Source organism: Phoenix dactylifera, chromosome 5 (genome assembly GCF_009389715.1).
Source record: "Phoenix dactylifera cultivar Barhee BC4 chromosome 5, palm_55x_up_171113_PBpolish2nd_filt_p, whole genome shotgun sequence".
NCBI lineage: Eukaryota > Viridiplantae > Streptophyta > Magnoliopsida > Arecales > Arecaceae > Phoenix > Phoenix dactylifera.
The window spans coordinates 14,200,764-14,271,502 of record NC_052396.1 but is presented as its reverse complement, the minus strand read 5'-3'; the positions used below and the strand labels follow the sequence as shown (position 1 = coordinate 14,271,502).

At 44.0% G+C, this 70,739-nt stretch overlaps 4 protein-coding genes and 1 pseudogene across 5 annotated transcripts; 2 read left to right on the top strand and 3 right to left on the bottom strand.

Moving 5' to 3' along the window:
- Positions 1-14,459: 14,459 nt before the first annotated feature.
- Positions 14,460-16,062, top strand: LOC120110901 (glutathione S-transferase F10-like). Its single transcript, XM_039126864.1, has 3 exons — positions 14,460-14,804; positions 14,899-14,953; positions 15,036-16,062. Exons 1-3 carry the CDS (start codon positions 14,580-14,582, stop codon positions 15,497-15,499), a joined length of 744 nt encoding a protein of 247 aa, XP_038982792.1. The 5' UTR covers positions 14,460-14,579; the 3' UTR covers positions 15,500-16,062.
- LOC103723493 (thiosulfate sulfurtransferase 16, chloroplastic-like) lies at positions 15,964-32,571 on the bottom strand. 2 transcript variants are annotated; one of them, XM_039126866.1, is made up of 7 exons: positions 32,419-32,571; positions 32,248-32,346; positions 32,061-32,168; positions 31,851-31,924; positions 16,790-16,860; positions 16,646-16,699; positions 15,964-16,403 (listed from the first exon to the last, which is right to left on the bottom strand). In XM_039126866.1, exons 1-7 carry the CDS (start codon positions 32,478-32,480, stop codon positions 16,329-16,331), a joined length of 543 nt encoding a protein of 180 aa, XP_038982794.1. In that variant the 5' UTR covers positions 32,481-32,571; the 3' UTR covers positions 15,964-16,328. The 2 variants fall into 2 exon arrangements, with proteins under 2 accessions (XP_038982794.1, XP_038982793.1); XM_039126865.1 differs by having other exon boundaries at positions 32,061-32,174; positions 32,419-32,570.
- A 1,095-nt stretch (positions 32,572-33,666) lies between these two features.
- Positions 33,667-33,775, top strand: LOC120110945 (annotated as a pseudogene).
- A 3,295-nt stretch (positions 33,776-37,070) lies between these two features.
- LOC103723798 (heterodimeric geranylgeranyl pyrophosphate synthase small subunit, chloroplastic) lies at positions 37,071-38,713 on the bottom strand. The gene is made up of 2 exons (XM_008814835.4): positions 37,446-38,713; positions 37,071-37,359 (listed from the first exon to the last, which is right to left on the bottom strand). Exon 1 carries the CDS (start codon positions 38,575-38,577, stop codon positions 37,450-37,452), a length of 1,128 nt encoding a protein of 375 aa, XP_008813057.2. The 5' UTR covers positions 38,578-38,713; the 3' UTR covers positions 37,071-37,359; positions 37,446-37,449.
- A 2,071-nt stretch (positions 38,714-40,784) lies between these two features.
- LOC103723801 (high mobility group B protein 9-like) lies at positions 40,785-45,222 on the bottom strand. The gene is made up of 8 exons (XM_026800240.2): positions 44,809-45,222; positions 44,562-44,640; positions 44,246-44,420; positions 44,062-44,148; positions 42,635-42,688; positions 42,428-42,502; positions 41,048-41,415; positions 40,785-40,931 (listed from the first exon to the last, which is right to left on the bottom strand). Exons 1-8 carry the CDS (start codon positions 45,036-45,038, stop codon positions 40,785-40,787), a joined length of 1,215 nt encoding a protein of 404 aa, XP_026656041.1. The 5' UTR covers positions 45,039-45,222.
- Between the last annotated feature and the right edge of the window lie 25,517 nt (positions 45,223-70,739).

Sequence of the window (70,739 nt, the reverse complement as noted above, 5' to 3'; positions counted from 1 at the left end):
AGGGTGGAGATTCTTTTAATTTTCTCCTCTCGGTTTCTTCTTCCCTCTTCCCTCTTGGGTGGTACAGAGAGAAAAGGAGGGAGGGGGTTCAATGGCTACTGTGTGATGTTGCAGTCGCTGCTTGGGTACTCACTTGAAGGGAGATGGTGGGATGGGACTTTTATTAATTAGATGGAGTGAATTTCCCATAATGCCCCTACTTTCTTTTATGGGGAGGCCTTTTTCCGGACAAATTCTTTTTTTTACCTTGGCCATGAAGTGCCGTGGGATGACCTTTTCCTATTCTGCTCTTGCTTGACGGGGTAAACAGTATTGTCTAGCATTATCTCAGTTATTTAATCAGTTTTATGGCCCTTCTTTTAGGGTAATTATTTTTCTATGCTCCCATTGAAGAATTATATTAAATTAAAAAGATTTTTTGTCTATTTTTGTTAGATTCATGCATCTTCGTTGAAATAGTGTACTTAATAGCTATCTATTTTCATATCATTTTTTAAGTATTTTATATTTATTAAAAAAATTATTATTAAAAAAAAGGCCTCATTTATTGGATTCGCCTTAGGCCCCCAAATGTATTGGGCCGCCCCTGAACGTAGAGCCCTTTCTTTGGCACTTGATGACACAAAAACTGCAGTGAACGAACTCCACCAAATGGCTAATGTAACTGTAGGCATCATCGTATTTGCTTTCTAGCTACTTGTTCTGGGCCTTGCAGCCACCCATTTCTTTTATCTTATTAGTTCTCAGGTTTTATTGGTGATATTTATTTTCGGCAACACTTTGAAGACGGTCTTTGAAGCTATAATTTTCTTCTTTGTGATGCACCCCCTTGATGTTGGGGATCGTTCTGAAGTGGATGGTGTTCAGGTAAAAAGGCACCAAATTGGTCATCTTCGCTGGTGGACTTGTTTCAATTCTTATATGAGTTACTGAAATTAACTTTTCTAATTTTCAGATGATTGTTGAGTAGATGAATATATTGACCACATTTTTTCTGATGTATGATAACAAGAAGTATGTGAACAGTTTACTAACTACCAAATTCATTGGCAATTTCCATCGAAGCCTGGATATGGGGGAATCAATTTTTTGTGTTCATGTTGCAACTCCGGTGGAGAAACTCGCTATAATGAGGGAAAGGATAATGGGGTAAGAATAAGAATTAGTACTTTCCTGACCTAAAATATTTAGGTGAATTACTAATATTTATTAGATTTAGCATACCCTCTGTCGCTTCTATTCTTCCTGTAGAAGTAGAAGCTAGAAAAGAAATTTATGAGAAGCAAAGTGAAAAGAAGAATGTGAATATAACATTTCAATCTTGAAAATGTATTACTCTCTTGTCTCTCTCCATGCTAACTCTAGTTAGTTGAGTCTTTCAAACCTGAAACCGTGGCCCGAATAACATATTTGGATGCGTGCAATATCATCCTTGCTATTTTCTTGGAGAACTTACACTGACAAGAAGTTGAGCAAATGAAATCTAAACTGCATTAGTTACCTTCTACATAAACAATAGCTTTATTTCCAAATGGACATTTCACTGCTGATCATGACTTTGGAACTTAAACATTCCCTATTTAGATTAAATTGAGTCATGATGCTAATCACATTCCCTATTAGCTTTTATTTATCCTTCTTTCTAGTGCATGAATTATTTCCATCGATTCCTGATGTAGCAAATTACTCTATATTGTCCTTCAACTGCATGAATAGGAAGAGAAGAATATCCTCAAAGCAGTAAAAATATACATGCTTTAATAAAATATACTGCAGCGAGCACCAAGCTATGACGCTAATGGTGCAATCAAGGCTATCAAGGCTAAGTTCAAGAATACGAGACAATCTGAGACCAAAGGTTTTATAATCGGTGAGGAAATAATAGGGTTGGGAGATTGGGAAGGATTTGGTCTCACCTTGAGAGTGTGTTCATGGTAGCGATAATTGCGGAGCACGCGGATGTGCTTTATAAGTTGGAGTGTCGTCACCCCCCACCCTTCAATCTCCCACAGATCCAGTGCCATCATGCTTCCCTCTAGGGTGCCGCCCAGTGCCAACAGCCGACAGTAGAGTGGCTTCCATTCGCCTAGTCATCGTCCAATTAAGTGGTCACGGGTCACCCCAGAGAATGGTGGAGAACTTCTCATGAACTGTCCACACCGTACCTCGAGATGACACGTAGCTTGATCTGCCCAGATAGCTGATCTGGTGCTCTGATCAAGGTCGTTCGTCCCTCTATATAAGGGTGGCACCTTCCTTCAGTTTATACTTCTTGCTTTATTTGATCCTCCGCCCACAAGCTCAAGTGTTCAAGCTTCTAGGTGGTGCTCCAGTGAATCTTCATTTCTCTGGCATCGGTATCCTCCGTGCTCCTCCATTTATGGTGCTTACCTATTTCCTAGCTGGTTGGCCCCTTTTTCTTGTCTTCCCCTCGTCTTCGTCCCTTTCTTTGCCTTCCTCCTTCATTTTCTCTGTGATTTCCACCATGCGCAGAGCCAAGGTTAACATCTTAGAGGAGAGTTGGTCGTCCGACTACTCTTTTTTGGTTCAGCAGCCATCGCCTCTAGGTGAGGCTGAGTTCGAAGGCTAGTCGGGCCTAGATTGTGAGGTATCCGTTCTTACCCAACAGAAAATGGACCTCATCCGAGCTCAGCATTTCATACCCCCCGAGTTCACCTTTAAGCTCACTAGTCCCAATAACCGAGTGACCAACCCTTGGCCTGTATGGGGAGAGTCTAAGGGTCGGGTTGAGACTCCCTCTCCACCCCTTTTTTGCCCATTTGATGAGGTCTTACAGCCTCATTCTGACCTAGCTGGTTCCGAACTCTTGGCAGGTTCTAATTAGATTTCTTTCTCTTTACTTTCTTTGGAATATTCGAGACTCGTTTTTTCTCTTCTGAGGATGCTTCACTCTAAAAAGGCATCCTCAAGATAGCAACTAGTAGTATTTTTCTTTTCAAAAAGACTGTAGTTACTCTACAGTACTCTCTCCTCCATCCACAGATGGAAAGAGAGATTTTTCTTTTTTTCTTCAGAGCAACCATGACAGTTTGAGACCGTATGGAGGACACTTCTTAAATTGGCCTCTGAGGTTGTCTGGTGACGATCAAGGAGCCTTGGACAAGCTTCTGCAATTTAGATTCATGATTCCTGCCCTGCAGGAGTTGTTTGAGGAGGCATTAAACGCCAATCTGAGCCCAGCCTATTCCCAGAATAAGCTTCTTCTAAACTTTTTCTATCTTTCTACCTCGTCACATTCTTTTCTGACCTTGTCCTCCGTTTTGCAACTCTCACCGCCATGAAGACCAACCTTGCATTGAATAGTCAGAGGAGGAAAATGAAGAAGAGGTCGGTCATGGCTGCCGAGAGCAAGAACCCCTAGAGAAAAAGATCGAGGGGGAGTCCTCCTCGGCCCCTGAAGCCAATGCTACCATCGAGGATGCCGTCAAGACCTCAGTTCTTGAAATCTCCCATAAGGCGCCCATACCTCGATGGGAGACTATGGATCTCGATCTTGAGGTCGAGTTTGTAGAGCCGATCAGGTCGGCCCGCTGAAGGGGGTCATCTTCGCCCAACCCTCTGCAGCATCCATGCCTCCATGCCGGTCATCCCCCGAGGCTCGTGTCCCAACTCAATCCAGTCCAAGTTCATCCACTCCAACCAAGGAGGCCCCACAACTCCGGCCCGCATCTTCAAGACCTACTTCCCAAAATAGTCTGTCCAAGAGTCTCATTGGCTCTAGAGTCTCCTGGGGTGTCGAGGGAGTTGGTCCGAGCCATGTGACTCTAAGCTGATAGGAAAGTCATGCGTTCCCTCAGCCCTACCAAGTTCTTTAGCGGGGCCTTCACCTTAGTCATCCGGATAAGCTTCTAACTTATAAATCTCCATTAAGTTGCTTACCTTGGCAACTAACCCTCCTCCTTCTTTCAGCATGCCCTCGAGGTTGGCTACATGCAATAGAGTATCATAATGCATTCAAGGCATAGCTTGGAACTCGAAAAAAGGGTGGAGGGCACGAGGAAAAGGCCAGAGAGGCTAAGGAAAGGGCGAAGGCCACCAAGGAGTGGGCCCAGCATGCCTAGGAGAGGGCGATACCAAAGATAAGGTCAAGTCGATAGTAGCCCATCATCAGCCACGCAGACCTAAGCAATAATTAAGGAGAACCACCATTCCGCATCCAGAGAGGCCTTAAAAGATGCCAAGCAGAAGGTCACGGAGCTTTCTGCCGGGCAGAAGGTCATGGAGCAGAAGGCCAATAAGGCCAAAAAGTTTGCCAACCAAGTTGAGGGAAAAGTCGTCGAGGCTTGGAAGCTCATCGTCCAAGCCGAGCAGAAAGTTGCCAGAGTGGTCGAGAAATATCACGCCTTAGAAGAGTTCCAGGAGGAGACCTTCGAGAACATGACCGACACATTCAGGAAGGCCTTCAAGGAATACTAAGCTCGGGCTCAGCAGCTCTTCCTAGAGTTTGACTTCTCCAGCCTTAACGACGACGGCGGTGGTGGCAACAAAGACGGTGACGTTGACGGCGGTGGCGACAACCTTGGCATTAACGAAGATAGCGAGGTCGGCGGTGGCGGTGGCGGTGGCAATGACGAAGGCATCGAGGGGGCGAAGGAGTTGATCCGAGGGATGCCCACCTTATCCTGGATCTTCGCCTAAACGTTGTGGATCGTGTCCGAGGACTCAACCTCTAGGGTGATGGTTCTACGAAGAGGGTCATCACAAAATCTGTATCTTGCAAGATTTAGAAACTCTTTTTTTCAACTAAAGAAAACTGCATACCTCGGCAGGTGACAACAATGGCAGCCCTGGCAGTGGCGAAAGCAGGGGAGACAAGGAATGAAATCATGCCTTTTCATCTTTTTGTTTTTTTTTCTTTTCTCTTAGGTAGATCGAGCTTGATGTACTTTTTTTTGTTCGGCCTCTACTGAGGTCAGTGTAAAAATTCAAAATTAATAAAAGTATAAAATTTTCCAAAGTACCTGACTTTGGCTTTTATTTTTGCTGTTTGTTTTCTTTGCTTGAGTTTAGATTGTCACCCCAAGCTTCGATCTTCTCTTGTAGCTCTTTTTGCTCGGCTTCTACTGAGGTCAATGTATATACTAAAAGATAATGAAAGGTCAAGAATCTTTCAAGCACCTAACTTTGGCCTTTACTTGTATTGTTCATTTCTTGGTTTGAGTTCGGGTCATTGCACCAAACTCCTCCCTTGTGTTTAATTTCATCCAGGAAGGAGTGGTGTGGATCTTTAGTCTATCTTGGGCTCCTCGATTGATCTTTTTGGAGTTCGGCTCTAGAGAAATTCCGAGTGAGCTCGGTTGAAGGAGATCTCGGGTCGGCCTAAGGAGTCTCTTTAGTTGTTGATCTCCTCTAAAGCCCTTCTCTAGAGGAATTTTGAGTGAACTTGGCTGAAGAAGGTCCCAGGTCAGCCCAGGGTGTCTCCTTAGTTGTTTATCTCTAGATTATGGTCTCAAAGAAATTTTGAGTGGGCTCGACTGAAGGAGGTCCCAAGTTGGCTCGGTTTGTCTCCTTAGTTGGTCATCTCTAGAATATGGTCCAAGAGGGATTCCAAGTGGGCTCGACTGAAGGTCTCAGGTTGGCCCGAGCTGGCTCCTTAGTTGTTCATCTTTGGACTATGGTTCCAGAAGAATTCTGAGTGTGCTCGGCTTAAGGAAGCCTCAGGTGTCCCCAGGGTGTCTCCTTTGTTGGGGCCCAAGCCTCTCTGGGGGTGTCCCAAGTCAAATATGTTCACCATAATTGTCCGATCTGAAAGGCCAAACATAATAAAAAGTTTTATTGGAAATAAGCTAAGACTACAATGAACCTTACTGATAATAGATGCGAAGGTTGTCAAAGTTCTAAGTCTGTAGGATCGGAGTGTTGTTGAGACGCTCCAGCCTATACGCTCCTGATCGTATAGATTTGGCTATTCGGTATGGGCCTTCCTAATTGGGCTCAGCTTTTCGAGCTTTCTTGGTCGAGACGCTTCAGTCTTCCTCAAAGCGAGGTTTTCAGGTCAGAAGAGTTGCTTTTGCCCCTTGAGTTGTAGTACCGAATATCTTTCCACTGGTACACTGCCACACAAATTTGAGCTCATTCTCTAATTCCTCCCAGTAGGTCGAGGTTGGCCTAGAGCTAGTTGTCGATGCTTTCCACACGAAGTGACGAAATCTGATCTCCAGTGGGATTACTGCCTCTGTTCCAAAGGTGAGGTTGAAGGGCATCTCTTGGTGGGAATCCGATGTGTCGTGCAGAATGCCCACAGGACATTATACAGCCCTTCAGTCTACAACCCTTTTGCTTGGTCAAGCCATGCCTTCAGGCCCTGCATGATAGTCTGGTTTGTCACCGTGGCCTCCCATTGGTCTGTGAGTGTGCCACCGAGGTGAGCCGGTCGTTGATCCCGAGCTTGAAGCAGAACTCCTTGAATTAGGCATTGTTGAATTGATCCCATTGTCTATGATGATGACTCGAGGGAGCTCGAACCTACAGTTATGGCCTTCTAGACAAAGTCCTGAGCTTTTGCCTCAATAATCCAAGACACTGGCTTGGCTTCTGCCCACTTGGTAAAGTGTCCACCGCCACAAAGAAGAACATGTGTTGCCCTATTACAATGAGAAGGGTTCAAGGATGTTTATTCCCCACTATGCAAATGGCCAAGAGGCGCTGATCGGTGTCATCCACACAGTTGGTCATCGTTGGATGCTCGCATGTCGTTGACAACGGTCGCACTTTTGACGAGTCGGCCAGTAATACCCCTGCCATAGGAACTGTAGGCCAGAGATTGCTCCCATGATGATTGCCACAGTTGTCTTTGTGCGACTCCTGAAGTACATAATTTGCTTCAGTTGGACGGAGACACCTAAGGGGCAGTAACAAAAACAACCTCCAATATAACTGTCATCGAGGAGAATATAGTAGGAGACTTGTTGCTTTACCCGGCGGGCTCTAGCCCGACCTGCAGGCACGTCTCCATGCTTCAAGAAGTGGACGAGAGAATCCATCCAGATCAGCTCGATAATGGTGTTCAGTACAACCTCGAGCTCATTGATGCTCAGTGTCTTCAAAACTTCAAGGTAGGTGGCTTTAGTCAGCTTGGCAGCCTTCAAGATAGCTAATTTTGACAGTAGGTCAGCTCTCGCATTCTCTATCTGAGGGCTCTATTGTATGTCAAAACTACAAAAAGCTGAGATGATGTCCTTTACCTTTGTAGGTATTTGATCGTCAAAGGCCTCCGAGCCTTGAATTTCGCTCGCACTTGGCCGACAACCAGTTGTATTGCTAAAGATCTTTAGTTGCTAAACCCCGAGCTCCTTGTAAAGCTTGAGGTTGGTTATGAGTGCTTCGTATTCGGCCTCATTATTTAAGGCTAGAAATTCGAACCGCCGAGTATACTCTATGACCACTCAATCTGGGTTGGTGAGTATGAGTCCGACCTCACTGCCATCCAAGCTTGATGACCCATCTACATGCAGGATCCATGGCCACTTTGTCATCATTTTTTAGGGACCTCGGCAGGATCTTCATCAAGGATGGTACACTCTACTAGAAAGTCTGCCAAAACTTGCGCCTTGATAGATGGCCAAGATCGATACTTTAAGTCGAACTCTTTGACCTCCACCGCCCATTTTGCTAAGCCAACCTGTATTTTCAAAATTCTACAGAACTTGTCTCATTGGCTAGTCGACAGGACTGTGATTGAATGGGCTTGGAGTATGGTCGGAGCTTCTAAGTCAAGATGATTGTTGTCAAGTTTCTATTACCTGAAAATATGCTAAACAGATCGTTGTTAGAACGACAAACAAAGTTTGAAATAATTATACTCTTACCTTTTCTACTCGAAGAATAGTGGTCGTAAGAGGTCGATCCACAGAGAGGCGATTGGAGTTGCTTAAAAATTAAAACGTTCACTCGGATTAAAAACCGATTTTTGAATGATAATAAAAAAAATATTACTTCGAGAAGGTTGAATGATTCTCTAGTCTACCAGAGAATGTTTTCCATTTGAAAATAACGAAAAGACAGATACTTGGAATCGAAGAGCATTTATAAATTTAATAAAATATTTAACTATTTAAAGAAAAACTTTGGTATGGATGAAAACAGTGCTTAGGAAGATTGAAGCCTGGAACATGGATTGCATGAAAGAAAATTTCATATATTGCAATTAAAACAAGAATTATAGAATGCATAAAATAAACTGCAGGAATTAAACTTAACCTAGAACATGAATTGCATAAAAGAAAAATTAATGGATTGCATAAAAGAACAATTACAAAAGTAAAATGAAGATTGGAAGCCTAATGCTTCCTCCTTCTACAAAATAAAACATAAAAACAAAGGAAGAAAAACAAGAAAACTCTCCTTTGTTCTCTCCCCTATTTTTTAATTCTTTCTTTTCAAATAAAATAGAGTCATGCCTTGTTTCTTTTTTTTTCTTCTTCTTTCTTCTCTTCAAAACAGAGCCTTCCCTTCTCTTCTCTCCTCTCCCCTCCTGGATGTTCTCTCCTCCTCCTCTTTTATAGATCGCCCCCAACCTTTGAAGCCGGCGATGGATCCTATGATTTTGTGGAGAGGATCGTCCGGATGCTCATCCCGGTTGGCCACGGGGTACCCGGATGCGGATGGGTGCTGGGATCGCGGGATCCGTGGAGGGAACGGCTGGATCCGGATGATTGGGCTGCCATTCCGCTGCTGTGAATGCTCTGGGACGAACGGAAGAAGAAGATGTCGCGGATGCTTGAATGCGGAAATAGAAGATCACTATGGACGGCTGGATCGCTGGCTCCGTAAGCTTCATGGACGGCTGGGACTCGGAGGATGGGATTCGGATGAAAGGGCACTGCGGGATCTTTGTTGGGAGGAGGCGATCGTCTGGGATCGCATGCGGAAGAGGAAGGATGCCACTGATTCTTTGCTGGGAGGGAGTTGATCACGGACGCGGTGGAGGCTGGGATCACGGGATGACGAGGTAACAGACGTGATGCAGGCGGAAGAAGATGGATTTTCTTCTTTGGCCCACAGACGGATGGAGTGCTGGAGATCGCGATCAACGGGCCGCAGACGCCGGGATGGATCGCAGAAGGAAGAAGAGGAGCACGCGGCGTCTGGAGACGTTGGATCTGGATGCTGACTCGGAATGGATTTATTCGGGATGTTGATGATTGGCTGGGCAGATGGCGGAGAAGGAAATGATCGCGGGGCCTTGATGTGGGAGAATCACGGGATGCCTGATCGCTGATCTGGGAGCTCGAACGGTTGAAGATGAAGCATGCAGCTAATACTCAAAATACTTCCCTAGCCACACGTGATATTCCTTTATTTTGAATTCTAATGCACTCTAGAGACTGTGATATGTAGACATGTGCTGCTCGGGTGCAAATGTGCTTTGACCAGGTTTAATTATGCTCTAGCATGATCAGGCTTGGGATCATCAATCATCCCAATTTGTACCAAATGCGCGTTTAAACTTTAATTTATAATAACTTGTGCCAAACAAAAATATAATATTAAACCAGTAAATTTATCATTATCAATCAGCAATAACACTAATTTAGTTGATATGTAGATCACACTTTTATGCTCTCATCAATAATGAGGGCATCGACCGTCTTCTCTAGCTTAGAGCATCTGGTCTCTGCATCCTCCAAGATCCGGCTTGTTTATTAGATCGGCTTCTGGCACCTTTCTTCTTCTCGCACCAAGACCAAACTTACAGCAAAAGGAGAAACGACCAGATACAAGTAGAGTGTTTCTCCAACCTATGGTTTGCTGAGGAGGGGTGATGAGTTGAGGTACTCCTTTTGTTGGTTGAACGCGTCTTGACACTCTTCGGTTCATTGGAGGTCCTTTAGATACTTTAGGGCTTTGAAGAATGGGAGGCAGCCCTCTGTCGACCTGGAGATAAATCTCACAAGTGTTGCTATCCAACTAGTCAAGCACTAGACCTCTTTGACATTTCTTGATAGCTACATCTCTTACACCACTTGGATCTTCTCGGGATTTGTCTCGATGCCTCGCTGTGTCACCATAAATCCCAAAAATTTCTCCGATGTGACCCCAAAGGCACACTTCGTCGGGTTGAGCTTCATCTAGTACCTCCTCAGAGTCGCAAAGGTCTCCATCAGGTCAGGTATGTGCTGCTCCACTATTCGGCTTTTACAAGCATATCATCCACATACACTTTCATGTTTCAACTAATCTGTTCCTTGAAAATCTTATTGCCAAGGCGCTGGTAGTTGCCCCTACATTCTTTAAGCCGAAGGGCATTATCTTGTAGCAGTAGAGGCTTTTGTTAGTAAAAAAAAGATTGTTTTTTTCTTGTCCTCAAGCGCCATTTGAATCTAGTTGTACCCAAAGAAAGCATCTATAAAGGTCAGCAGCTAGTGTCCCAAGGTCGCATCTATGAGCTGATAAATGCCCAGAAATGGAAAGCTATCTTTTGGGAAGGCCTTGGTTAGGTCGATGTAGGCGATGCCGACTTGCCACTTTCCATTAGCTTTTCTAATGAGCACAACATTGGCTAGCCAATCAAGGTAATTTACCTCATGAACAAAGCCAGCCTCCAAAAGATTGTTAACTTCTAGGCTTATGATTTGCTGCCTTTCTACGATGAAGTTTTTCTTCTTCTGCCACATTAGTTGATGAGTTGGATCTACGTTTAGCTCGTGAACCATCACCTTAGGGCTTATTCCTAGCATGTCGGTAACCGACCAGGTGAAGACATTTGCATTGGCCCAGAGGAAGCTCATCATCTTGGCATGGCTTTCTTCATCTAGGCTTGAACTGATCTACACAGTTCGACCAGGTTCATCCTCTTTCAAGGGGATCATCACCATCTCTTCGGCGGGTTCTCCTCGCTGCTCAACGAGCTCGTCCCTTGTGTTGAACCTCTCAATCAGTAGAGTCTCCACCGGCGTTTTTGCTTTGAGGGTAGCCATGCAGCATTATTGTGCTATGGCTTGGTCACCTCAGATTTCTCCGACCCTGTTTCTTGTGGGGAACCAAACGAGCAGATGGTAAGTTGACAACATGGCTTGAAAGGCATTGAAGCCAGGTTAGCCTAGAATTGTGTTGTAGGCTGAGGAGACTCGTACTACTAGGAAGTTCAGCCTCAATGCGTTGCTTTGAGGCTCTTGTCCTATGGTGAGCGGCAGATTGATCACTCTTTCTATGAAAACTAAGTCTCCCAAGAAGCCGACCAGAGGAGTGTTGACCTTTCGGAGCCATTCAGCTAGCAGTCTCATTCTTTAGAAAGCATCGTAAAATAACACATTGGTCGAGATTTTATTATCAACAAGTACCCTCTTTATATTATATTATACAATAGTAAGGGAAATAACTATAGCATTGTCATCAAAAGTCTAGACTCTTACCAGGTCAGCATCGCAGAAGGTGATGATGCCTCCCGTGCATAGTCTCTTCAAGGAAACCTCGACTTCGTGGGGAGCTCGGCTACCCGAGGCACTTGCAACTTTGGGAGGTCCGCCAACGACAATGTTGATGATGCTTGATGTCGGACGGTTGTCGATCGGCTCTAGGGGTGACAGATCAAAGGTTGAGGCAGGTGCTTCTTGGTCACGCCAATCATGGACGTATCAGTCCAACTACCCACATCGAATGAGAGCCTCGATTTCATCCTTCAGTTGGATGCACTCTTTGGTGTCATGGTAGTAGTCCCGGTGGAAGCGGTAGTATTTATTTTAATCTCTCTTGGTCCTCAATCTCCATAAGGATCTGAGTCCTCGAAGTAGTGAGAAAAGTGTACCTTTCGAACTTTATAGGAGGATTGTTCGGACATCGCGATCTCCTTTCGTGCTGAAGTGAAACGCTCTTCGGCTCCCTTTGCTCCTCGGACCCCCTCTTGGCCCCTGAGAAAGTCTCCCACCAGCAGACTCACGATAAGAGGCCATGGCCTCCTTTGCATTAGCATACTTATCTGCTCGAGCCAGCATTTTGGCAAAGTCGGCGAGGAAGCGCTTCTCTAAAGAGAAGAGGAACCATGATGGCCGCAAGCCACTCTTCATCGCAGACATATTTCTTGAGGAACTCTTTCTCTCTCTACTTGATGTCGAACAACACGTCCGTGGCACCATCTTCAGCTAGAGATGAAGTGTTTTGCGAAGAGACGAGTAAGCTGCTTGAAAGAGTGGATAGAGTTGGGACGAAGCCCAGAGAACTAGAACTAAGCCACCTTGCTAAAGGTCGCAGGGAATGCCTTTCAAAGCACGGCGTCAGTGGCTCCGTGCAACATCATGTGAATCTTAAAACTCTCTAGTGATCCAGTGGATCCGAGGTGCCGTCGTACGGCTCTACTTGGAACATCTTGAGCTAAGGTGGGAATGGTTCCATCATAATCCGCCGGAAGAAGGGGGGCTTCAAGGAGAAGTTGTGGTCATTATTTGCCCTCGAAAACCGTCCCCTGAGGGTCTGAATCTATCCAGGAGAAGTTGTGGTCGGCATCCCGCTAGGGCAGGGGCTCCGCGTGGTGAGGAGGTAAGAGGCTCTAAATGGAGTCTTTGCTAGAGTGAGGGCTTGGAATACGTCATTTCCCATCTCGATCGAGACTTCTCTACTGAGTACACCGGCTTTGGCAAGACTGCTTCGAATCTTGGTGTTGAGAGCGGTGACTGACTAGGTGCATGTGGCCCGTCGACGACTGAAAGTGGTGGCTAGGCTAACTGAGTTCTGGCCGGATTGGCTCCAGTTGTGCCATTGTCTGCTGCAAGTCCTAGACCGCAGTGGTCAGCTCCTACACCTGTTGAATGAGCAGGTTGAACTACTCGTTGTCCATAGGCGTGGCAGGTTGTTCCGACATAGCAAGTTCCGGGCTCTGCAGCAATCCTTGCGAGGCTGGAGCACGGTGCTGCGAGGCATGCGACCTCATGTTGAGAACTTTTCTTTCACTTGGTATCAAAGTAGCTAGGGAGTGGCCCTTCCTCTAGCGTCAATATGTGACAACTGAATCCGGACCGAGGTAGGAGCATAGTTCGGATGACTTTGAGGTGGGCTGGAGACGATCTGAGCAGGCTAGTTGAGATGTCGAGTACTGCTCTCATTCGAGGACGGCCTGTAGAAAGTCCGCTTGCTGGAGAGTTTCCGACGGGGGACCCTCCGATGCCTAAATCAGAATAGAAAAAGCAACAATATGGAAGAAAGAAAATCTCAACACAGTGTGGTTATAATAACGTGTAGTATATATTGTTGTGTACCTGAAGTCCTCCAAATTGCCCCTTACATAGAAGAATCAGTTTTGTCGTTATCTGGGTTGGCGTGCACCAATGGTCAGGTGGCTGCCAGTAATACGGCCTCGGCGTGGGCGGTGTATTGTACTGACCACGCGTCGGATGCAGAACTATTGTATTGGCCAGTCACTATCACGATGGCCGATTGCTAGGACTGTCAGTCCTTGTCGGTACGTATCGATTAGTTCCTTAGTCAGAGGCGAAGTTGTCCATCTCGGTCGGTTGGCTCCTCGGCTATGGCCAAAATTGTCTGCCTCAATTTAGACCGAGGTTGTTGAAGTCGGTATGGTCCGAGGTCGACGTGTCCAATAGTTTTTCTATAAGCAGTCATGATATATGCTCCTGGAACCATTCCATGCAGAGTTGGCATAAGCCAACCTCTCTCTTTAAACCCTCTGCCTTTTTCTTTATTTCTTTTTCTTTTCCTTTAACATTTTGTAGCAGTGAAGCAATGCATTTTGCCTCCCATCAGCCATATTAAAGCCGCCCCGCTCCACCACCTACCTACAGATCACCTTGGAACCGAGAAGACTCGTAGTGCACTCCTCCATCATCCTCGTTTCCACCCAATGGCGACGGCGAGTGTTCAGGTGTTCGGTTGCCCAACCCAGGGGCGGCCCAATACATTTGGGGGCCTAAGGCAAATCCAATGAATGAGGCCTCTTTTTTTTAATAATATTTTTTTTAATAAATATAAAATATTTAAAAAAATGATATAGAAATAGATAGCTATCAAGTATACTATTTCAATAAAGATATATAAATTTAATAAAAATAGGTAAAATTTTTTTTTAATTTAATATAATTTTTAAATGAAAGTAAATAAAAGTAATTGCTCGAAAAGAAAGGCCATGAAACTGATTAATTAACTAAGATAATGCTTGACAATAGTGTTTACCATGTCAAGCAAAAGCCGAATAGGAAATGGTTATCTCATGCCACTTCATTGTCAAGGTAATAAAAAAATTGCACCTCTCTATAAGAGAAAGTAGGGGCATTATGGGAAATTCACTCCATCCAATAAATAAAAGTCCCATCCCACCGTCTCCCCTTCAAGTGAGTACCCAAGCAGCAACTGCAACATCACAGCACAGCAACCATTCAACTCCCTCTAGCTCCTTTTCTCTCTCTACCACCCAAGAGGGGAGAAGAAACCGAGAGGAGAAAATTAAAAGAATCTCCACCCTCCAAGAAAGTCCATCTCCGATCCCCCTATCTTTCTTCCCGATGGCCCAGCTGGATCAGGAGTAATGTGAGGGAAGGAAAACCAAGACCAAAACCAAAAAAGAGAAGGGATGAAAGATAAGAGTGGAAGACGAAGGGGGGAAGACGAGAATGGAAGGAATGAGTATTTGTATAGCTGCAGCATCTTCCGGTGGGGGCCTTCCCTGGGCCGGGGGCCTTAGGCGACCGCCTCAGTCGCCTAAGGCTCGAGCCGGCACTGGCCCAACCTGGCCTGAGGTTGCAAGGGTACTTGCATGCCTCTTCGAGAAGGATGTCGAGTTCCAGCTCATTCGTCCCAACAACTACAAGGGCCTGAAAAGGATGCCTAGCCTCAAGGTAATGGCTCTAAACTTACATATATAAATAGCTTCGCATTATTCTCACTCGAGCATGAATAAATATAACCAATCAGCTCTATTCTGTGTCGCAGGGCCCACGATTCAAATTTCGTCAGGGCGGGGAAGAAGGGAAGATGACCCTCGTCGGTAAGAAAAAACATTAGCTAGCTAAGTCAGCCGCATCCTGACAGCCTTAGATCTTGGATTGGTGGCATTGTTTTGATTGCAGACTCGAGGAAGATATGCCGACGCATTACGGAGAAGTATGTGGACGAAGGGAACAAGGACCTTCTGGGGACCGGCACGCTCGAAAGGGCATCGATCGAGCGATGGCTGCAGACCGAGGCTCGGCGCTTCGACCCCCCAAGCTCTGCTCTGGTGCTCCACCTGGCATTTGCGCCCCTCATGGAGCTGGAGCAGGACAAGGAGGAGATCGAGCAGAACAAACAGAAGCTGAACGAGGTGCTCGACACGTACGAGAAGAGGCTGCAGGAGACGAAGTTCCTGGCGGGGGACAAGTTCACGCTTGCTGACCTCTCGCACCTGCCCAACGCCCAGTTTTTGGCGTCGAACGGCGAGTGCCGCTCGTTGATCAGGTCGAGGAAGATGGTGAGCGGGTGGTGGGATCAGATATCGCTCCGCCCCTCATGGCAGAGGGTCGTGGAGATGCAGCAGGAGATCCGGGTTATCTGAGGATTCGACCATACTCTGCTTTCTTGCTTTCTTTCAGGGTGTTTGAATCAGGTATCTTTAACTCCTTGTGTGTGTGTGTCATGTCCCCGATCCGAACTCTGCTTTCTTTCTTGCTTTCTTTCTTGCCTTCTTTCAGAGTGTTTGAAATCAGGTGTCTTTAACTCCTTTTGTGTGTGTCACGTCCCCAACCTGACTGAAGTCGAGGAACGCGATAATCCCACGTTGGATAGGGACCTACGAGCAGTGCAAGATGACAAGCAGGATAATAAACATAAATTTTTATTTTTTTTGAAATTTTCAAGACTGGGTAATTCGAATTTCAGAGCATTTTTCAAGAAGCTAAATTTATAGGGTAAAGCTGATGGGTTGCAGAAATTAAATTCAAGAAGTTATCGAGTCTTCTGCATTTTCCTCTACCTTTGTTTCTTAATATTGCAGTGTATCATCTAGCCCACCATGTCGGATTGTTCAACAACTAAGATTTCCCTGGAGCAACTTTCATGTACTTAAAAGGGACTCCTTTTGTCCAGCAAGCAGCTTAAACAACCCAATTACTGGCAGGATACAAATAACATAAGGCATAACAATTTTTGCCTCCCTAACCGATGATACTTTCGGTAACTCATCATATTTACCTTTTTGTGTAGATGGCTTTTATCGTCTGCAAATGTATCGATTTGTGTACAGCTTATGCTCAACACCTTTCTTTTTCTTTCCCCGGCGGCCTCATTCTGCCTGTCCCTAGTACTGTGTATCCATTAGCTAACCAATTCACCAAAATTAGACTGCTAGAAAAAGTATACAGATGCATAGGCCTGCTAGAATACAGTTATTGCTCTGTCGGAAGTCCATTCTGTACCCAAGCTGAATAACCACCAGCAATGTCAGTGATCCCAGTAAAACCCTGCAGAAAATGAAAGAAATGTTACTGAAGTGAACTGCAGCATTGTATAGATGCACACAACAATGCTACAATAAACCATATGAAGCTTTCACTGATGAGCAATTTTTTTGCAAATGCTACAAGGCAGCGATGATGTTTATTTCTTGACATAAAAATAGTGCCTGCATCTCTAAGACCTGGGATTTGCCATAAGATAATGGAGTTTATGCTCTACAGCACAGAATCATGTCACTAATACGTACTGCTGATGAAAGTTCGGTTGCAGCCATTAGCGACCGTTTCCCACTTAAACAACCCTAGAAAGTGAAGGAAATAACAAGATGGATAAGCTAGAAAGCTGACAAAATGAAGTATAGCATGAGTGAGAAGAATCTGAGCAAACTCACAACAATTATTGCATCATTCTTCTCAAATACTGAGGATACGTCCTTTAAGAAGTTAGGGTTCTTGGTCATCCCTATATCAGAAGGTAAAACACAACTGTCAAAGGGGAGAACATGCAAGCAAAATAATTACAAGTCAAATTAGCCAAACATGAGAAAAACAAGAGCGATAAACAGTTTCTACCATTTATTTTGTTTATCCAACAAATTACTCCCAACAATCACCATACAACAAAGTAAAATAATGGTAAACTATAAATTTGATAGATGACTATAGCTGACGAGTATGCTAAACAAAAAAGGGCAGCTCAGTGCACGAGGCTACTACCGCTGCGACCTCTGGAAAGGGTGAAAGAGAGCAACCATGGCACCAAGGCTCACCTTACAGTGAGTATGCTAAGCCTAGGAAAAGAAATATATTTCTAATTATCCAAGTACACACTTTACAAACAAAGTAGTTCTGTCCTCTCTAGCTGCCAAGGTTGCATTTGAAAGCAAAATAAAAGGGAGTAGAAGCCGTTTAACCCAGTTATTCCACCCTTTTCTAGCCAAACATTCATTGAAGCACTTCGATTAAACCATTTCTTTGGAAGGATAAAATGGGTATTTCAAAAAAGTTGGTACACAACTTTTTGCCTTCCAAACCCATTTACCCCACTTAACCCAAGAATACCGTACTCTATCATGTAGGATGGGGTAATTTATTCTTGGAGTAAAGAGTAGGAGAAAGCCTATTTACTCCAAGTCACCTTGCTCCACTTCCAGACACAGCCCAAGAGAACAGAAATCTCTATGCTTAAGGATAATTTCCTCATTAATGAGAACAAACCAAATACTTTTCACATTTTCATCCTTCAAGGACAAACAGGAAAATTTGTACGAATATATAATAGTTAGGGATTGCAACTTCAATCCTTTGAGGAAGTTAGGTTATGTTCTCAGCTACTTGATCCTGTCAATGAGTAGCATACCAAGGTACAGGAATTCATGAAGCCATAATATGTCAATCAACATATTTTCAGTTGGTCGATCTTCATTTCCTGACTATAAATTGGTCCATGCCTAGCAGATTTTAGTTTCAAAAACTCATAACTACACTATATAGCACATGTCAACACAAAATAATCCCGTAAGAATACACAAGTAGATATTGGGCAGGTAAAAGGGTATATAAAGTCTTTTTAACAAAATAATGGTATCCAAAATATTCTGAAGTCATATCTTGATATCAAAAATGATGATGATGACAACAGTGATGGTGATGGTCGTGATTTGCAAACTCTTCTTGGAATCAACTAGTTAGTGAAATATGTACAAAAAAATGGTGTCATACTATTAACACTGACAGATGTAGCAGCAGTAACTAAGTTAACATGATATATTACATACCAGCATATTATAGATTGGAGTTATTCTCCTAGCCTGGCAATTTAATATAGAGTAGTTGTCTAAATTATTTGGTTTGCTCCTTTTTTTTGGTCGGTGCTATTAGTATAGTCTCTTGATCATTCCCAGGTGAAATAACTGTAAAAAAGAAGTATCACACTATTTAACACTGACAGATGTAGCAGCAGAAACTCCATTTACATTCTTTATTTAGACTTTCTTTCCTGCCATCCCGACCAGTTGGCCATACCGTAGTGTGAGCACCATTATTGGAATTGGAGTCTCTCTTTCAAGCACATTACATACCAGCACATTATAGATTGGAAGCATGTTCTTAACCTGGCAATTTAATATAGATTAGTTAGCTAAATTATTTGGTTCGCTCATCTTTTCTTGTCAATGCTATTAGTAAGGTCTCTTAATCATTCCCAGATCTTAGGAGGAAAGTAGGTAGTGATGGAACTTATGGACCCAAAAAGAAATGGAGACCCTATACCATGAGATGAATCTAACAGGACCAATGAAATTACGCAAGGATACATGCACTGGGCATACCCACCTACATCAGTCAGCACAACACCACAGCAGTCAGGATCCGATAGTCGGCAACACCATGACCATTATTGGCAAATCAATCTGAATCACCACAAACCAGCACCAAATACAACTTGGTACCTTATTGTGGTACCATAAATCTGCTTTAGAGATTGGTCAGAGCGTCTGGAGAGACGAAAGAATTATTATCAATTTGTATGTGCTTATCCTGCCAAATTGTGGCATGCACAGTGTCATTTTTTTCTTCCATTTTTAAAACCATAAAAGAAGACATTAATTTACATGCACAATATTATGAACTAAGCTTTTGATTTTTGCAGAATTGCAATGGGCATTCACAAAGAAAGTTGCTAATGTCATGCTTTCATATGTCCTATGTGTCCTTGCTCTAAGGTATGGTTTTGTTCTTGAAACATACCGTACTAGAGAGTCATAAGTATTATTGTTAAAAAACCCCGATCATGCCGCTGAAATTTAAAAAAATTCAGATGCAGCGGAAGAGGCATGCGCAGGATCAACCGTTCATCGCATGAACGTTGTTCAAAACCGTTCGTAGATAGATAAGGATTAAAAACTTTTAATCTAATTAGAAGATCAGATCTTCACTTTGTGCAGGTAGATGATCACCGCAAACTGAAGTTCGTGGTTTAGGATGAAGGTTCGCTTGAAGCCGTTCAAGTGCCCGGCCTCTGCGGGTATCCACACGAAGCAGAGGACCAATCCAAACGCTCTAATTTTCCCGGGGTGCTAGCTCCCTTGCAGAGATATGTTTTGATGGCTGATCTCCTCTCTTTCAATCAACCCTTGATTGTGCTAGAGAGGAGGAAGAAGAAGAAGGGATGATGAAGAAGAATCAAAGCATCTTGCTGCCCTAGTCTTTCCTTGCGTTGGATGAAGCAAAGGAGGAGGGAGCAGGCCGCCAAGCTTCCTTTTTCCTTTCTTCTTGCTTGCGGCTGAAACAAGGGAAGGGGAGAGGGTGGCCACGGCACAAGAGGAAGAGGGCTTCTTCTATTAGGTCAGCCTCCAAAAAACTCCTCTTAAATAGCATCTAGGGCTCCTACAAATTAGGAGCCCTTGATCCATTACCAAGAGGGGCGCCGGCCCCTCTTGTGTTGCCGCACCAAAGAATCAAAGGAGGAGGGACATGAGCCCCTCCCTCTCATATTGCCCTAGTCCTTCTCTAAGGAGGATTAGGTAGCCCCTATTTGGTTTAGTCCTAATCTAATTAGGGTTTAACCAAATCATGAATCAATCGGGTTCAATCTATGCTAGTTCTAATCCAATTAGAACTTGAATGAACCATGACTCAATTGAACTCTTCAATCCTAACCCAATTAGGAGTCATGTTGATTCATGAGATTAATAATTAATTAGGACTTAAGAAACCCTAATCCAATTAGGACTTATTTAATTTTAGTCCTAATCCAATTAGGACTCTAATTTGAATCCGAAGTCCTAATCCGATTAGGACTCTAGGAATCCTACTCCAAGTAGGAATCCAATTTTAATTCAAAACTCCTAATCTAATTAGGATTGTAGGAATCCTACTCCAAGTAGGAATCCCAGTCCTACTCCAACTAGGATTCCCAGTCCTAATCCAATTAGGACTCTAGGAATCCTACTCGAAGTAGGATTTGTGTTTAAGTCCAATTAATTAATTCCATTGTTCCTTCTTCAACTGAATATCAATCGAATTGATTACTTGTGATTCCTAATCACGATTCAACCATCGGATCGGTCAATACTTCTAGTGTGTGTGACCCCATAGGTTCTACTCTGACTGGTAGTGAGATATATTATGATCTCTATCACAATATCATTGAAAACTCCTTTCAATGGATTGGAACGATTCCAACTCTACTCTTTAGGGTTTATCGATCATCGAGATAATCCCTGTGAGTCCCACCATCCACCAGTGACACCTAGCAGCATGTAGTGGCTACCCAGTAGAATAGAATGATGAACCTCTAGGTGCAGTTATCGTGTGATACAGTCCTACTATCGTGGATCCCTACAGGACAGAGGTCATGGATAACTCGTCAAACCCCTTCGTCTGTCATATGTCAAGATTTATTCGACTCGAGTTCGTTAGTGGAAAACTCTTTCTCCACTTTATATTACTGCCCTGGCCAAGGTCTTAGAACTCAGTCTAACAAATCACATAGGATCACTCCTCTTCTATCAAGGTCGATAGATTCCATGTAAGTGCATACCCTACTCCTACAGTGAACTTACTGCAGCCAATCTACACCACAAGGACCCATATGACTAGAGACTATGTATACGTGTAGTCAAACTACAATAACCTCACTGTGAGTAGCTGAAGCACCGCAGGTCAAAGGATCAGTCATACTACTGCAACATCAAGCAAGTCACTGACGAGTGGATAGACATCCAAGTGACTTCTTGTCTTGGTCACGCTCAGTACCCTTGTTCTCTAACAAGCACCTGCACTATCACTTCAGTGTCCCTACACTGTGGACTCAAGTCTCGTCCATCCAGAAGGAAAGTGATCTGTGCACTGATCGGATCGATCACCGTCCTCGTGATGATCCATTGATTAGGAGCATTTAGAAATTAATCACCAATGATACATGGCTCAAATTCTCAAATCTTGAGAATATGCATCATCATCTTGTTAATTTCTTGGACGATTCATAGACACATAAATAATATGAATGAAAAGATGCCTTTTATTTATTTAATAATAAATAGTCAAGTACAAAATTATGTCCCTAGAATTAACAATGTGTCAACCAGATTGGCTTCTAGGGCATACATCTAACAATCTCTCACTTGCACTAAAGCCAATCAGTCATATATCTAAGCCCCATCTTCTCAAGGTGGGCTTCAGTCTTTTGCTGACTTAGCTGCTTGGTGAACGGGTCTGCCACGTTATCCGCGGAGTCTACTCTCTGCTCCTTTACATATTTCTTCTCAACATAGTCGCGTATGAGGTGGAAGCGCCGCTCAATGTGCTTGGACTTCTGATGAGACCTTGGCTCCATAGCTAGTGCTATGGTGCCAATGTTATCGCAGTAAAGTGTTATGGCATCTAATGACATTACACCTAACTCTGCAATGAACTTTTAACCAGAAGGTTTCCACTGCACCCTTAGATACGGCTTAACATTCAGCTTCTAAGGTAGAATCTATAATGATCGGTTGTTTGGAACTCTTCCAATTTACTGAACCACCATTGCACATATTCTGATGTAGACTTTCTATCATCAATATGTGTGCATCCTTCTACCTTCAACTCTGATCTTCTCCCAAAGACCAAGAACATGTCCTTAGTTCTTCTCAAGCACTTAAGACTGATCTTCACAGCTATCCAGTGCTTCTTGCCTGGATCTGATTGACATATGCTCGTGACATTCACAGCATGTGCTATATCAAGTCATGTACATAGCATGCATACATGAGGCTCCCTATTGCCGATGCATAGGGTATCTTGCTCATGCGTTGAATCTCTTCAGATGTGTTGGGGCACATCTTCTTGGAGAGATGAATTCCATGCCTTAGGGGTAAGAGACCCCTTTTAGAGTTTTCCATGCTGAACCTTTTCAGCACTTCCTCTATGTACATCTTCTGTGATAGGCCAAGCATCCTTTTAGATCTATCTCTATAGACCTTTATTCCCAAAATATAGGATGCTTCCCCAAGGTCTTTAATGAAGAATCTTTTTGACAACCAGACCTTGACCGAGGTTAGCATGAGAATATCATTCCCTATCAGGAGGATGTCGTACAGTACGAGAAATACGACAGCACTCCCACTAACCCTTTTATAAACACACGGTTCCTCTTCGTTTTTGATGAAATCAAACGTTTTGATTGCGTCATCGAAACGAGTGTTCCAACTCTGAGATGCTTGCTTTAGTCCATAGATGGACCTTTGCAGCTTGCAGACCTTGTGATCTCCATCACTGGAAGTGAAACCCAAAGGCTGTTCCATATAGATATCTTCATCAAGATATCCATTCAGGAAAGCAGCTTTCACATCCATCTGCCAGATTTCATAATCATGAAATGCTGCAATGGCAAGCAATGTTCGGATGGATTTTAGCATGGCTACAGGTGAAAAGGTCTCCTGATAGTCAATGCCTTCGCACTGACTATACCCTTTCGCCACAAGCCTTGCCTTATAGGTTTCTACCTCTCCATCCGAACCTATTTTCCTTTTGTAGATCCATTTGCATCCAATAGGTACAATACCTTCTGGTGGATCTACTAAGGTCCAGACTTGGTTGGAATGCATGGAGTCTAACTCTGACTTCATGGCTTCCAGCCATTTCTCGGAATCGATATCAGATATCGCCTCGTCGTAGGTTTTGGGATCTTGTGTATGATCCCTATCTCCCACTAGGAACATTTCCTCGGTATCCTCTTCTAGTATACCTAAGTATCTATCGGGAGGATGGGAGACCCTACTAGATCTACGAGGTGGTCGAGGGACATCGTGTACTGGCTCTGTATGAATGGGTTCGATAGAATCCATGACTCGTTGCTTTTCAGAGACTTTCTCTTCAAGCTCAATTTTCCTCCCACTGCCTCTATCAAGGATAAACTGGTTTTCCAAGAAGATGGCATGACGGCTCACAAATACATTGTGATCCTCTGAGACGTAAAAACTGTATCCTAATGACTCTTTAGGATATCCTATAAAACAAGCACTTATGGTCCTAGCCTCTAGTTTGTCCGCCTGTAGTCTCTTGACGTGGGCCGGACATCCCCAAATCTTGAGATGACCAAGACTTGGTTTCTTACCATGCTATGTCTCATACGGTGTGGTAGGAACGGATTTAGAGAGAACTCTATTCAACAAGTAAATAGCTGAAAATAGGGCATCTATCTAAAGAAACAAGGGTAAATTAGTGAAGCTCATCATGGACTGGACCATATCAATAGAGTCCGATTCCTCCTCTCTGACACTCCATTGAGCTGAGGTGTACCAGGAGGAGTCCATTATGAAACTATACCATTCTCCTTGAGATAATCACGGAACTCTCCATTAAGGTATTCACTTCCTCGATCTGATCGAAGAACCTTAATAAGTTTTTGTGTTTATTTTTCTACTTCATATCTAAGCTTTTTGAACCTTTCAAAAGTTTCATATTTGTGTCTCATACACATATCCATACCGTGAGTAATCATCGGTAAAATAAAGTAAAAAATTACAACCCCTAGCCTGCGCATCGAATGGGCCACACACATCAGTGTGTATTAGGGTAAGTATTTCAGTGGACCTCCCTGTGTCCTACAAAGGATAATTTGGCCATCTTTTCTTGAAGGCAGAATTCACAAATCAAATATGACTCGAAAGTCAATGAGCCCAAAAGCTCATGTTTCTCCAATTTGTTTATTTTGTCTTCTCCTATATGGCCAAGCCTGAGGTGCCATAAATACTTTAGATTTATCTCATTTTTGGATCTATTAGATCCTATGGTATTCACTGTTTGCTCAGATATATTCACAGATACATCGATATGTATGTGATAGAGACTGTCAATCATATAACCATTTTGAATCAATTTAATTTTCAAATAAATAAAAATCTTTCTGTGCTAAATAAAATACAGAAATCAAATTTCTGCTAGCAATATGTAACAGTCCCTAAGTATCCTGAGCATATCTGACAAACCTTCTGAAGGTCTGTCACCCTTCATGTTCTTTATGCTTCCCATGTATGTAGGACAGTTCCTCTTCCAATGGCCGTCCATTATGCAATGGAAACACTTTTCCTTGCAATTGGCCTTTTTCTTGGAACTTCCTTACTTGGTGTTTTCTTAGTCTTCTGCTTCTTCGCAGGCTTCTTCTTCTTCCAAATAGACTCTCTCTTGAAAGTAGAAACCAACTTGACAGCGAAAACAATACCCCTTGAACTTCTTCAAGGTCCCTAAGGTAGTTACCAATTTATTTAATAATTTTATTTTAGTGCATACAACCTTGTTCATATGGTAGTTTACTATAAACTATTCATATGAAGCTGGAAGGGATTGCGGAATCAAATCCGTTTGCAATTCCTTGTGCATGGTCATGCCAAGCTTCTCAAGCTTCTCTAAGTCCTTTATCATGGTCAAACCATGATCATGGACAGACTGCCCATCGTGCATCTTGGCTTTGAAGAGCCTCTTGGACACTTCAAACCGAGCTGCGTGACTCTGATCACCATACAACTCTTGCAGGTGATTTAATATGTCCCTGGCAGTCTTCATGTTCTCATGCTGGCATTGTAATGCATTGGACATGGATGCCATTGTGTAGCACCTAACTTTATTGTCATTGTTCGTCCACTTAACAAGCGTCTTACGCTGATCAGTGATCGGACGGATTGGTAACATGGGAATTCCATGGTCTAGCATATACCCGAATTTCTCACAATTCAAAACTATTTTTGAAATTTGCTGAGCCAATCTTTATAATTGGGTTTGGTCAAACAGTTGTTCTATAGGATATGAGTTAAGAGTCTAGAAGCTGACTTTATAATCCTTAGAGAGTAAAGATTCTAGTTAGACTTTTGTACTTGATCCTAATCTGTTCTAAGGTCTTTTAGAACAAATGTAACTCCCACTATTTTCTCGAATTCCTCACACTCCCCTGGTAGGAAAACGAAAATCCCACACGACTAGGATTTCTAGTGGGTACTGCGGTCCCATCGATTTACATGCCACCTCTCCTAACAGTTATTGGTGACACATAGATTGATGAATGTACAACTCTTGTACAATGCTTCTCAAGCATGTTGCAGTGTAACTTGGTCTCTAAGCCATGAAGACCTCACCTAACAGTTATTGGTCCCATTTCTTAGTTAAGTCAGACCCACCGTATAACCGTAGAAATAAAGTTGTCATTGGATCCTCATCTAACAATTATTGGTGCCCAACCCCACCTTTACTCTACAACATCTCATGTCTATAGAGAGGTCCAGCCCCCCGATGCAACTTGACCACTGTATCCAGCCGAGACAAATCAACATCAGAAAGACCTTAGCAGCTCTACTACAGTGGAAGACCTATTGACTTAATATTGGTTAATCAGGTCTTAGTGTTTGCAACTTGAGCTCTTCATAAGAGGTAATCGAACAATTGGCCAGGTAAGCAGGTGGGAGGCTCCCCTCACTCAGAGAGTAAGGTCCTAATTAAGTAACCACCTTTCATGCTTTCCTAGACACCAATTAGATCAATTAATCTAATATGACTTGCTCATGTCGGTTCTCTCTCGACTTGATTGAGGAGGTTTTAATTTAGGTCTCAATTGGGTTTGCTACATCACATGTAAACCTATCTACCCGACTCTCATTCACATCACATGCAAACGGCACATTGCAGGCAGTTATAATCGCAGCAATAATTAAAGCTAAACTTTAAATAGGTGATGATCATGGATTCTAGTTAGGTCGTATTACAAGCACATGCACGTCAATCGATCAACTGGTCTTCAACTCTTGAATTGGTTCCAAGCCTCCTTGATTCGATCCTTAATCAACTCTTGATCCAATCGCCATCAACCGCTTAGATCACCTGTTCATCTCATGCCTTGTCTTCAACTTGATCGTTGACGTACATCACATCACAAAAATACAACCAGATGTAAAATAAAAATAATAATAGATTACATCTCCTTTTAGGAGGCACGCAGGCCTCTCAAAACATCAAATAAGATGCATGCAAGCATCTGAAAAATTACATGACATCACAGATCGCATCGCAGGTCATTACATTTGATACCAAAAGGGTTTGAATCCTATGATCATCACCACATGCAGCAATTATAATTTTCAGATCTGAAAACTAACTGATTATCTCATGACATAGGTTGCTGATCATGCTAATCATGATTCTAAACTTTGTAATCTCATTAACAATGCAATTAGAATCATCATCTTATCACATAAAAATCAGCATGCAAAAATCAGCACCCTAGAAAAAAATCTGCATGCAGAAAATTTTCAGCATGCATAATCTTTCAATTTTCAGATCTAATAAGCCTACTAATAATTAATCCTTATCTTAATCTACGAAGCCTAGGCTCTGATACCACTGTTAGAAAACCCCGATCATGCCGCTGAAATTTAAAAAAATTCAGATGCAGCGAAAGAGGCATGCGCGGGATCAACCGTTCATCGCATGAACGTTGTTCAAAACCGTTCGTAGATAGATAAGGATTAAAAACTTTTAATCTAATTAGAAGATCAGATCTTCACCTTGTGCGGGTAGATGATCACCGCAAACTGAAGTTCGTGGTTTAGGATGAAGGTTCGCTTGAAGCCGTTCAAGTGCCCGGCCTCTACGGGTATCCACACGAAGCAGAGGACCAATCCAAACGCTCTAATCTCCCCGGGGTGCTAGCTCCCTTGCAGAGATATGTTTTGATGGCTGATCTCCTCTCTTTCAATCAACCCTTGATTGTGCTAGAGAGGAGGAAGAAGAAGAAGGGATGATGAAGAAGAATCAAAGCATCTTGCTGCCCTAGTCTTTCCTTGCGTTGGATGAAGCAAAGGAGGAGGGAGCAGGCCGCCAAGCTTCCTTTTTCCTTTCTTCTTGCTTGCGGCTGAAACAAGGGAAGGGGAGAGGGTGGCCACGGCACAAGAGGAAGAGGGCTTCTTCTATTAGGTCAGCCTCCAAAAAACTCCTCTTAAATAGCATCTAGGGCTCCTACAAATTAGGAGCCCTTGATCCATTACCAAGAGGGGCGCCGGCCCCTCTTGTGTTGCCGCACCAAAGAATCAAAGGAGGAGGGGCGTGAGCCCCTCCCTCTCATATTGCCCTAGTCCTCCTCTAAGGAGGATTAGGTGGCCCCTATTTGGTTTAGTCCTAATCTAATTAGGGTTTAACCAAATCATGAATCAATCGGGTTCAATCTATGCTAGTTCTAATCCAATTAGAACTTGAATGAACCATGACTCAATTGAACTCTTCAATCCTAAACCAATTAGGAGTCATGTTGATTCATGAGATTAATAATTAATTAGGACTTAAGAAACCCTAATCCAATTAAGACTTATTTAATTTTAGTCCTAATCCAATTAGGACTCTAATTTGAATCCGAAGTCCTAATCCGATTAGGACTCTAGGAATCCTACTCCAAGTAGGAATCCAATTTTAATTCAAAACTCCTAATCTAATTAGGATTGTAGGAATCCTACTCCAAGTAGGAATCCCAGTCCTACTCCAACTAGGATTCCCAGTCCTAATCCAATTAGGACTCTAGGAATCCTACTCGAAGTAGGATTTGTGTTTAAGTCCAATTAATTAATTCCATTGTTCCTTCTTCAACTGAATATCAATCGAATTGATTACTTGTGATTCCTAATCACGATTCAACCATCGGATCGGTCAATACTTCTAGTGTGTGTGACCCCATAGGTTCTACTCTGACTGGTAGTGAGATATATTATGATCTCTATCATAATATCATTGAAAACTCCTTTCAACGGATTGGAACGATTCCAACTCTACTCTTTAGGGTTTATCGATCATCGAGATAACCCTGTGAGTCCCACCATCCACCAGTGACACCTAGCAGCATGTAGTGGCTACCCAGTAGAATAGAATGATGAACCTCTAGGTGCAGTTATCGTGTGATACAGTCCTACTATCGTGGATCCCTACAGGACAGAGGTCATGGATAACTCGTCAAACTCCTTCGTCTGTCATATGTCAAGATTTTTTCGACTCGAGTTCGTTAGTGGAAAACTCTTTCTCCATTTTATATTGCTGCCCTGGCCAAGGTCTTAGAACTCAGTCTAACAAATCACATAGGATCACTCCTCTTCTATCAAGGTCAATAGATTCCATGTAAGTGCATACCCTACTCCTACAGTGAACTTACTGCAGCCAATCTACACCACAAGGACCCATATGACTAGAGACCATGTATACGTATAGTCAAACTACAATAACCTCATTGTGAGTAGCTGAAGCACCGCAGGTCAAAGGACCAGTCATACTACTGCAACATCAAGCAAGTCACTGACGAGTGGATAGACATCCAAGTGACTTCTTGTCTTGGTCACGCTCAGTACCCTTGTTCTCTAACAAGCACCTGCACTATCACTTCAGTGTCCCTACACTGTGGACTCAAGTCTCGTCCATCCAGAAGAAAAGTGATCTGTGCACTGATCGGATCGATCACCGTCCTCGTGATGATCCATTGATCAGAAGCATTTAGAAATTAATCACCAATGATACATGGCTCAAATTCTCAACTCTTGAGAATATGCATCATCATCTTATTAATTTCTTGGACGATTCATAGACACATAAGTAATATGAATGAAAAGATGCTTTTTATTTATTCAATAATAAATAGTCAAGTACAAAATTATGTCCCTAGAATTAACAATGTGTCAGCCAGATTGGCTTCTAGGGCATACATCTAACAATTATATCATCAAAATTCATAACCTCTCTGTCACTGATTTCAGCAGCAAAAATCGTGACTTCATATTTTTGTCTAAACTCACCCAAAAGTAAAGGTCCTCATTTTCATTTTCTTTAGAATTGGACCATGCTCCAGGTTAAACGCCACTTGCACATCTTCCATTTAGGTCATATATAAGGTTAAAACGACAAACTCCATGCACGTATTTGGCCACGAAGTTAAATCTCATCATTGCTCTTAATGTTTACACAGTGGAATTTTTAGATTCCATGTCCATTTCTTATTTCAATTAGATAAAACAAAGAGGTGAATGCCATTATTTATATATGAATGTCCATACTTAAAAAAGGCCAAAAACTTTAGAACCCAGCCAAACCAAAGGTGATGTCTTAAGAATTTAAACAACATGATGAGCATATACCTTTTAATACTAAGGTAGAAGTTTTGGATCTTTTAACTTTTTTGGATCCTTTCGAACCAACTAAAATAATCCATATGAACATGGCTCAGGCTAGTACATGGCTGCCTTATCTCTGTTTACTGCAGAGAGAAAGCAGGTGAGAATTTCAAATATAGAAGAGATGAGATAAAGATCTTAAGGACAAAGTGAGTTATCAAGCTTGGTGCATCTGCAGCACACAGCTAGGTTGTGGATGCATGGTAGGGGTGTTGAAGATAGAGGCAACAATAAAGATCTCAAGGATGCAATGTGGTGAACCGGATGTTGGATGTGCATGTGTTTAGTCCCACATGGGTTGCATGTTAGAAAGATCTTAGATACTATAAGAAGGCCAAGAAATCCAAATAAAGTTCTGGCTAGCCTTTTTGAGTAAGGTTGTAGGTCATTATATATCGAATGAGAGTGGACCCTGCCCATGGCTCGTGTGACTAGGGAAGACTGTAGCATGGGCCCTTGTAGGGCTGGCCATGAGCCAATCATGGTTCCTATTATCCAGTGAATCATATTCCAAGATAACGTGAGAAGCCACATATTCAAGACAGCTTGAGAAGCCGAAAGGGAGGTGAGAGTCCTATCCCTTAGGTAGAGTCCGTTGGGAAATAAAGCATGCATAAGGCTTGGAAGAAGCCTTATGCTTGCCAAACAACCTTCAGAAAACAGACATAAACAGTAACAGTTGTGACAGACAAAACTTGCTTATACCAAGCGAACTATTCCAAGGGGAAGCTATTATAAGCTATTATTGGCATAAAGCTAACACTTATGCCTACTTTATTTCTTTTTTTTATGGAAGAAAAATGATCTCATCCAAAATCTATTCCAAAGATTGTAGCCGAACAAAAATTGGAATAACTCATGGCATAGTTATCCCCATAAACATAACTTTTGCTATTCCCATATTTCTCATTCCCAAACCAAACTTAGCTTTAGGGATGGGCGAATAGAAATCTTTCTAAGTAGGCCATGGGAAAGTTAGATAGAGTATTTTTCCAATGCCATATCTGACAAGAGTCTAGCTATGAGAAGGTACTCAGCCACAAATGAAAAATCCAAACATGCAACCTTATCCCATTAAAAATAATACAGATAAATTGTTTTATCTTAGTAACAATATTCTCCTACATTTCTCAATACCCAGCTTCCTTATCAACTCTTCTCACATATCATATGATCTATCACTCCATGTCTAATTTTACTAAGTAACACTAATTTCAAAAACAATTGCTAAAGATTCCACATAATGTAAACTTTAATACAAACTACCATAAACCCTCAGGACAACTGATCACCTAGTTGAAGTGAGATGGGCATTCCACTATCACACTCCTGATCCTACTTTTGGTCCCCTCACTTTTCCGCTTTTAAATAAGAACAGAATGGGTGTATTTTCAAATCAATCCCAACCCCTCTCTTGCGAATGTTCCTCCTTCAAAGAATAACTCTATATTGTTAGGGTTAGATGATCTTTGATACACACTGGAAATAAAAGATCCACTGGGAAGCAACGCAGGCCAGATAGACTTTGAGATTGGCTCAAGAAGCACGACGTTAATATTCAAGTAGTAATCAAAGCATGGTCCAATCATCTATCGCAACTTCAAGTTCGGATTTATTCCACCTTGCATCCACAGTGGATACCTCTATTTCTGCAGCATGGAGAAGATAATTTCAACCCAGAACATAACCAGCCCTTAGGGAGCCTCAACGTTAATGATGTTAACATGTATCGTGAGCTGGTTTTATACAATATACGGGTCATGCTCACATCTTCCAAGATTGTCCAAACATTATCAACTTAGACAAGGTGTTTCCAAGGGGAGAATATTGACACACACATGTGCATACATGTATAGATATACACATTGACAAACATATATACATACATGCAAGGGTGTCTATGCCGATGGCTGTTCTACACAAGTATTTATGTATATTATAGGACTCGTTAAGAAGAAATTCTCTTTGATAATAGTTTTTTCTATGCGAATTATGTTAGCTTTGCTTTCCGGTAAATTGTAGAGTTGATATAAATTTCACAAAGATTTTCTTGCATTCCACTGCATTTCTTTATAATTATTATAAATGCACAGAAGCACTTATCCCTGATCAGGACTAAAGCAAAGCAATAACTGACACCAATCAAGAGATAAATAACTAAACCTCCCCTGCTCAATCATAAAACAGAAAACAGGACATTAAACAATACATATTTCTAAAACAAAATATAGAGTCCATCCATCAGAATAATACAACAAAATCAGTGGTTTAAAATTCTCACCTGATCCAGACTTGAGCATGTACGGGATGTTAGTAGCTCCCACCGGATGCCCAGCTTGGAACTCCTCAGGCGTCCTACAAAACCACTCAAAGTAGAATAACATTCATTTAACTAAACCAAGATGCAGCACTTAACTACCTGACATGACAAGAAAAGCACTCTATTCTTTCTTTCCTCCTCTCTACACATTATTTCTACTTCAGAACCAACCTGACATCCAGGTACCGATGTCCATCTTGAAGGAGCTCATGGGCGACATTGACAGGCACCGATCGAGGGACTTCAACTGCTTCCGGACTCCCATCCGTTGACATCGACCTAATTCTGTCGACAATTTTTTGGCCACAACAAGAAACCAAAGAAGAAAATACAGAGGCGAACAGATTTATTCGAATACCTCAGAAAGATCGGGCGGCGGTTTGTAGCGCTGACGAGCACATTTGGGAATCGAAACTGCTGTCGCGAAGACAGGAGGGTTGCCGGCAATGGTATGGCTCTGCATGAAAGATGTAAGATGGAATGCCAAAGAGAGAGAAGGAGAAACTCGGACGGAAGAGGGATTACGGACCTCTTGAGGGATGATGGGATGTAAGGCGGGAGAGAGAAGCGAGTGAAGCAAGAAGCAGCCATTGTTTTTTCCTCCCGAAAAGAAGAAAATATCGGCTGGAGGATTGGAAGAAAAAGGAGAGGGAGGAGTGTCGATGGATTTGGATTGAGTCGCAAATCGGGTTGGGTCGGATCAGCCCAGATTGGGTATCGATCCGATTAAAAATCCATCAACCTAAATTCAATTTATTTATTAAATAAATTAAAATTTTAAATCTAAATCTAATCTATTTAGTAAACAGATAGTCCAATCCAACTCACATATAATCTAATTATTAAATAGGTTCAGTCAGGATAAATAGATTAATGGATTAGACGGATTTCAACAGATAAATAAATTTAAATAGATTAAACAAGTTAAATAGGTCAGATTAAATAGATCAAAAATAAATTAAGTAAGTTTCAAATAAGCTATGACCCAACTTAATTATTAAATAGGTCAAAATGGGTTTAATGGATCAAAGATTTGAACTTGAACCTAATTTATTTAATAAACAGATCTAGATGGATTAACCCATTTATGTTCCAAACTTGTTTATGTCAAATCCAAATCTGCTTTATGAACGGATTGATAGGCCAGGTCATAAATTGTCACCTATAGATTGGGAGCCAAGGATCAACAGCTATGTGCATGGTTAACGAGTAAATGGATAAACGTTCAGAAAGGGACAAATCACGGCTTTTCTACTACTTTCCCCAAGAATTTTTCTTAATAAGTTGTCGACTATAAATTACAAATTTACAATTGAGCTTGATAGTGTCTGGACCTGATCAAGGTTGGCTTCAAACTAATTTCAAGAAAGAAATTTGAGATCAAGTTTGGTCAATTTACTATTTGATCTATCATACTTTTTAACTAAGTTGAGCATGAGCCTATTTTAATTAGCTTGATGATCTTCATTTGAATTGAACTTGTGTGAAACATGTACAATGTTTGATTCAAATTTATTCAAGCTAAGTGCATGTTTGGTTGCAAGAGAGAGAAAAACCAATTAGTTTTACGAGAAGAATTTTTGAAATATAATATTTATTTTAAATGTTATTATTTTTTAAATAAATAACCTTTCGAAACGGATTTATTGAAATCAAATAAAACCTAAGTTCAAGTTTTAGTTAAGAATGATTGAGGCTTGACTTTAATTAAGTTTAACCTAATTTTATCAATTTAGAAAATCCATTAGCGAAAGCCTTACTTATAAATCCTAAATTCATACTTTCCTTGGTCTTTTGGCTAAGATGAAGTGTAGTATCTCTTCTTATCAATTGAATATCTAATGAATGGGTCATTGACCGCCAAGATATTAAAATATTAAATCATAAATAAAAATAAATTAAATATAAAAGCAGATATATTATCCCTTCACGAATATACTTTGCTTAAAAATGATAGCTTTAAAATAGGAAAATATCTATATTGTATGCATGAATAGCATTTTTCTAAAAAAATTGTAATCATAACTATTTTGGAAACATTGACTTGAAGTTGTGTGTAAAATTTCCTAATGGATAGTAAGAATTTTGATTTTTTGAAATTCCCTTTTCTAGATTGATACCAATTCAGTTAGTTGATATTTGAAGTAATAAAAAGGATATGAGTGAAATATGATACATATATAAGTAAAAAAGGAAGGTTCTCTCCATGAGAATAATCAAATAAAAAAAATTGAAAATGCTAACTAGGCAAATATAAGGGAGAAAACCTAATTACAAGACTAACTTATTTTATATGATCATGATCATACAAAATATAAATATGCATTGCAAGTGCCTATTTGCTAGAAACAATATACAAGACAAAGCCATCAATCAAAACCTTTATATAGTGCCACCATATGAAAATATGTAAAATATATATCATCAAAATTGAAATATCCATATAACATCACCAAAATAATAGTTGAATATACATATCTATATATATATATATATATATATATATATATATATATAGAGAGAGAGAGAGAGAGAGAGAGAGAGAGAGAGAGAGTTGTATATGTTAGCCTATAATTCATCAAAGAGAATTTGGTTCCAAATGCTTCCCTATGAAAACCAATGGTAGGTTTCTAAAATAAAAGTCGAAGCTATGAATAGAATTTCTGCATGTATTCCTGTGCGTAGGAAAAACTAATAAAATTGGCTTGAGAAAATTAATATTATTCTTATTCTATATCTAGAAAAAGAATAGTATAGATTGGTTGCATATATCAAGCTGATGGTCAGGTTATTATTCCATAACCATCATAAACAAGGGCTTTATCCATGTGCCTTTAATTAAGAGTGTAGGAGTACTTGTTTAAATTTCCCATTTTAACTTCCCCTTTATTGCCTTAATATCCATCTGCAGGTATGTAGAAGTAATTAAAGAGCAAAAAAGGTAATGGAATTCGGTAGTATTTAATTACACTTTTTTTTCAATATACATACACTGGGTAGTTCAAATCCTGCGGTCAACAAAGACAATAGCCTATACAAGTCAGCAAAAAGAGAAAACTAAATATGTAAGCATAAAAAACAAGCAGCAAACTCTAAATATATACTGGGTCGATCCTTTTACAATGTCAAGACTCTGAATCAAGTTGTGAGGAGCCATGCGGGCGTGTTTAGTCCCACATCGGTTATTCACAGGGTAGATCTTGGATAATTACACAGGATCAAGGAACCCAAATAATAATTTCCGGCTAGCCATTTTGAGTGGGATCCTGGGTTGTTATAAATGATATTAGAGCAGACCTAGCCCATAATCAATGTGGACTAGGGGATACTGCAGCATAGATCCATTAGAGCTGACCATAAGCTGGTCGTGGTGTTTGTTATTAGATTTGAATGAATTTGAACCCTTAGCCTGACGAGGACGTCAGAGCTTGAACAGAAAGAGTATGTGAGGACCCGTGCAAACGTGTGTTTAGTCACATATCGGTTATTCGCTGGGTCGATCTTTGGCACTTATATAGGATCAAGAAACCCAAATAATAACTTCTGGCTAGCCATTTTGGGTGAGATCCTGGGTTGTTACACAAGTCATTAAAACTCTTAGCGGAAGGAGGCTAATTGATGTCACCAATGCAGAGGTTGCAAAGTTGATGCCTCTTATTGCACTGGATAAGACTGTCTATAGTTTTCTGATTGTTGGGTTCTGTAAAGCTAGGAGGGACTTGATGGAGCCTTCCAAAGCTTTGGAGCAAGTTGGTCTACGAAGGGCTTGAGCTGGATGTGGAATCATACGAGGAGAAATTCAAGAATAACCGGTTCAAGGATGCCATGAGGATTTTCAAGTCAGTGAGGGACCAGAGGTTTGGGGAACTTAGGCTGCCTTTTAATAGGATAGTGAAAGGAAAGATTTTGAGCAGTTATATGTTGTTTGGTGAATTGGCGAAGCGAAGGGCTGGAGTGCAAGATAATGCCACACCTGAGGCTTTAGGGGATGTAGAGTTTTTCAAGGGGTTTAAGCTCCATACATAAAACTATACCATGGTCTGATTTAAGGGTCTGTTGAGGCTAAGGAAAGCAGGGGAGGGTCCTATTATTTCTCCTCTCTTTGGTGGGTTGGTGAAGTTTGGAAGGTTATTGGAGGCTGCCAAGTTTGTTGGAAGTATGATATGGTGTGGTGTGGAGATGCCAAGGTTTGATTATAAAAGTTCTTGCAGCAGTTCCTAGCAAGGAAGGTGGAGGTCGGAAATTGTTAGTGCTTTCTTTTTTTCGGTTACAGCGGCTGCTCATCCTATTCTAGTATTGGCACAGCCAGCAGAATCAAGAGTAACAATCTGACAAAACTGCGAAAGAAGGATATCATATTCCAGTAATCATCTTTTTCCTAATAAAAAAAGAGGTGAATTTCACTATGAAACAAAAGGAGGAGAAACTGTAGGAAGATAACAATCCAATTTTAATATATCTTGAACACTCATGGACCACAAAAAATTTAAAAATGATTACTTTGTAATATATTGTGAATAATTATGCATAGAAATATATGATGATACTACATATATTTACCAAATTCGGATTCAACATTATTTAGGTCTACACCCAAATTAAACTAGTATGCAAGGATTAACAACTTTTGAAGTTTCATATATTGGATATTGCATGAGCTTAAAAGCATTCCAATCAGCTTAGAGAATCTAAGGCTTACCAGTACCAAAACAAAATCTCAGACAGTCCTAGGAGTCCGCAGCCATTTAGATGAGAGAAGATCTCGCAATACAAAATTTAATCAAGTAGAAATGGTTAACAAGCATTCAAATCAACTTGAAGAATATAGGGCTTACCACTACCAAAAAAACTCAAGCAGTTCAAGGAGTCACAGTTTGCCATCGAAACCATCAACTAGATGAGCGTGGATCTCACCATACAAAATCTAATCAAGTAGACATGGCTAACACCTAATTCTCCCTCTAGAGGGTGGAAAAGACATCCTTTTTAATCCAGCAGGAAGTTTTAAGCCGCAGAGAGAGAATCCATTTTACGGAGACATTAATGAACAAAAATTGTGATTACCAATTCTTTCCTCTATTCTTGCCTCATCCACTGAAAACATCATCATTCTCGACTTGTTTAATTAATCATACTTGATTACCACAAAGCAGCAAGCAACCTCAAATTTTTAAGAATGACTAGCGGCCAAATCATCCAAGGAAATGAACCCATAGTTTACATAAAATAGAAAAGGTGCAGTACATGAACAAAAATATATATATATTTTTTGACTACAACATAAGTCTCCAAATATTCTAGACAATTTTTTTTATCCAACTCAGAATCTTCCAAATGATTGACCACATATAAGGCTATCCAATCTGCGACTCCATTAACTTCTCTGTAAATATGCTCAACTTGAAAAGCCACGCCGCATAGTCCGAATGCAGTAAAAACAAGTATTTAAAGACACAGTTTTCATCAATTCCTACCAAATAAGTTGAACCAAAATCACATTACCAAAAAGAATAATAAAAAAAGAATCACAAGAGCTAAACAAACTAGTGTGCTCACTTCATCACTCTCCAGAAGGCCCACAGTTACCATCCACCCCAATATCACCATTTCCATCACCAGCACCAGCAGCAGTCGCAGAAGCAGCAGAAGCAGCTTTTCCTTCTCCTTCAGCTTCGACGACGAATCCCCTCTCGACGGCGTAATCGACAAAGCTATAGAGAGGCAGCACTCGGTCGCCGTACTTGTCTCCGAACCTCTGTAGCGCCCTCTTGGCCTTCGCCCGGAGCTCCTCCAGCATCTCCATGGCCCTGTCCATCCCGAGCGCCACCACGACGCTGGCGTTGCTCCGCATCTTCCCGTTCGACCCGGCCTCCTCCATCAGTATGTCGTCCACCAGCTCGTACAGCACACCCACCGCCCTCCCGTACCTCCTCAGCCCCTCCGTCTCCTCCTCGCCGGCGCCGCCCAGAATCCCGCCGCACGCCGCCGAGCACTCGGCCATCTCCCCGAACTTTTTCTCGAGCACGGCGACGACATTCGCCTCCCCGGCAGCGGCGGCGCCGGTGATGTCGAGGAACTGGCCGGCGGCCATGCCGGTGGAGCCGACGGCGCGGGCGATCTCCGCGAGGGCGCGGAGGAGGGTGGCGGGGGGGACGAGGTCCTGCGGGGTGCGGGCGACGACGTGGCTGTAGGCGAGGGGGAAGAGGGCGTCGCCGGCGAGGACGGCCATGTCGACGCCGAAGCGGGCGTGGGTGGAGGGCCGGCCGCGGCGGAGCGGGGCGGCGTCGAAGCAGGGGAGGTCGTCGTGGACGAGGGAGGCGGCGTGGACCATCTCGAGGGCGCAGGCGGTGGGGAAGGCCGCGGAGCGGTCGCCGCCGACGAGCTCGCAGGCGGCGATGCACATGATGGGAGGGGCGCGCTTGCCGCCGCCGGCGAGGACGGAGTAGCGCATCGCCTCGAATATCCGCTCCGGGAAGCGGACGGGGAGGGCAGCCTCGAGCTGGGACTCGATCTGGGGAATCAGGGACGTCCAGTAGCCGCGGAGGTCGAAGGAGGCGGCGGGGGGGGAGGTGGAGGAGCAGCGGAGGAGGGGGAGGGAGAAATGGCGGAATTTGGGGGTTAGCGGACGTGCTGGGAGCATCTTAGGAAGGGAAGATTTCGGGGAGAAGAAGAGGGCTGAGAAGGCCATGGATTGAGGACGGATGAGACTAATTAAGCCCCCTTTTTTCCCGCTTTCTTCTGAATTTTTTTGATCTCTGATCTCTTTGCTTGGATTCTACTCGAACGTGGATGATAGGGGATGGTGGAGGTAGAACAAATGGATAGATAAACTTATCCCTTTTTTTAAAAAAAAATAAAAGTTCTTATTTTCTTTTATATATTTAAAGAAAATTATTTGTTCTTATGTTGATGAGTGATGGCCTTTGTGACACGAAATCTCACAATCGCCTTACATCCCAATTGAAAAGATGCGAGTTATCCAAAGTTGACGACCATGGCGAGTTATCTTGGATTCGGCCACTTTTTCACAATGTCATCCTTAGATCATACTTTGCTACCAAGAGTATTTGAACATCATGGCCATATTTGATCTCTAAGAACTTGAGCTACAAATAAGCATAGATCTTCCATTCTAGTTTATAACACCTATTATCTTTTTCTTTTTTTTCCTTTTGCTAGGACAAGCGATTCATATCTAACGGGTACAAATACACCTAATAAAATGAAAAAATAGAATATCTTGGAGTATCCGAGCTAGCTCCTCATCCTCAGCCCGCACGATATTACTTGTATGGCTGGCCACATAGGTGACCATCCAATCCGCTGCTAGCTTCACGAAAGTATGCTTGGCCTGAAAGACCACTCCATCCCTCGTCATAGCCCAGATGTCACAAAGCAGAGGGTGGCCATCATCCGTACCCCTCAAACCCCTCTGGATCAAGCTGATAACCATGGCTGAGTCACTCTTCATGATGATTGAGTAAGCTCACAAAACTAGTCGGGCATGTCGAAGGGCTGCCCACACGACACGTATTCTTATATTTGCTAGTTAATTTGAACAACAAAAGGTACTTCCTTGGATACGAGATTGTCAACAAAAAATATAAAATTGTGTCAAAAAGAGACTTCCATATGCCTTTTCTTAGTTAAGCATATGGAAAATAAATAAATAATAGTAAAAAAAGATTTTGTATATTATATTTGCTATATACAAATTATATATTAAGATACACTAATCAATATTTATATAATATAATATTACATAATAAATAATAATTTAATACAATATTATGTTACTAATACTATTTTATAAATATTAATATTATATAATATTATATTAATATATTTATTGTATTGTCATAATAATTAATATCTTGTTATAGTTATTATGCTAATAACATATTATATGACAAATTATATATTATATATAAAATATCGTATATATCATATAATATTAGCATGACAGATTGCTTGATTTGATACATTAGCAATTTAGAGTTAGACTGCTAATGAAACCTTTCATTGTTGAAAGTCATGAAGACAGATAGCTAGACTACTAGATATTTTCTTTCCATTGTTGTCTATACTTATTTTAGTTGGAATGTGTTATATTACACAGCTAATGAAACTTTTTAGTATGGAATATCTTTTGTATGCTTTCTTGGCATAAATCATCTTAAGTAGATAATTGTACTTGATTCGACCATATTTGTAAATGTATAGAAAGCATAACTATTAGTGAAATTTTTCAGAACTTTTGGATGCAATGTTTGGATGGCAATCAAAAGAACTTTTTTATTGAATAATTTCTGTTTGGGAATCCTTTAAACATCCATTCTGCTTGTGGGTGCTTACTATATCATTAGTGTCTCATAGATACAAGCATAAGGTTACTATGTCCAGTTCTTGTGATCTTGTTATCAGGTTACTGAATCATGCATGCTTACTGGATTGAACTAACCAGATTAGCTTCATGTCACAATCTGAACTATAAACAGACTTGATTCCATGTACACATAGATATCCTGCAAATTTAACAAGCTGTCCTACTATATAACACCTAGACTGAAAATTTTGTTTCTATGAGGCCCAAGGACTTTAAAGGTCAGAAACACCATATCAGCAAGGGCTTGATATTTTACAATGCCAACAAGTGAAACTGTCAATAGATAGTATATACTTTCAACAAAAGATTGCCATCTCAAGTATACACCTGGACTTCTTTGATGTTCTTACTGTAAAATGGAAGTACAAACATTCATTTGATTTTCTGATGCGCAAATCTGTGAGCTATGCACTATTTTTACTGTATGTGTATCCCTCTCTGAAGCCTAACCAAGTGTGCTAACTTTTTGCTTAGAACTGGACAACATTTTACCCCCAAGAGGGAGCAAATCAACCTTCAGAATTCACTTGGGATGGCTTATCCCAAGTGAATTTTGCACTCACTGCCTCTGTTTGTGCTACCTTCAACCTCTCCTTGTATTCCTGTTTCTCTCTCCTATATCTTTCCTTATCCCTCCTTCCATGCTCATCATACACCTGCTCAACAGAACAAACAAGCTAGTAAATATCTCTTGTACTTCTAAGAGTTGCATGATATAACTGTCATTGAATCGAAAGCACGCATTTACATAATCTATTGGAAAGATGCTGACCTTTCTCTCCTCTTCAGTGAGCTGATTCCAGGCCTCTCCAATCATTTTGCTGAAATCTCGTTCCCTATTAGGGTGGAGAACTTTCAGTTTAGCATGCTTCTCAGCGAAGAAAAAATTGTAGGCGCTTCTGTTAGGCTTCGGATGGTCTGGGTCACGGTTTCTGCGCCTCCTCTTCCTGCGCCTTGATTGGGTTTGGGGGGCATATGGGACAATAGCATTGCTTTGAATCGCTATGGAGGAAGAGGCTGAAGGCTGAGGGGCATGATATAGTATTCCATGGAGGGCCTGCGAACCAGTGTTCACCGTAACAAAGTAACCATGCTCGAACTTTCCAATGATCCTTCCTGTAACTGGAAGATTATATTTCCCTGGAAGAATTAATGTTTCACTCAGTATCGATATACATGACTCGGAGCAATAGTACATGCAAACAACCATGTACTCTGTGAGGATTTTTAAAATAATTATGCCGCATCTGCTTCACAAGAGAATGCCACTGAGCAATCTTTTCTGAGCAGCAGTCTCCAAAGACATTGTCTTCTATTAGTTAAAGGGGATAATGCACTGGATGCAACAAGAGAAATGAAAAGGGCACTTCTTAAGAAACCAAAATATGTAATGCATAACATATCCTTGGTAAGAAGAACTAACTTGCTCTTGATGTGTTCTTGAATAAACCAGTTTATGTTAGTTTAGAGTTCGAACATAATTTTGGTGCAAATGGTTCATAATTATTATTCTCATGTAAAATAAAAAAAATATAGAGAACATTTTCACTCTTAGGTCTTTAAGAAGTATCATGTGAAATATTGTCTAGAATATTTCTTTTTTACTTTACTAAACATGGTACTTGCAAGGTAAAACGATCATTTACCAAGTATTGTAAATTAAGATTTGCTTTTATTTGATGGACTAATAAACTTGCGAAAAACCTTCACATGATGGTTACTTGTTTGCCATTTGTCATGCAAACATTATAGTAAACAATTTATGCCACCTTCATTTTCTTTTCCACAAATCATCCATAATGCATATTGTGTGCTTTAGTTCTCTTTGGCCTAGTAGCATTAATTCAAGTGGCTATTGTTAGGTTCATGCAAGAAATACTCTTATACCAGGCTGTTAATGATCCAGTAGATTAACTTCAATAACAAACAATTCATGTACATCAAAAATAATAAACAATTCATGATGTGTTTAAGTAGTCAAGCAGGCAACAGTACTTATGTTTGTGGGTTCTCTGACATGCATCAACAAATGAATTAAGGTTGAAATTCAACCCAAGTAATAGCCTAAGCCAAGGGTAACATGGTAGACCTTTGGACAGCTTCATCCAACCTATGGGGGGAGGGAGGGATGGAAGAGCAAGAGCAAACTCACCTGCGGCCGGCCTACCTTGCTCATGAGCGGAAGCAAGAGGGATGGAAGCAAATGCTGCAAGCCCATTGCCATTAGCTGTGGAAGAAAAGGAGTACAAGTAACTTAAAACTATTTTTAGAAAAATTCTACTAGAACAAACCTGAGAGTGGACTACTGATAGATAGATAGATAGAGAGAGAGAGGGAAATGAGAGTGTGTAAAGTTTACCTATTGTTTGCTGGCTTCCCATAGGAGGCAGGAGATGAGAGACAAAGCTGGAGGCTGCAGACCAAACAAAATACAAAAGAGAAAAAAAAATGTTAAAGGCTATCTTTTCTTCATTATTAGTTTTCCAAGCGTAGAAATAAGATGCATTAGTAAATCGAACCATTTTAATATAAGATTGGGTAGAATGGAGCACCTTTGCATTGGCTCTGCCGACCTTAATTTTTACTTATTTTTTTACTTTATCCACTAGAAAGCATGTAAGCTATTCATTCATCTTGGGAAGAATATATCTGAGTGACATCGGAGTAACTACAATTTCCAAACTGAAATGGTTGCAAGTCCAAATTGAGGTGCATCCAAACTTTAGGGCTCAGTCATTGACCTAAGCAAAATATACTTAATCAAACGGTTTCTGAAGAATAATTTAGGTTCTTGCTTATTAGGAGGAAGATGAGATTAGTAATAATTAATCACCACTGGCAAGGCTCTCCAACAATCAGTGATATGTCAATGTGGTATTCCAAAGGGCTTGATCAGATTAATCTAGAACTGACACTCCATTAATACTGCACAGCATTGTCTAGAAGGATAATCCAAGCCTCTTACATGATGGCTAGCTAGGAGCTAATGGGTTGGCCATCACAGAAAAGAAGACAACCTAAGTCCGAGCACTTATAGGTGGCATTTGGTGTAAAGCAATTACCCTAAGATCAAGGTAATGTGGGTGGAGGTGATGAGATTGCCGGGCCCAATGATCCTACGTGGCAGTGATCCTAAATCGCCCCTACTCTTAAAATCACTGCCCAACTTACTAACGTTAAGCTCGTCGTTGAGGATAGGTTTCCAAGATCACCTCGGGGCAGTGATTGTTGCGCTGAGCTAATGGGTTGGCCATCACAGAAAAGAAGACAACCTAAGTCAGAGCACTTATAGGTGGCATTTGGTATAAGGTGATTACTCTAAGATCAAGGTGATGTGGGTAGAGGCGATGAGATCACCGGGCTGAATGATCCTACAAGGCAGTGATCCTAAATCACCCCTACTCTTAAAATCACTGCCCAACTTAGTAATGCTATAGGTTTCCAAGATCACCTCAAGGCGGTGATGTTGTGCTAAATACAACGATATGTGATCAAAACTCAGACAGTGTTATGTGATTGAAACAGAAAAAAATAATAATATTATCATACCAAGGAAAATAGGACAACTACCCTTTTTTAGTATTTTGTCTTTCAACTCATAGTCTATACGCAAATGGTGATTACCATCTAAATGTTATAAGAACTACACCCATGCCCTCTTACATGAACCCAAGCAGAGGTTGTCTGCACTTGGACACTCTCTATTTATATTTAAAAAAGAAACAAAGAATGTAATCCAACAAACTATAAGAAGATATATAAAAGAATCACCATTTGATTGGGAACCTGAGAGTGTTCTCTTCCTTCTGGCCGGGTCCAAAACAGATTCATTTTGATCAAGCTTTCTATTGAGAGTCTTTGTTTGTAAACAATCTACATCCAAATAACATTTAAATATGTAAATTTGCATGCTTACTTCTAAAGCTATGAATTAAAAAATAGAAGTTTAAAAGACTAGATAAATGAGCACCCATGAGGCCACCTGATGGAGATATGAGAGGGCCTTGAGCTCCAAAGAAATACACCTGCTCGTACTGATGTAGAAGACTTAAATAATACTTTCTAAGTACAAAAGATGCACTTGTGGTGGTGCGAGGAAAGTTGAACGCAGATATCACCTCCCTCCACTTTTTTTCCACAATTACCTGCTTAATGTTTATTAGTCAACATTAATACTATAGTAGGTTAGGTGATGTTACAAAGATTAATAAAAGGAAGGATCAAAGATTAGTGTCATATTTAATATATAAACAGAATAGACAGAGATTGGGGAACAGGAAGACCACCTTTTCAATACCCCCCTTCTGAGTGACTAGAATATAGAGGAGATGTAAGTCAAGATCCTTGCCTCCTATCACAGGTACCCTTGGCATTACAAAAATAGATAGGTAAATAAAAACTGAAAACTGATTAAGGTAAATGTAAAAATTTGATTGTGTTTGGTTTATTTACTGTTCCTTGTAGATAAACTAAAGATAGCTAAAGAAACAAACTAAAGCAAAGCAATGGCAGAAAAACAAATAACATGCATACATGAACTTTGTACCCATGGCAGCATGGAACTGCCGGAGGCTGTCCATGAAAACAGAACGGTCCCTTACAACCTCCTGATGGGAAACCAATGGAGCAGGATAAAGCTTATCCTGCCTCTTTTCAACCATAGCTCTATTTTCTTTCATTTCTTCATCCTCTTCCTCTGCTATCTTTTTCCCTTTATCCAACTCCTCTCCTTTCTGACCGTTTTCCTCCAGTTCTCCCAACATGGAACTATGTACCAACAATGGAGAGATGGAAGACAAGGTTGAGAGGCAAGTGCAGGATGAATGGATGAGATGGGCAATATATGACCGTGAAAAAATGAGGCCAAATGGGAGAAGAACAAATGGCAGGATTGATGATGTATTTATGGCGGTAACCGAGGCCAACCAGACCACTAAACAAAGCTAACCATGGAGGAAGAAAAGCAGGAGTTAACAAGGTGTTGAAGAATGGGCCTCAGCCTAGGCGAAGACCCTCTCCTGATTAGGCTAACAAAAAGCTGGCAGACGCATGGCTCTGGGAACGGCTCTTTTTTTATCTTTTTCTCCTGCATATTGCCAGAATCTGCATTGGAAACATTTAGGTACATACAAATATATAAGACCTTTTGTTGGTAAACCAATGAACTTATAAATAGGACCTATGTTAATTATAAGAGCTGGTGGTGATTATTAATTCCTCCTGCCATGCCATGGGTTACTATTTCTCCTACTCCTTTGCTCCCCGTATCCCTCTTTCTTCATATTTACTTAATTTATATATCTATATATCTTTGTGCATGCGCACCTCTATGTTTTCTAGCTTTGATCTTTTCTCTGGCCTTGAGCTTTAATGCATCATATATCATTTCAAAAAGGCAGCGTCAGCCATCCCAGATGCGGCGTTTGCAGCGAGGATGGATGGAGGGGAGCCGATCCGTACCTTGGAACAGCGTATCCCATCCGTACTTGCATGGATTAATACGAATCCTGGCATATCTTTTCACCAACTTTACAGTTTACTCTGCCCATCTTTGTATTTGCCATGTCAATCAATAAAGTAAACTTGCATACTAGTAACTATGATGATATATTAAATGCCCGCTCTCAGCCTTACCACAGTTAAAGGGGAGGAGTGCGTGTCAGTCCAAAGTCCAAAAGACAAGGTCTCAAAAACGACATTTTTTATATATATATTATAACGCCTCCTCAACAAAATCATTATCAGCTTATATGATGGTTACAATAGCCATTAATTGCTCATTAAATAATAATAGTTATAAAAGCTATTATTTTATTGTAATAAGAGAGAGGGAATAAAAAGAGTCTAGTCTCTCCTGAGACAGTTGGGTCATGCTAGAGCCTTACTATTAGGCATGCTAATGACCTCTTCAATGCATAAACAATGTGGGACTTAATATATGCTCGTAGAAGTTTTAATATATTCCTCTATTAGACCCCGTATCCTTTTTAAGAAAGGATCCAATCACAATCATAAATATCATGATCAGTACATATATAGTTAGCGCTAATAACCATACTATACTGTCTAATTGTAAATTAGGTCATATGTAATACCATTTGTAACAACATACTAAAAGTTAATAGATGGGATCATGGTCACGCTTAAATACTCAAGGGCGCCCTCATGCGTAGCCAAGAAAAGATGGACCAAACAACCAAGCATTTTTCTCCCTCCAAGCTTCTCTCTACGACACTTGAAAAGAGAGTTAACTAACAATGTTGCCATGTTGACTTGAACAGTTATTAGAAGTTAATGTAAAAGAGGCTTGTGTCTCAAAGAACCTTAAGGCTCATGCCTTGCTCATTCAAGCTAAATCACCTTGCACATAGTAAAAAGCAAGAGGGTGCCGAAATACAGAATCAGTTTCCAAAACTTTTGGAGCATTGACCATTTGATATTCAAATATTTGTTATCAAGGAATAAAATCTTAAGTATAATTAAGTTGAGAATTTTCCCAAGTAATATTGCTAAAGATTTGGACCAATCATGTTAATTTCTTCACACAATAGGGTAGTCTAGCATGAGTGCCTAGTCACAAAAAAAAAAAAACTTTTGTAGGTGGATGTTAATTATGTTTAGCATTTGAAATGATCATTGTAATAGACCAAAGAAATGGACACATAGCAATGGCTATGACATGCATAAATCTATGTACGCTATAAAATAAAGGAAAAATGCTTCAAGGTACCCGTTATACACATAAGAAAAGTTTTTCAGGCGCACAATTGCTAATTTGATAGCCCATAATAAATCAACCCTCTATTTTTGGCAATAAATCCATGAGTTGCACTAATCATCTCACACCCGATGGCAAGAGAATTGTTTGTGCATGCATAACATAAGCCACATAGTGTTACTCTAAAATAAAAGAGGCGCCTCAAAACCTATTTTTGGGTTCATTTTTCCTAACTGTATACAGAAATTGGAACATTTGCCAAATTCTCAATTCCTATGATACCCTCAATTAATTTTGTATTAGTTAGTTTCTCCATTATAAGCCTTGCCACACTCTTTCTGATCCTAATTTCTCTCTCAACCCTATTTAAATTCTGATACTAAAAGTTATTCAGCTTTATAGGTTCAACAGTCCATAACCCTTCACTCATAATAACTTTTTTTCTAAATATTTATAGTCCTATAAATTTTAAACTTTTAAAATTTAGAATTTGGTTAAGTAGACTTAATCTAAGATATTTAGCGGCCACATGCTTCATGTGCATTCTAGCCATTTTCTTAAGGAAGACAATTGCTATAAATCATGGTGCAATGCCAATGTTGCTTTTATAGCAACTAATGTATAGATCAAGGCATGTTATCCACTAAACAAAAATTATCCATCTTTTTTTTCTTTTTGGCTACGACGAAGCGGGGCCTTGGTTTGCATATATAGATTGAGATATATGAGAGGGTTCTTCTGGGTAAGAAAGATAATCAGATCAAGCACATAGATAGAAGAAGACCAGCATTAGAAGCAATCCAATCAGTAGCAAGAATCTTCGATGGTAGCCCAGTGGTCAAGCAAGCACACAGCAATAGAGAAATCATTTTCTGACCGAGTATCTTCTTATAGGTTGGGGTTCAAGTATTCAATAGATATAATTCCTAAAGAAACTCTGAGGCCAAGTAAAATTGCTTATGATGATGAGATGAAGAAGTCGAGGAGTTGATCCTCTAGACATCAGGCCAAGTCCTATTACACATCAATTGCAGATTAATGGAGGCTCTACCTTGAAAAACTTAGGGTATGGCTAGAGTGATGATGGAGCACACCAATTGTCTCACCAGCAAAACCTCAGCCCATACCAATCAGATTAATTAGGCTTCACAGCTCCCAAAATTTTAAGGGGTAGGTGTCTTTTAGAATCTAGGATACCCCCCAGGAATAGGTCTAGGTAAGCCAAGGCAGGGGATTTGGCACCCAATTCCAAAACCTGAGCCTATGGACAGTGCACTGTCACTTTGTTAGGTTACTTTTCTCAGTCCAACACAAACCAAGAATGCACTAGGGTATCCTAGACTAATAGGTCACTGCTCAAATGGACATTGCAATATCACTTTGTAAAGGCACCATTAAACTTAGAAGAAAGAATCCAAAAGAAATAAACACTAATAAAACAAATAAAAAAAATAAATCATGCTTAATTTCACTATTTTAGGTTACTTAATTAGAGCCTCTATTTGATTGGAGCACCGCTAGAATGATGACGATCTTGAAGCATATGCATTGGTTGATAACACTGTGAGCTAAAGAAGATACCAGTAAGTAATTTTTCAAATTATTAGTGTTTGGTTAGTTCTCAATAGGATTGGATTTTGTGTGATCCATATTAAAGGTGGCAATACTTAACCGTTGAACCTATTTAACGTGATTCAACCCATTGTATGTTGGGTTAAGTTAAATATTTAATAAATTAGTTAGGTTCAAGTTTAGATTATTTATCCGTTTAATAAATAAGTCGAGTTCAGGTTAATAAATTTTTGATTTATCTTGCATCCGATCTGATCCGTATTTGATTTGACCTAATCCGATCGACACCTCTTATCTATATACCTTTAAATTAATAATCACCGGTGGATCTAACCTAATTTCATCTGGATAGGGTCACTTTTGAGTTGTTCATAAATTGACTAGTGTTTATATATGTCCATTGAATGAGTTTAGACTCTTGCACGGAGGACCATATAATAAGCCACTCGTGTGGACTTCAGCATGACTCACGTGTGGATATAGATTTCAACAATAATGTTATTTTGTTATAATAAATAGTCATTATTTGTGTCATTCTATTGGATTTCGAATTATTGTGTATAGCACAGTTATTGCTTGTTTTTGTTAATGTCTATGATGAAAACATTGAAAAGTGAGAGTAGTTCGTACTTTAGGTTCGGATTGTACCTTAACTTTTTTGCAATGCCTTGGATCGCATCATGCACAAATTTCAAAGCATGCTAATTTTTTTAATCTATCTGCACATATCTTAAAGTAGGTATTGAGCGATCCAACGGAAGTTGTGAAAATAACCATTCTTTTGTCCGACAGATACAGCCCGAACCCGCTGTCCGAAAGAAGGATTCACCTTCCTTCGCGTGAATCACCGTTGGATCTCGCAATGGTCACTTCGAGAGCCGTACAAGCCGATGGATGAGAGGAGACGGGGTGCTTTGCGAGCTGTGCGGGGCGAGATCCAACGGTCGAATGACAAAAGAACATAAATCTATCTTTCCTCGCCGAGCTGCTGAAGCGGTTCGTGTATTGAGTTGCTGAGAGGAGGTTGGTGAAATCAGAGAGCAAGCAGCTAGCGGGAGCTCGTTGGTCTCATCGATGGCGAGCATCTCGGCCGCCCTCGCCATCTCGCAACCTCCAATCCTCTCTGTTGCTGGAAATTGGACCCGGGGGCGGTCGTCGGTTGAGGAGGGGGAGCGGTCGGTGGACACAGGAGAGTGGCGGTCCGTCAGCGGGCGGCATCCTCCGTCGGGGTGCCTACAGAAAAGCCGGTGGCCGGGTTTTTCGGCGCCGGCCCTCCGATGCTTAAGTCAGAGGGGGCAAACTGTGTTTAAAGGAGAAAAAAGAGCAGTATCTTTAGAGTTTTCTGTATCCAACCCCCCCTTTGAGAAGCAAGGGTTTCCTTTTATAGGGGGGTCGGTTTACCTGTGATGTGATTGGGCGAAACCGTCGTACGGCTCGACATGTTGCTTGGACTGGCACACGATCGGGTGAATCATTGCATTGATGTCGGAGGTGAGGCCGTCGTACGACCCGAGCCGGCACGCGATCGGGTGAATCATCGCATTGATGTCGGAGGTGAGGCCGGGGTCAGAGACTTATCACGGCTGACAGGACTCTGCTGAGCTGATTTGTCGTGGAGAGCCGAGGATCCATAGATAATGGGAGCCATGCGCATTAATTATTGAGTAAGCCGGAGGTGCGCATTAATTGTTGAGTAGGCCGGAGATTCGCATTAATTGTTGAGTGAACCGGGGGTTTGCAGAAATCATGCGTAATAAATGCTGGGGCAGTGGCAGGATATGGCCCTCGGCCGGACCTCGAAAGGGTACGGCCGTGGTAGGTGGTCGACAAGGACAGACCTCCGAGGTCGGAAATTCTCCAGGTCGGAGGTTTCGAGGTCGGATGTTCCGAGGTCGGGCGCCGACCTCGGTCGTCCAAGGTCGGCAGCTATGCGGCCTTCTAGAGGCGGGGTTACTATATTGCTGGGGGAAAACCGTATTCCCCCAACACTACCCCCCGACTTCCGAGTTCGAGCAGCTTGCAAGCTCGGACGCGGGAAGTAAAAGTTGTTATTGTGGTTATTGAGGCCGAAGGGGATCACGTCCGCACCCTTACGCGCCTTGAAGCTTTTATAACGGAGTCTGCGCCCTTTGGCCCTTCGAGGTCGCTTTACATGGCGAACTTATAACGGGGTCTGCGTCCTTACGCATCCCAAAGCAGCTATGATGAAGATTGCGCCCTTTGGATCTCCGGGATCACTTCGTACGGCGAACTCATGATGAAGGTCCCTGGGCCCGATGGGGCGGCGCCTCGATCTCGTGGTTGAGGCCTCCTTCTTAAATAGGTACGCCGTTTCGTGCTTCAAAATGAACACGTGGCATGATCCGAGGTCGGACGTTTCTGATCTCGTATTGGCGGAATAGTGATCTGGGGAGGCTGAGGTTATATCGGCGCTCCACGCGTCCCTGAGGCTTATTAAATGAAGGGAGCGGGGGTGACGTCCGCTCGTCTTTTAAGGCGGTCCGGTTTTGCGGACCTATGATGAGGCCGCGAGATCTGATGGGACGGCGCTTCGATTTTGTACCCGACATATTGATCCGGAACGAATGCGGTGCTTCGGCTCCCGAGGCCGACACGTGGTGCAATCTAGACGGGGGGTGGAAACTGAACCCGCCGATCTGGGCCGTTAGGGGGGTCTATATAAACCCCTCGAATCTGCCCTAAGAGTTCTATTTGGTTGCCTTTTATTTTCACCGCTTCTACCTTCATTCTACCTCTCGACAAAACCTTGCCGACGGTACCCGGAGCGATTTCCGGCGACTCTTCCGTAGGTTTCCACCCCGTGTTAGCTAGGGTTCCTCTTCCTCCTCCTCCTTACTCCCTTTATCTTTAGTTTGTTTCATTTTTCTGTAAAATGGGTCTTGGTCCAGATGAAGTGGGATCAAATTTGTCGGGGGAGGAGTTGGAGTTAATCCGCTCCCGGTTCTTCTTCCAGCATGGGTTTCGTCTCGAAACTGCGGGGCCGGAGGATAAGGCGACGCGGCCGCCCCCAGGTCGGATCGCGATTCACCGCGAGACGCTCTGGGCCGGTCTGCGGTTCCCTGTTCACGAGTTCGTGAACAACTTGCTGGTGGAGTATCAACTCGTCCCAGCACAGCTTGCCCCAAACTCGTGGAGGATCATAATCGGGTTCTTATCCTTGTGTCTCGCGCACGGGATCCCGACCTCGGTGAGTATTTTCCGCCGGTGTTTTTTATTAAAGAAAAACCCGACGGATGCAGGATGGCTATACTTCGCCTTTCAGGCGGTATGTCACTCTTTCAAGGTGCCCCTTCCTCTATTCATGAGTGGAAGGGGAAATTTTTCTTTCTTGCGTCCGAGGTGCCGTGGGGGTTTAACCCGAGGTGGGGGCACCCTCGGTTGAAAGCTCTCAACAGACTCTCCGAGCCCTCGGGGAGGGAGCTAAGGGTCTTGGACTCCCTGCGAGCCCTCGGGAAGGGGTTCAACCTGACCGAGCTCCTACGGGAGGACGCCTTGGCGAGCGTGGGCTTGAGTTCGGCGCGCCCCGAGGGTAAGAGTAGTCGCATTGTTTTGTTTTTATTTGCTTTCTCTTCTCACTAACACTGGTCCGACACTTAAAAAAATTTTTGGTTTCAGACATCCCCCACATGCCGACCAGCAACACGTCCCTTGTAATAACCCCAAACTTTTTTTTTATATAAAAAGGGGATAGAATAGTCCTTTAAAATTGATATAAGGGGTAAAATTGGAAGGAATCAAAAGTTAATGGCATAATAGTAGATGCGTTGAAGTGTTAGGGGCAAAATGGGAAGGGATCAAAAGATAATGGCATAATTGCAGATATATCGAAATGGCAAGGGCAAAATGGAAATTAATAATATTAAATAAAGGATGAATAGTGCTTTGATGTGATTTAAAGGGGGGGTTTACGGTGGCTTTTGGAACGAAACCGAGAGACAGAGAGGGGAAGTCTCAGGCGGTGGAAACACAGAGAGAGGGAAAAAGAGAAGAAGAAGAAAAAGAAGAATAAGAAGAAGAAAGAGGGAGGGGATTCGAGGTGCAAGGAAGCTCCGGTTGCGCTGCCAGCTGAAGGAAAAAGTGTAGATCTCCTTCTCCTCTACGCAAGGACCTAAGTTTCACAAGAAGAAAAAGGTAAATACCCGTCCCTACCCAGTATTTTAAATAATTTATGCTATAGAAATGGTAGATGACAGTTGTAGAGGGTATTAAAAGAGGAAGAATCGGATTTCGACAAATTTTTCCGGCACTACGGAAAAATTGTGTCGAAGTTTCAATTTTGGTGAATTATTTCGGGGGTCAATCGGCCTTCGATGGGGATGCATATTACCATTTTGGAAACCCCTATGAGTGTAGAACATTGGGTATAAATTTTATAAAAATTAGAGTTCGAAAAGTGGATCAAAATCGGGATGAAGTGACCCACTGTCGGTCCGGGTTACTGTTCATCTGAGATAAAAAGGATGAAAAAAGTGGTGTTGGGTCGACTCAAAGTAAGCCGGAGTCGACTCAGGGCTGAGTGGGGTCGACCCAAGTCTGGTAGGGTCGACTCTCTCAGAAAATCCCAGAGAATGGGGATTTTCGGCTCAGTGCTTGGGGTCGACTCAGGGTAAGCTGGGATCGATCCAAGCGGGAGAGGGTCGACTCTCAAAGTTGGGGTTAACCCAAGATTTAGTAAAATTTTGGATTAGAAGGGATTCGATCCTTTCGCACACTTTGATCCTAAAGTATTGGTCCAAGGTGTGTGTGGGATACTCTTACATCATGATTCATGTAAATTGAGGATTAATTAATATGAATAAAAGGAAAAAGGAAAGGATTTAGGAAACCGGAGAGTTGAATTAATTAAAGTTCCCTATATTATAATTGGCACGTAGATTATGGCTCTTGATACAAACCTAAATGTATTGTAAATGCATGTATCAGTTGAGCAAGAAGCTAGGAAACAAGAGGAAGAAGTTCTCCACTGCCAGCTGTAGATTTTTGGAGGCGTATCAGGGCTGTGCCAGATTGACAGGTGAGTGGGAGTCATGTACTTTGCACCATGAGCATCCTTAATTCATTTTCATGAATACCGCCAAGTGTGAATTGATTCCACTTATGCATATTGATTGATATTGTAGTAGATTCCTCTATAATCTTATTTTTCCATACTTGATTATCTTGTGCACGCATTTGAGGGAACATTGAGAGGAATTACAGGGGGTGGAAGAGTAGTTAAATTGGATCTGAATTGTGAAATGATTTCTTTTGTAAATTGATTCATTTCCTCTATTTGAAAGACTTGTGAGTGGTAGCCTTGATTATACTCTTTTATGAGTAGTTAAATTGGATCTGAATTGTGAAATGATTTCTTTTGTAAATTGATTTCATTTTCTCTATTTCAAAGACTTGTGAGTGGTAGCCTTGATTATACTCTTTTATGAGTAGTTAAATTGGATCTGAATTGTGAAATGATTTCTTTTGTAAATTGATTTCATTTCCTCTATTTCAAAGACTTGTAAGTGGTAGCCTTGATTATACTCTTTTATGAGTAGTTAAATTGGATCTGAATTGTGAAATGATTTCTTTTGTAAATTGATTTCATTTCCTCTATTTCAAAGACTTGTAAGTGGTAGCCTTGATTACACTCCTTTATGAGTAATTAAATTGGATCTGAATTGTGAAATGACTTCTTTTGTAAATTGATTTCATTTCCTCTATTTCAAAAACTTGTAAGTGATAGCCTTGATTATACTCCTTTATGAGTAGTTAAATTGGATACGAATTGTGAAATGATTTCTTTTGTAAATTGATATCATTTTCTCTATTTCAAAGACTTGTAAGTGGTAGCCTTGATTATACTCCTTTATGAGTAATTAAATTGGATCTGAATTGTGAAATTACTTCTTTTGTAAATTGATTTCATTTCCTCTATTTCAAAGATTTGTAGAGCCCATTTCAGTGGTATATTGAGTTGCATTGCACACCCTTGACCCCTCACTCCCAACCCTGATGTTAGTTTATGATTGGGTCGGAGTCGAGTGAGTGGTAGTCTTAATTATGCTCCTTTTAGTAGAGTATTGGGAGGGTGCATTATGGCATTTATGCATGGCTTGGCAGTATCTGCAGGACACCTATAGTCGATGGGGTTGAACATCGGCCTTTGTGCACATAGTAGCCTTCTGGGTGGGCGGAGCCCAGTCCCTTCCTAGGGGGGACACGGCCCTAGGCGTAGGATTGGCCAGTCCTACGACTTATATTCTGCTTGCCGCCGGGCATAGTAAGACCCCGCGAGGTGCAGTATGGCTTTCCGCGGATGTAGAATTTCCGCGAGGTGCCGTTTAGTATATAGATGTGAGACGGATTTTTGTTCTGGATACTGGCCAGCATTTACATTATCAGTATGGTGTCTTATCCTGCATATGCATGTGACAGTGGGGAGTTGTTGCTGGTTCGCCTGGGGCATAAAACCCACCTCCCAACAGCTGTCTAGCATTTACATTATCGATATGGTGTCTTATCCTGCATATGCATGTGACAGTAGGGAGTTGTTGCTGGTTCGCCTGGGGCGTAAAATCCACCTTCCGATAGCTGTCTTGTTGATGATTCAGCCTATTGACACCTGATTTATATGATTCAGTACTATGACCTGTTGAGCATATTCACGTTATCATACATACTTATTTGATTATTCTATATATGCTCCAGATGAGTTGATTGGGATTGTGATGATTTACTCCTTATTTCTTATGTTGAGTTATGTGTACCCTGTTCTTGACGACTGCTCATATGCTCTTGAGATTTCACCTCGAACCATGATTATATCTTGTCTCATGTGCATAGTACTCTCTACTCCACTCACCGAGTATTTATATACTCACTCTCCAGTTTGATATTTTTGATTGCAGGGCAGGTATTGTATAGAGAGGAGCAGGATTAGTAGTTGCCTGCTAGCTGTGCCGTTTCATAGTATAGTATAATGTAGATAGAGGTTTATACCCTTTTGGTGTATTATAAACCTTCTGTTATATATAGTGTATAGTTACAGTCATAGATCCTGTTGTGGATATGGGTTTGACCATGGATGGAATGGGAACCAGATTTTTATACAGATGAGTTATATGCCTGTGATGATGTATTGATATATATTGTTCAGGTTCATTATGTGACAGGTTATGTGATTGCTGCTCTGACAGGTAGTGTTGTTGTATATAATGAGATAATCCTGACAGGTCACCGTAGGAAAGGTGATCATTTTGTGCATGCATCATGCCAAAATTCTTCAGAATTTATTGATGATTGATAGGTAGTAGGGTTCTACGTGGTGGCTGGTGGCCTTATGCCTACCCGCACCCTAGGACTGTCACGGCGGCCCGCCGGGAACGGGGCGGGGGTCATGACATCCCTCTTCTCCCGGTTGAAGAGGCGGGAGGCCGAGCCCGGGGGGGCTATTCCCCAGCCTCGGAAGAAGTCGAGGTCGGCCGGTGCTTCTACATCGGCCGGGACGGGAGGCCCGGAGGCGGGGGTCTCCGCAGCTGATCAGGGGCGGACACGGGCCACCGGCGACGCGGGCCCAGTGGCCCCTCTCTGTCCTGCCCCCGTCGCCCAGCGGGGGGGGGGGGCGACTGTGATCCATTTGCGTCACCCGGGGCCTGAGCCGAGTAGAGGCCCCGAGGTCCCTAGCTCAGACGAGCCGAGCTCTTCAAGGGTCCCGAGGGAGGAGTCGGCCGAGCCAGGGTCCCCACTCCTCGAGGGGAGCTCGGCCATCCTTGATGCCGATGTCGCACGCGCCGTGTTTCGGCGTGCGATGCTTCCAGCGGACCGGGCCGAGTTCTGAAACTTGCCGCTGGAAGAGATTGTCGACGGTACCTACCGCAATACCGTTCGGATAAGCTACTTTTCTAATTTTCCTTAGGCTATTGGCGAACATGTTATATGTTTTTCAACTCGTAATTGCTTTACCTTTTTTCTCTTGCAGCACATCCACGAAGTCGACACCCTGGTATTCATTGCCCAAGGGTGTCAAGAAGAGACTCGGCAGCTTAGCCAGCAATTAGAGCCGGCTAAGAAGATAATTGCCGAGTTGGAGGCGGCGCTGGCCGAGGCCGAGGCGCGGAGGGAGGTGACGGAAGCCGGGCGACTAGCAATGGTCGAGGTGCTCGAGGAAGAAAGGGCTGCCCATTCCTTGGCCAAGTCAGCCCTGCGCGCTTCGGAGGCGCGCCTGGGGGAGGTCCAGTCCGAGGTCGCGGGCCTCAAGTACGAGGGCGGGGTCTTGCGCCTGAAGGTCGAACAATTAGAGGCCCGGGAAAGGAGGGCGCTCGAGCGGGCCGAGCATGCTGTAGACTCCTTCAAGGAATCGGAGGAGTTTCGCGACATGTTGGAGGAGGAAACCGTCGACGGGTTCCTCCGGGGCTTCGAGAACTTCCGGAGGCAGATGGCCAGGTTCTGCCCCCAGCTCGATCTTTCAACGGTTCGTCCGAGGATGAGGCTGGGTTACAACTCCGACTCTGACGACGTTCCCGCCGCCCTGGCATCCGAGGGGGAGTCGGCCGAGTTGGACGCAGCCGAGCCGGCGGTGGCGGAGCCCATCCCTCGTGAAACCAACGAGGGCGTTTCCGAGGCACCCGCCGAGGCCCCTGCCGCAGACCCCGAGCCTGCGCCCGCTGAAGACCCTCCAGTCATCGCCATAGATGACCCCGAGGGTGACGCCGACGCGACCGCCGCCCCTTAGGACTTAGATTTATTTCTTCTTTCTATTGTAATCGAGGTCGGCCTTCAAATTTTTGAATGGTCGACCTCCAACTTTGTACTTAGCCTCTGGGCCTTTTATTAATGAAAAATCCTTTTTGTCATTCCGTGTTGATCTTTTTCTTTGTCTTCCTTTGTTGTAAACGAGGCCGGGACTTTAACTTAATTGTTTTACCGACCCTCAACTTTGTATATTAGCTTTCGAGTCTGCTTGATAAAGGCATGTTTTTTTTTTTTTTCCGGCTATGTTTCGCTTTCCTGAGTTCTGATTACGCTAACCAGATGGAGCTCCGAGCTTAGATTCTAGAAAACTTTTGTAAGTCCTGTAGCTCAGACTTGAAGATCTCAGAGGTCGCCGTATTTGGCTTTTAGATTTTTGAGGCACCGAGCTCGGGCCTCAGACCTCCGAGCGGGGCCGTGCTAGACTTGCATAGGCCACTATCTGGGGGTCTAGCCGAGCTTTCGAGCTCAGCTTTCGGACCGTAGGTTTATAAAAAGGTTAGTGCTGTCCCCCGAAGGAGAGCATGAGCCAATAATCAAATCGTCGCCAGGGCTTTCATAGTTATCGCCCTCGGACCCTGCCGAAGTTTCGGCGAGCGGGGTCGGAACCTGTGGAGAATACCCCGACCTTCTTGAGCTCGATCAGTACGCCCGCGGTCGAGGTTGTCTTCATAGGTCGACGTTGGAGTCTTTGTGTATGGGGGCTGAATTGGGCCCTTATTCATGAGGGTTTACATAAGTTGTCATGGAGGTTGTCGGTAGACAGAGCATGCATAAGGTCAGTGGGAGATTAGTCTTAGATCGACTTGTAGGAGCAATCCGACTTTGGCGAGAATAAGGTCCCGATTTTAATCGGGATTTCGCTGGCAATACGTAGATAAATATAACAAGGCGAGCATCAAGTGGAATGTACCTTTTGCATTTCCAAAGTTGCGCTCCTCGTAGCGGAGTGGGTTGCCTTATTTCCTCGCCAACTTTCGGAGTCATTCTTTGACTTTCGGAGAGCTTGGGCTTCTTATGAACCCGATAGCGCCCGCCGAGGTTGAAGTGGTTTGGGGATGCTCCATCAATCCGCGACACTTCCCGAGGTCGAGGGAGTTTGGGACTCTACGGTCGATCCTCGGGGCATCCCGACCTTAGTCGAGGAACCGTGCGCCAGGTCGATGGGTCTGGGAACGCTTTATCGACCTGCGACGCTTTCCGAGGTCGAGGGAGTTTGGGACTCTATGGTCGAACCTCGGGGCATCCCGACCTTAGTCGAGGAACCGTGCGCCAGGTCGATGGGTCTGCGAATGCTCTATCGACCTGCGACGCTTCCCGAGGTCGAGAGAGTTTGGGACTCTACAGTCGAACCTTGGGGCATCACGACCTTAGTCGAGGAACCGTGCGCCAGGTCGATGGGTCTGGGAATGCTCTATCGATCTGCGATGCTTCCCGAGGTCGAGGGAGTTTGGGACTCTACGGTCGAACCTCGGGGCATCCCGACCTTAGTCGAGGAACCGTGCGCCAGGTCGATGGGTCTGAGAATGCTCTATCGACCTGCGACGCTTTCCGAGGTCGAGGGAGTTTGGGACTCTACGGTCGAACCTCGGGGAATCCCGACCTTAGTCGAGGAATCGTGCGCCAGGTCGATGGGTCTGGGATCGCTCTATCGACCTGCGACGCTTTCCGAGGTCGAGAAAATTTGGGACTCTACGGTCGAACCTCGGGGCATCCCGACCTTAGTCGAGGAACCGTGCGCCAGGTTGATGGGTCTGGGAACGCTCTATCGACCTGCAACGCTTTCCGAGGTCGAGGGAGTTTGGGACTCTACGGTCGAATCTCGGGGCATCCCGACCTTAGTCGAGGAACCGTGCGCCAGGTCGATGGGTCTGGGAACACTCTATCGACCTACGACGCTTTCCGAGGTCGAGGGAGTTTGGGACTCTACGGTCGAACCTCGGGGCATCCCGACTTTAGTCGAGAAATCTTGCGTCAAGTCGATGCTCTATCGTCCTGCGACACTTCCCGAGGTCGAGGGAGTTTGGGACTCTACGGTCGAACCTCGGGGCATCCCGATCTTAGTCGAGGAATCTGAGGATCACAAACGATCCGACAATAGAAGAGATAATCATAATCATTGAAAGAAGGTGAATCATTATAAAGAGGAGACTGAGTCCACGTTCCTGATTGCCTAGAACCCCTAGGGGTTTCATTGGTAATACATCCGTAGATTCTCGGATTTCCAGCTTCGTGGAATTGGAATCCCTTTGAGAGATTTCAACTTGTATGCCCCGGGTCGTTGTACTCGGGCGATTTGATATGGCCCTTCCCAGTTTGGGGCGAGCTTTCCCTGCTCAGTTGGCTGAGAAGCCTCGGCTCTCCTGAGGACGAGGTCCCCACTTTGAAGAGCTTGGGCTTGACTCTGGAGTTGTAGTATTTGGCCGTTTTCTGTTGGTACCTTGCCATGCGGATCCGGGCAACCTCTCGTGTCTATTCAATGAGATTCAGATTATTTCTGAGTCGGGAAGAGTTGGAGTCGGGGTCATAGTGCTCCACCCTTGAAGAAGGGAGGCCGATTTCCAGCGGGATGACAGCCTCTGTGCCATATGCTAGGTTGAAGGGGGTCTCTCCTGTGGGCAATCGGAACGTAGTCCGGTATGCCCAGAGGACGTTGTACAAGTCCTCGACCCACTGTCCTTTGGATCGATCAAGCCTAGCTTTGAGTCCCTGCAAAATGGTACGATTAGTTACCTCAGTTTCTCCGTTTGTCTGGGGATGGGCGACCGAGGTGAAGCGGTGGTCGATGCCGAGCTCGGAGCAAAATTCTCTGAAGTGGACGTTGTCGAACTGTCGGCCATTGTCAGATATAAGGATCCGGAGGAGTCTGAATCTGCAGATTATGGACTTCCACACAAAGTCCCATATCTTTTGCTCGGTAATCCGGGCCACAGGTTCAACTTCAACCCATTTGGTGAAGTAGTCGATGGAGACAACCACAAATTTTCTTTGCCCGGTGGCCAGAGGAAAGGGCCCCAGGATGTCGATCCCCCACTGGGCAAATGGCCAGGGGCGATGATTGAAGTTAGCAGGGCCGAAGGTCGGCATTGGATGTTGGCGTTCCGTTGGCAACCGGTCACACTTCCGAACAAAGTCCGTCGCATCCTTCTGGAGTGTGGGCCAGTAATATCCTTGCCACAGGATCTTATAGGCTAGCGCCCGACCTCCCAGGTGATTTCCGCAAATCCCTTCATGGACCTCTCGGAGGGCATAGTCCGCCTCCGAGGGGCGGAGACATCTGAGGAGAGGAGAAGTGAATGATCGACGATAGAGCCTGTTTTCATATAGGACATACCGAGAAGCTTGGCGCCTGATCCGGCGAGCCTCTATCTCATCATGAGGGAGGGTTCCGTCCTGGAGATAGTGGACGAACCCGTCGATCCAGCTTAGCTCGAAGTCGATGCACATGGTTGGTTCGGGTTCCTCCGTGCTGGGTGTCCGAAGATACTCGAGCGTTGTCTCCTTGGAAAGCTCGCTCATGCGGGAGGTCGCCAGTTTAGACAACTGGTCCGCTTTGAGATTCTCCGCTCTGGAAATGTGCTGGATGCTGAAAGAGCCTAAGGCGGACGTGAGTTCCCGCACTTTTTGGAGATATTTCTGCATCGATGGCTCTTTTGCTTCAAAGTCTCCCTGGACTTGGCTCACTATCAGCTGGGAATCGCTGAAGGCCTTCAGATCTTCCACTTTCAGTTCCTTCGCCAATTTGAGCCCAGCAATGAGCGCCTCATACTCTGCCTCGTTGTTTGAGGCCGAAAACTCGAGGCGTAAGGCTTGCTCGGCCACCACTCCATCCGGGCTGGTGAGGATGAGTCCAGCTCTGCTACCCCCCGAAGTTGAGGATCCGTCCGAATATAGGACCCATGGTAGCCTCGGGGTTCCCTCCATAGATGCAGACGGTAGCTCGGGGTCATCTGGCAAGGTGCATTCCACGAGGAAGTCGGCGAGTGTTTGAGCTTTAATGGCCGGCCCTGGGCCGATATTCGAGGTCGAACTCTCCGAGCTCGACCGCCCACTTGGCGATCCTCCCCGCACGATCTGACCTTTGCAATATTTGCTTCATAGGCTGGTCAGTCAGTATGACTATTGTATGTGCTTGAAAATAGGGCCGGAGTCTCCGAGCCGAGATGATAAGGGCAAAAATTGTCTTCTCAAGTTTAGAATATCGGGTCTCAGCATCCCTGAGGACCCGGCTAATGTAGTAGACCGGCTTTTGGAGCTTGTCCTCTTCCCGGACCAGGACTGAGCTTACTGCGACCGGGGAGACGGCCAGGTGTAAATAGAGAACTTCGTCCTGCTAAGGCTTGGCGAGTAGCGGGGGAGAGGCCAAAAGGCGCCTGAGCTCTTCAAAGGCCTACTGGCATTATTCTGACCACAGGAAGTCCTTTGGCCGCTTAAGGATCTTGAAGAAGGGGAGGCAGCGCTCAGCCGATCGGAAGACAATCTCCCCAAGGCGGCAACCCGTCCGGTAAGCCGCTGCACTTCTTTGACTGTCTTTGGAGGCGTCATCTCTTGCAGCGCTCGGATTTTTTCGGGTTGGCTTCAACTCCGCGCTGGGTCACTATAAAACCCAGAATTTGCCCTGAGGTAACTCCGAACGCGCACTTTGCTGGGTTGAGCTTCATTCGGTACCTCCTGAGCTTGGAGAATGTTTCGTTGAGATCAGCTACATGGTGCTCCGCCACTCGGCTCTTCACCAGCATGTCATCCACATAGACTTCCATATTTTGGCCGATCTGGTCCTCAAAAATTTGGCTGACCAGCCTCTGATATGTGGCTCCAGCGTTCTTCAGACCGAAAGGCATCACCTTGTAGCAATAGGTGCCCTTGTCGGTGATGAAGGCCGTCTTCTCCTCGTCTTCTGGCGCCATTCGGATTTGATTGTATCCTGAGAAGGCGTCCATGAAGGTCAACAATTGATGTCCTGAGGTGGAATCGACGAGCTGGTCGATGCTTGGAAGGGGAAAACTATCCTTCGGGTAGGCCTTGTTCAGGTCAGTGTAGTCCACGCACATGCGCCATTTCCCATTGGCCTTCTTCAGGAGGACTATGTTGGCGAGCCAGTCTGGGTAGGAGACTTCCCGAATGAAGCCAGCTTCAAGGAGTTTATCCACTTCCTCGGCTGCAGCTCGTTGTCGTTCCGGGGCAGAGCCCTTTTTTTTCTACTTTACAGGTCTGCTGGTCGGCTTCACCCGAAGTCGATGGACCATGACCTCAGGGTCAATTCCTGGTACGTCGGCGGGTGACCAGGCGAAGACATCAAGCATTGTCATGCAGGAAGCTGATGAGGAGATCCCTCTCGCGGACGCCAAGGCCGGAGCCGACCTGCACAGTTAGCTCGGAAAAATTTTCTCGTAGAGGAACTTGAACGAGAAGCTCACTGGGCTCTACTTGCTTCTTCCAGAGGTTGTCCCTTGCGTCCAGGGTTTCTATGGGTAGCGAGGGGCCCGTTGCCTGAGTCGGCGCCTCGGTTGGTTGCTTCACTCTGTGAGCGGCCATGTAGCACTGCTTGGCAACCAGCTGATCCCCGCGGACCTCGCCTACTCCTTGGCCGGTGGGGACCGCATGAGTAGATGTCGGGTTGAGACCACGGCTCGGAGGGCATTTAGCCCTAGTCGCCCAAGGATGGCGTTGTAGGCTGAGGGTAGACGGACCACAAGAAAGTCCGTCCTCACAGTGCTTTCCCTGAGGAGCGAGGCGACCGTAACAAGAGAGCTGACCTCGCCCTCGACTGGGATCGAGTCTCCGGTAAACCCGACCAGTAGGGCATTAATTTTCCGGAGCTGTCCTTCTGGTAACCCCCATTTTTCGGTAGGCATGGTAGTACAAAATATTGGCTGAACTTCCATTGTCAACTAGGACACGTTTTACATCAAATTTATTTACAAATCATGAAGATGACCCACAACGTCATCGTGGGGGTCTCAACCCCTTTCCAAATCCTCGTCCGAGAACGAAATGACTTCAGCAGTAACGCGGGCGCTTCGGAGAGATTCCTTGGGCTGAATCCTCCTGCCGAGGCCCCTCCGATTACATTGAATGGTGCCGGCGATAGGCCTGTTGTCATCCGGATTTTCGGACGGTGGGTGGCGTTTTCCGCTGGCCTCCCTTTCCTCATGTCGGTTCCTTACGAACCGATTGAGCACTCCGCGGCGAATAAGCGCCTCTATCTCGTCCCGAAGCTTGAAAGCAATCCTCCGTGTCGTGCCCGCGGTCTCGGTGGAAGCGACAGTACTTCTGGAATTGCGGGGAACTCCTGTATCCCGCATAGGAGGCGGAGGTCGGAAGAAGTCCCTACCTTCGATTTTCATCAAAATTTGGCCCGAGGAGCATTGACAGGGGTGTAATTTTCGTACCTCCCCGGGTAATGTCCGAGGCCGCGGTGGGGACCTTGGTTGAGGCGGGGTCCTCCGTTGAGGTTGTCCCCGCTGCCGAGGCGGGCTTCTCAGTCGGGGGAGGTTCTTCTCTCGGTGGGGGGATCGGTTTCTTTGGCGGCCGTGCTCCTCGCGGCGTTTCTTCTGCTTCCTTGAGGCGGGCTCAATCGCACCCCGCCTGGAGGCGATTGCCTCCTCGGCCTTAGCGTATTTCCGAGCTCAGTCCAGCATCTCGGTGAAGTCGGCTGGGAAGCTCTTCTCGTGGAGAAGAGGAATCGATAAGAGCGGGCCCCAGTCTTTAAGAGCCGACATGGCTATTGACTGGTCACAGCTCGTGGACTTCCCACTTGACGGCGGTAAAGCGGTCTAGATACTCCTTGAGGGATTCCCCCTTCTTCTGCTTGATATCCAGGAGGGAGTCCGACGTCCGCCGTTGGCGTCGGCTGGCAGCAAAATTGGTAGCAAACTACCTGCCGAGTTGCTCGAAGGAAGATACCGTGCTCGGCTTTAGCCCAGAAAACCGAAGCCGAGCTGTCCCTCGAAGAGTCGCCGGGAAGGCCTTACAAAGTACGGCCTCCGAGGATCCTTGTAGGGCCATGAGAGCTCGGTAGCTCTCCAAGTGGTCGAGGGGGTCGGTGACTCCACTGTAGGGCTCCACTTGAGGCATCTTGAACCTCACGGGGACCGGCTCATCCTCGATCTGGCGGGAGAAGGGAGACTGTGGTAGTAAATTCAAAATCGCCCTCTTTGTCTTGCCCTTCTTGCTGTGGAGCGCTTCGATCTGGCGCTCCAAGTGCTCCACTTTCCTGTCGAGCTCCCCAACCCCGAGGAATCATCACCGTGGTTTGCTCCGGCTCACGGTGGTCTGGGGCTGATTCGGCTTCAGAGGGTTGGGGTCTTCTGTTGAGACCTTCCCCCCGGCAGCTCTCTCTGGGGGGAGGCCCGCCTTCATTGTTGACCCTGGAGGAGCCATGAAGATTCTGCCCCCGAAGAATCGGGCCGTTGGGAGGAAACCTCGGCAAATCTGGCGCCTGCGGGGGGAGCGTTGGTAAGACCTCCTGCGCCGCAGGCCTTGAACGGCAGCGGCCCAGGGTCTGGACTTGCTGCACCAGGGTATTGAATTGCTCCGGCTGGACCTGAGGAACTGGGTCAGCCCGAGTAGGCGAGTTCTGGACAGAGTGTCCAGGACTCTGTGGGGGACGCCGGGAGATGTTGGAGGCTCCCCTTACTTCTCAACTTCATGATCGCGACTCGGGCCTTCCTCTAGCGCCACTGTTGCTGGAAATTGGACCCGGGGGCGGTCGTCGGTTGAGGAGGGGGAGCGGTCCGGTGGAACAGGAGAGTGGCGGTCCGTCAGCGGGCGGCGTCCTCCGTCGGGGTGCCTGCAGAAAAGCCGGTGGCCGGGTTTTCCCGGCGCCCGGCCCTCCGATGCTTAAGTCAGAGGGGGCAAACTGTGTTTAAAGGAGAAAATAGAGCAGTATCTTTAGAGTTTTCTGTGTCCAACCCCCCCTTTGAGAAAGCAAGGGTTCCCTTTTATAGGGGGGTCGGTTTACCTGTGATGTGATTGGGGCGAAACCGTCGTACGGCTCGGCATGTTGCTTGGACTGGCACACGATCGGGTGAATCATTGCATTGATATCGGAGGTGAGGCCGTCGTACGACCCGAGCCGGCACGCGATCGGGTGAATCATCGCATGATGTCGGAGGTGAGGCCGGGGTCAGAGACTTATCACGGCTGACAGGACTCTGCTGAGCTGATTTGTCGTGGAGAGCTGAGGATCCGTAGATAATGGGAGCCATGCGCATTAATTGTTGAGTAAGCCGGAGGTGCGCATTAATTGTTGAGTAGGCCGGAGATTCGCATTAATTGTTGAGTGAACCGGGGGTTTGCAGAGATCATGCGTAATAAATGCTGGGGCAGTGGCAGGATATGGCCCTCGGCCGGACTCGGAAGGGTACGGCCGTGGTAGGTGGTTGACAAGGACAGACATCCGAGGTCGGGAATTCTCCCAGGTCGGAGGTTTCAAGGTCGGATGTTCCGAGGTCGGGCGCCGACCTCGGTCGTCTAAGGTCGGCAGCTATGCGGCCTTCTAGAGGCGGGGTTACTAATAGGTCACTGCTCAAATGGACATTGCAATATCACTTTGTAAAGGCACCATTAAACTTAGAAGAAAGAATCCAAAAGAAATAAACACTAATAAAACAAATAAAAAAAATAAATCATGCTTAATTTCACTATTTTAGGTTACTTAATTAGAGCCTCTATTTGATGAATCTGAACCAAAGAAAGTTGTAGAGTTTCTTATAACTGAGAATGGCCTTGATCTAGTAAAGGAATCATCTCCAATCATGCTTTGATCCAGTCTCGAACTTCACTATTGAAACTCCTTTGGTCATTTCTTGTTGGGAGGACCCACCATATCAGGAGTCTTCCCTTTCCTTTTGCTAATTAATCACACTATTTGGTCCTACGTAGGACCATTTTGCTGAGGTAGCAACTCTGGTTTCAGTTATTTACCTTTTTGTTAGAAGAATACGCTAAAAAAAAAAATCCAAAAATTAATACAAAATTTTAAACAATAAAATCCAAAAATAGTAGATAAGCCAAATTGGGTACATAGGTCCTATCTTTTCTTTAAGCTGGAAAGTGCATGAGTTTGAACCCAAACTATCTATGCTACAAAAGATTAGATAATTGTTAACGGATTTCATTGCAGCACCGCTAGAAATGATGACGATCTTGAAGCATATGCATTGGTTGATAACACTGTGAGCTAAAGAAGATACCAGTAAGTAATTTTTCAAATTATTAGCTTTTGGTTAGTTCTCAATAGGATTGGATTGGTGTGATCCATATTAAAGGTGGCAATACTTAACCGTTGAACCTATTAACGTGATTCAACCCATTGTATGTTGGTTAAGTTAAATATTTAATAAATTAGTTAGGTTCAAGTTTAGATTATTTATCCGTTTAATAAATAAGTCGAGTTCAGGTAAATATTTTTTGATTTATCTTGCATCCGATCTGATCCGTATTTGATTTAACCTAATCCCACCTCTTATCTATTACCTTAAATTAATAATCACCGGTGGATCTAACCTAATTTCATCTAGATAGGGTCACTTTTGAGTTGTTCATAATTGACTAGTGTTTTATATATGTCCATTGAATGAGTTTAGACTCTTGCACGGAGGACCATATAATAAGCCACTCGTGTGGACTTCAGCATGACTCACGTGTGGATATAGATTTCAACAATAATGTTATTTGTTATAATAAATAGTCATTATTTTGTCACTCTATTGGATTTCGAATTATGTGTAAGCACAGTTATTGCTTGTTTTTGTTATGTCGATGATGAAAACATTGAAAAGTGAGAGTAGTTCGTACTCTAGGTTCGGATTGTACCTTAACTTTTGCAATGCCTTAGATCGCATCATGCACAAATTTCAAAGCATGCTAATTTTTTTAATCTATCTGTACAGATCTTAAAGTAGGTATTGAGCGATCCAACGGAAGTTGTGAAAATAACCATTCTTTTGTCCGACAGATACAGCCCGAACCTGCTGTTCGAAAGAAGGATTCACCTTCCTTCGCGTGAATCACCGTTGGATCTCGCAATGGTCACTTCGAGAGCCGTACAAGCCGATGGATGAGAGAAGACGGGGTGCTTTGCGAGCTGTGCGGGGCGAGATCCAACGGTCGAATGACGAAAGAACATAAATCTATCTTTCCTCGCCGAGCTGCTGAAGCGGTTCGTGTATTGAGTTGCTGAGAGGAGGTTGGTGAAATCAGAGAGCAAGCAGCTAGCGGAGCTCGTTGGTCTCCATCGATGGCAAGCATCTCGGCCGCCCTCGCCATCTCGCAACCTCCAATCCTCTCTGTTGCTGGAAATTGGACCCGGGGGGCGGTCGTCGGTTGAGGAGGGGACGGTCGGTGGACACAGGAGAGTGGCGGTCCGTCACGGGCGGCGTCCTTCGTCAGGGGTGCCTACAAAAAGCCGGTGGCCGGGTTTTCCGGCGCCGCCCTCCGATGCTTAAGTCAGAGGAGGCAAACTCTGTTTAAAGGAGAAAAAAAGAGCAGTATCTTTAGAGTTTTCTGTATCCAACCCCCCCTTTGAGAAGCAAGGGTTCCCTTTATAGGGGGTCGTTTACCTGTGATGTGATTGGGTGAAACCGTCGTACGGCTCGACATGTTGCTTGGACTGGCACACGATCGGGTGAATCATTGCATTGATGTCGGAGGTGAGGCCGTCGTACGACCCGAGCCGGCACGCGATCGGGTGAATCATCGCATTGATGTCGGAGGTGAGGCCGGGGTCAGAGACTATCACGGCTGACAGGACTCTGCTGAGCTGATTTGTCGTGGAGAGCTGAGGATCCGTAGATAATGGGAGCCATGCGCATTAATTGTTGAGTAAGCCGGAGGTGCGCATTAATTGTTGAGTAGGCCGGAGATTCGCATTAATTGTTGAGTGAACCGGGGGTTTGCAGAGATTATGCGTAATAAATGCTGGGGCAGTGGCAGGATATGGCCCTCGGCCGGACTCGGAAAGGGTACGGCCGTGGTAGGTGGTCGACAAGACAGACTCCGAGGTCGGAAATTCTCCAGTCGGAGGTTTCGAGGTCGATGTTCCGAGGTCGGGCGCCGACCTCGGTCGTCCAAGGTCGGCAGCTATGCGGCCTTCTAGAGGGGGTTACTATATTTGGGGGAAAAACGTATTCCCCCAACACTACCCCCCGACTTCCGAGTTCGAGCAGCTTGCAAGCTCGACGCGGGAAGTAAAAGTTGTTATTGTGGTTATTGAGGCCGAAGGGATCACGTCCGCACCCTACGCGCCTTGAAGCTTTTATAACGGAGTCTGCGCCCCTTTGGCCTTCGAGGTCGCTTTACATGGCGACTTATAACGGGTCTGCGTCCTTACGCATCCCAAAGCGCTATGATGAAGATTGCGCCCTTTGGATCTCCGGGATCACTGTCGTACGGCGAACTCATGATGAGGTCCCTGGGCCCGATGGGCGCGCCTCGATCTCGTGGTCGAGGCCTCCTTCTTAAATAGGTACGCCGTTTCGTGCTTCAAAATGAACACGTGGCATGATCCGAGGTCGGACGTTTCTGATCTCGTATTGGCGGAATAGTGATCTGGGGAGGCTGAGGTTATATCGGCGCTCCACGCGTCCCTGAGGCTTATTAAATGAAGGAGCGGGGGTACGTCCGCTGTCTTTTAAGGCGGTCCGGTTTTGCGGACCTATGATGAGGCCGCGAGATCCGATGGGACGGCGCTTCGATTTGTACCCGACATATTGATCTGGAACGAATGCGGTGCTTCGGCTCCCGAGGCCGACACGTGGTGCAATCTAGACGGGGGATGGAAACTGAACCCGCCGATCTGGGCCGTAGGGGGGTCTATAAACCCTCGAATCTGCCCTAAGAGTTCTATTTGGTTGCCTTTATTTTCACCGCTTCTACCTTCATTCTACCTCTCGACAAACCTTGCCGACGGTACCGGAGCGATTTCCGGCGACTCTTCCGTAGGTTCCACCCCGTGTTAGCTGGGTTCCTCTTCCTCCTCCTCCTTACTCCCTTTATCTTTAGTTTGTTTCATTTTCTGTAAAATGGGTCTTGGTCCAGATGAAGTGGGTCAAATTTGTCGGGGGAGGAGTTGAGTTAATCCGCTCCCCGGTTCTTCTTCCAGCATGGGTTTCGTCTCGAAACTGCGGGGCCGGAGGATAGGCGACGCGGCCGCCCCCCAGGTCGGATCGCGATTCACCGCGAGACGCTCTGGGCCGGTCTGCGGTTCCTGTTCACGAGTTCGTGAACAACTTGCTGGTGGAGTATCAACTCGTCCAGCACAGCTTGCCCCAAACTCGTGGAGGATCATAATCGGGTTCTTATCCTGTGTCTCGCGCACGGGATCCCGACCTCGGTGAGTATTTTCCGCCGGTGTTTTTTATTAAAGAAAACCCGACGGATGAGGATGGCATACTTCGCCTTTCAGGCGGTATGTCACTCTTTCAAGGTGCCCCTTCCTCTATTCATGAGTGGAAGGGAAATTTTTCTTTCTTGCGTCCGAGGGCCGTGGGGGTTAACCGAGGTGGGGGCACCCTCGGTTGAAAGCTCTCAACAGACTCTCCGAGCCCTCGGGGAGGAGCTAAGGGTCTTGGACTCCCTGCGAGCCCTCGGGAAGGGGTTCAACCTGACCGAGCTCCTACGGGAGGACGCCTTGGCGAGCGTGGGCTTGAGTTCGGCGCGCCCCGAGGGTAAGAGTAGTCGCATTGTTTTGTTTTTATTGCTTTCTCTTCTCACTAACACTGGTCCGACACTTAAAAAAATTTTTGGTTTCAGACATCCCCCACATGCCGACCAGCAACACGTCCCTTGTAATAACCCCAAACTTTTTTTTTATATAAAAGGGGATAGAATAGTCCTTTAAAATTGATATAAGGGGTAAAATTGGAAGGAATCAAAAGTTAATGGCATAATAGTAGATGCGTTGAAGTGTTAGGGGCAAAATGGGAAGGGATCAAAGATAATGGCATAATTGCAGATATATCGAAATGGCAAGGGCAAAATGGAAATTAATAATATTAAATAAAGGATGAATAGTGCTTTGATGTGATTTAAAGGGGGGGTTTACGGTGGCTTTTGGAGAAACGAGAGACAGAGAGGAGTCTCAGGCGGTGGAAACACAGGAGAGGGAAAAAGAGAAGAAGAAGAAAAAGAAGAATAAGAAGAAGAAAGAGGGAGGGATTCGAGGTGCAAGGAAGCTCCGGTTGCGCTGGCCAGCTGAAGGAAAAAGTGTAGATCTCCTTCTCCTCTACGCAAGGACCTAAGTTTCACAAGAAGAAAAAGGTAAATACCCGTCCCTACCCAGTATTTTTAAATAATTTATGCTATAGAAATGGTAGATGACAGTTGTAGAGGGTATTAAAAGAGGAAGAATCGGATTTCGACAAATTTTTCCGGCACTACGGAAAATTGTGTCGAAGTTTCAATTTTGGTGAATTATTTGGGG

What these genes read in the sequence shown, in the direction of transcription:
- LOC120110901 (XM_039126864.1), top strand. Translation starts at nt 14,580, where the DNA reads ATGGAAGGAATGAGTATTTGTATAGCTGCAGCATCTTCCGGTGGGGGC. An exon ending in AAAGGATGCCTAGCCTCAAG is followed by an intron (nt 14,805 to 14,898) that starts GTAATGGCTCTA and finishes TCTGTGTCGCAG; the next exon opens with GGCCCACGATTCAAATTTCG. An exon ending in AGGGAAGATGACCCTCGTCG is followed by an intron (nt 14,954 to 15,035) that starts GTAAGAAAAAAC and finishes TTTTGATTGCAG; the next exon opens with ACTCGAGGAAGATATGCCGA.
- LOC103723493 (XM_039126865.1), bottom strand. Translation starts at nt 32,480, where the DNA reads ATGGCTGCTTCTTGCTTCACTCGCTTCTCTCTCCCGCCTTACATCCCA. An exon ending in CATGCTCAAGTCTGGATCAG is followed by an intron (nt 16,861 to 31,850) that starts GTGAGAATTTTA and finishes CTTCTGATATAG; the next exon opens with GGATGACCAAGAACCCTAAC. An exon ending in CAACCGAACTTTCATCAGCA is followed by an intron (nt 16,404 to 16,645) that starts GTACGTATTAGT and finishes CATTTTCTGCAG; the next exon opens with GGTTTTACTGGGATCACTGA.
- LOC103723798 (XM_008814835.4), bottom strand. Translation starts at nt 38,577, where the DNA reads ATGGCCTTCTCAGCCCTCTTCTTCTCCCCGAAATCTTCCCTTCCTAAG.
- LOC103723801 (XM_026800240.2), bottom strand. Translation starts at nt 45,038, where the DNA reads ATGTTGGGAGAACTGGAGGAAAACGGTCAGAAAGGAGAGGAGTTGGAT. An exon ending in GCCATGGGTACAAAGTTCAT is followed by an intron (nt 44,641 to 44,808) that starts GTATGCATGTTA and finishes TGTAATGCCAAG; the next exon opens with GGTACCTGTGATAGGAGGCA. An exon ending in TCACTGAAGAGGAGAGAAAG is followed by an intron (nt 40,932 to 41,047) that starts GTCAGCATCTTT and finishes TCTGTTGAGCAG; the next exon opens with GTGTATGATGAGCATGGAAG.